The 72089-nt window shown below is 41.8% G+C and overlaps 2 protein-coding genes across 3 annotated transcripts; both read left to right on the top strand.

The window, feature by feature from the left end:
• Positions 1-21429: 21429 nt before the first annotated feature.
• On the top strand, positions 21430-22975 carry LOC147892195 (NAC transcription factor 29-like). 2 transcript variants are annotated; one of them, XM_087388949.1, is made up of 3 exons: positions 21430-21645; positions 21771-22078; positions 22393-22975. In XM_087388949.1, exons 1-3 carry the CDS (start codon positions 21471-21473, stop codon positions 22924-22926), a joined length of 1017 nt encoding a protein of 338 aa, XP_087245075.1. In that variant the 5' UTR covers positions 21430-21470; the 3' UTR covers positions 22927-22975. The 2 variants fall into 2 exon arrangements, with proteins under 2 accessions (XP_087245075.1, XP_087245074.1); XM_087388948.1 differs by having other exon boundaries at positions 22390-22975.
• Positions 22976-53994: 31019 nt separating this feature from the next.
• Positions 53995-54447, top strand: LOC147892194 (uncharacterized). The gene has a single exon (XM_087388588.1). It carries the CDS (start codon positions 53995-53997, stop codon positions 54445-54447), a length of 453 nt encoding a protein of 150 aa, XP_087244714.1.
• Positions 54448-72089: the final 17642 nt, after the last annotated feature.

Raw genomic sequence — 72089 nt, 5'->3', positions numbered from 1 at the left:
TCAAGTTTCGACAGAGACAATCATAGTGTCTTGGCATTCAAGGGCAAAGAAATCAAAGAAGCACATGGGATATGAGGTAGAAGGAAAAATAAAAATACCACAACAAACTATTTTGCATATACACGAATTTTTAAGGATGCTCGCCATGGAGGAAGTAGAAGGAGATAGCGCAAATGAAGAATGTCCATGATTAAAGCTTTGTATTGAAGTCCATTGATTCAGAAGGATTTTATTTGGGTACTAGGCAAGGAGCCAATCCAAGACAATTATAATCAGAGTCATCACCTCGTATGTCAAATAAGAGTCAAAATATGCACTGGATGTCACCCAAGGGTCAAGGCTTGCCAAGACACAATAGGGAGTTAATGCAGATGGCACCTGGCAAGGGACTATCACATTGAGCAATAAGACAATGGGGAGTCAATGCACCCAAGGGGCAAGGGTAGGCAAGATAACTTGTGGGAGTTAATGCAGATGGCACCTGTATTTTGCACTGGATGTCACCCAAGGGTCATACACGAATTTTTAAGGATACTCGCCATGGAGGAAGTAGAAGGAGATAGCGCAAATGAAGAATGTCCATGATTAAAGCTTTGTATTGAAGTCCATTGATTCAGAAGGATTTTATTTGGGTACTAGGCAAGGAGCCAATCCAAGACAATTATAATTAGAGTCATCACCTCGTATGTCAAATAAGAGTCAAAATATGCACTGGATGTCACCCAAGGGTCAAGGCTTGCCAAGACAATAGGGAGTTAATGCAGATGGCACCTGGCAAGGGACTATCACATTGAGCAATAAGACAATGGGGAGTCAATGCACCCAAGGGGCAAGGCTTGGCAAGATAACTTGTGGGAGTTAATGCAGATGGCACCTGTATTTTGCACTGGATGTCACCCAAGGGTCAAGGCTTGGCAAGACAACAGGGAGTTAATGCAGATGGCACCTGGCAAGGGACTATCGCATTGAGCAATAAGACAATGGGGAGTCAATGCACCCAAGGGGCAAGGCTTGGCAAGACAAGCCTAGGTCAAATTATGCAGATGGCAACTGGCAAGGGACTGTCGTGACATTGAGCAATAAGACAATGGGGTGTCAAATTATGCAGATGGCACGAATTGAGGCTCTTTAAGAGCAACAATTTAAATTGTAAACATATGTTCAATCTATATCATTTTGGATATAAAGACTGTAGCTAAGAGCAACGTCTCTCAATGTAATCATATACATAATTTAGCTACAATTGCTATTATCCCTCTTTGGTCTTATGGCATCATGTCTTCTTTCTATTTATTAAAAGTTTTGTTAAATTTTGTGCATATTGCCGAGTGACAATGTTATTTTCATGAAATATTTAAGTCTCCTTTCATGGATTTATAAATTTATCATGTCAATGAAAAACGTCAAGGAAAAATATTTAAAATAATTAAATTAACAAATAACTTAGATATAGCTAGAATTTCTAATATAGGATTATTTCAAATTCTTGCATGTTGGTGTAAAAGTATAGATTGAAAAAACAATATTTGTATGTGAATATGATAGAGCCACAAAGTGAACTTTTGATTTGGGAAGGAAAAACGTCAAGGAAAAATATTAAAAATAATTAAATTAACAAATAACTTAGATATAGCTAGAATTTCTAATATAGGATTATTTCAAATTCTTGCATGTTGGTGCAAAAGTATAGATTGAAAAAACAATATTTTTATGTGAATATGACAGTGCCACAAAGTGAACTTTTGATTTGGGAAGAAACTTTTTAGAAAGTAAAATTTTGATTTGGAAAGGATATTTTCATAAAGTAAAGTTTTCATTTGGGAAGGATTTTTGGGCTTCGTCCAAAAACAACACAAAAAGTCCAAAATTAATGAAATAGGTGTTCATGACGAACGTATTTAGAAGACACACTACCTAGACCACGATTTGGTACGTCACTGACACAGACATCTAGATTCGGACCTGACATACGCAAGTAAAGATAGGAAAACATGAATGAAGCAAGAACATCAGGCCCAAAATATGATCGCCTCCTCTCTCTGTTTTCCCTCTATTTATCATTCTTGATCCCTATTTACAACAGCCACTAATCGGGCAAGATTACCACCCTAAAGAGTGGTTACAATCTTCCAAGAAGATCTCTAAAACTTTCGTGCGTCTGCTTGGTCGGGATGAGGTGGTGTTGGAAACTGATGTGGACTGAGGGTCGCCATGACCTTCCCCCCTTGAAAAATGAGCAAACCTTGCATGGAAAGGTTTTATCTTGATGACATGTGTTGTTGTTTTTGAACTTGGTCGTCCGATTATGCATCTTTGGAGCTCATAGGTCGTTCTACCTACTGGACGAAGTATCTTGTATGGGCCAATCCATTTCTCCATAAATTTTTCAGCAAGGCCTTTTTTTTCGACACGGGTAGTGGATAATCACTAGATCACCTAGAACATACTGTGTTTTTCTATGTCTTTTGTTATACAGAAAACGTTGTTTGCTTCGAGCCTTTTGTAGATGTGCAGCAGCATTCTGTCGAATGAAAGAGAGTGTTTTGTTGAGGAAATCTACCCATTGTTGTGCATCCTTATGTTTGATATGAGTTGTTGCTATCGTGCCAATTTCTGCCAGAAAATTAAGACGGCCAAAGAGTGTTCCAAAAGGACTTATATGAGTAGATTCTTGAAGGGTTGTATTGTATGCTGCGACCACGTATGGTAATGAAGTGTCCCAATTGGAATGGAGCGGATCAATGTACATTGCCAGCATTAGTTTGAACGTGCAGTTCAACCTTTCCGTCAACGCATTTTCGTCAGGATGATATGGACTCGAAAACTATTGCTTGACGTTGAGTCTATCCGCTACAATCTTCATGACTTCAGATTTAAAATTGCTTCCTTGATCTGATAATAATTTTTTGAGGACAACCATGTGTAAGTATCAAATTCTGTAGGAGAAAATCTGCGACTTCTCATGCACTTGTTGCTTTGAGAGGTTGAGCGATTGCCCAATGGGTGAGGTAGTCTGTGAGTACAATAATGCACTTGTATCCATTGGCTGAGATCGGAAATGGGCTCATGATGTCGTATGCTACAGGCTCGAAAGGTCATGTCACTGAGATGGAATGCATGTCTCCTGTTGGTTTCATTGTAGGGCTTTTGAAGGATTGGCAAGATGGGCAAGACTTGAGATACGAATGTATTAATTTTTGCATGTTTGGCCAGTAGAATTTAGCTCTCAATTTCGCTCTCAACTTCATAAGTACCTTTAGAAACCCGAGATGACCTCCAAATATACCATCATGGAAAGCATATAAGTAATTTTTTATGTACCTTGCAGGAATGAAGATCCGGGGTTGAAAGGGCGTTCTATGGAAGTGAATTAGACCATCTAATATCCTCAAATTTTGCAGAGGATTTGGAGAATTGATTCTCACGAACAATTGTGCCATTTTCGGATCTTCCATTTGAGCAATCTTTATTTCATCTATAGATGGTAGTGCATTGTATGCAGATTCGGTGAGTGAAGCGGCGTCCGAAAAGCTACCGGAAGAGAGACATTTTGCTGTGCTGCTTGTGATAAAGCATCTGCTACTTGATTTCGCTTACCTGGCTGATAAGTTATTTTGAAATTGTAGTCTCGAAGGAGGAGCACCCATCTTGCCAGGCGGCGGCCTTGCACTTGTTTTTTTTTCAGCAATCCCATCAATGCTGCATGGTCCATTTTGACCTCAAATGTATTACCATGTGTATATGAATGTACTTTGCCAATTTCCCAAACCACTGCCAGACATTCTAAGTCTGTTGCCGTGTATCTTTTTTGTGTATCTGACAATGAGCGACTTAAATAGACAATGGGCCTTAGATTACCATTATCATCTTCTTGAAGAAGCATAGCTCCAAGTCCATCCATCGATGCATCAGTTCAAATGACGAATGGACGTTGAAGGTCTGGATGACGGAGTAATGCATCTTCTTTGAGAAGATTGCAAATCAAATGAAAAGCGGTCTGACATTCTTTGGACCAAATGAATTTGACATCTCTTCATAATAGTTGACGTAGAGGAGCGGAGTAAACTACTAGTTCTGGGAGAAAATGTGAACTGAATTCTGCCATCCCCAGAAACCGTTGAAGCTGTTTGACGGTGCGTGGAATAGGAAAGTTGTGTAGGGCCTTTACTTTAGAGGGATCTGGTCGTAAGCCATCACTGGATATAAGAAACCCGAGGTACTGAAGTTGATGTTGAGCCCATTTGCACTTGGTTTTTGAGCCGTAGATTAGAGTCATGCAAACGATGGAGAACTTTTTGGAGTACGTCTTTGTGTTCTTCCCATGTGCATGCATGGATCAACATGTTGTCAAGATAGATAAGAACTGAGCCTTGAATGATCAAATCTTGAAGCAGAGAGTTCATTAGACGTTGAAAGGTACTTGGAGCATTATTTAGCTCGAATGGCATCACATTGAACTGATAAAGGCCAAATGGGGTACGAAATGCCATTTTTGGATGATCTTCTGGTTTGACAGGTATTTGCCAGTATCCTGACTTGAGGTCCAGATTTGTGAAGTACTTGGAATGAGCCAAAGAGTCAAGAATATCATCCAAGCGGGAAAGGGGATATTGATCTCAAACTGTAACATTGTTGAGGGGCCTAAAATCAACACAGAAACGGTATGAATCATCAGCTTTTTTGACTAGATGCGGCTCGCATGTCCAGGGACTCTTAGAATGGTTGATTATTTTATCTCGCAGCATCATGTTGACATGTTCTCAGAGAACTTGGACTTTTGGACTTGATCTGTGTCTCTGAGTTGTGGAAACTTGGCGTGAATTTCTAGTAGGAATTTCATGTGAGATTTCAGTTGATATAGTAGTAGGAGTTGCATCAGCAAATGCCAAAGGAAATTTGGCCAGGAGTTGCTTGATTTTTTCTTGTCTGAAAATATATTCTTGAACTACTGTCGTAGCAACATTTCTTGGCACAGTTTTAGAGTAAAACCACGAAACAGTAGTGTTGTCGTTAATTTTCAAACATTTGTTTTTAAAATCAATGGATGCTTTATGTTGTAACAACCAATCACAACCCAAAGTGATTGGAAATATTTGATTCGGAAGCACTGTAGTATGGACAAGACATTTAGAGTTTGCTAGAGATAATTCGAAAGAAGCACCTAAATGAGACATAACTTGGGACAAATTATCACCGAAGGTGACTTTACTGGGAGGAAGGGAGTAAATTGGAATTTCGTTCTCTTCTATGAAGGGTGAATGGAAAGATGTTAAAGAACTACCAGAGTCGACTAAAACTGGGAGAGGATTGTGTCGAAAAAGTGCTTCACAACAACACAAAGCAACTATAGACGCGCTTGGTAGATGCGTAAAATAGCGAGCGCGTTTATAGGTGTTGCTTTAATAGAGGAATTATGGGCATGTCTAAAAGCATGTCTAACAACTCGTCTATTTGCACGTGTATTAACACGTCTATTTGCATGTCTAAACTGAGAAAATACGGGCCCGTCTAACATCACGTTTATCAGCGCGTCTATTAGCGCATATATTAGCGCGTTTATTTACGCGTTTACACTGAGAATTAGACGCGCATTTAGATGCGTAGATAGACGCAAACCAGAGAATACAGAAAATGAGATTTTGGTGTACATCATTGCCTTCCAAACATTGCCCATGATTACCAAAGCACATAATTTTAACAAAAACATCAATGCTTTTTTGCAAGCCCACATATACAAGAATTAAGTGAGGTGAGGAGAATGAGACAATATGTAAAATAGTTTTACCAATATCAATGATGGGGCTACGGTTCAATCTCATCCTCAATGAGATCAACCCTTGCCAAACTATCTACTTTAAAATCCAAACAAGTGTTTAGATTTACAAATACATTCAACCCACTACTACTTGTGCTACTCATGTGCTCATCGAAATCAGCATCACCAATGGTCGGCTCGTCCTCACGGGTAATGGCCTCAATATCTGTATCTCCTATCTCATGATCATCCTCCTCTCTCGTATCACGGTCATCATCACGTCCATGGCCATGATCATCCTCCATATGCTCCATATTAGTAAATGTACTATACATCACTTTGGAACGTGGCATAATAGGTATTGTGAAGATTGTGGGAGAGAGGGAAGGAGTCTCACTTGCGGCTTTCTCACAATCACAAATGGGGGAATACACACAAAGGTGGAGGCTGAAAACAGTTTTCCTCTTCTTAGTTGTGAAAGCCAAAAGAACTCTAGTACAAAGAAAATAGAAGAACCCTATATGTGGGTCTCAAACCAAACTCAACTAACTAAGGTGGCATACTAATTGAGCCACAAACTAGAGTAGATAAGGATAGCTGTCATCCAGCTATTATTCGTGGGCGGTGTACCAACCGCATCTCCAGCTAACAGGTCGGTGACATAAATGCACAACAGTCACCCTAGCATATCGCGAGTAGAGCTTGATATCTCAACACTCCCCCTCGAGCTCAATCCCAATTCCTGCACACCAAGCAGGTCTCTGAACTTGCGCAGCTTCTCTGCGCCCAATGCTTTCGTGAAGATGTCAGCTACCTGATCCTCTGTGCTGACATAAACTAGATCAATGAGACCTAGTAAAACCTTCTCCCGCACATAGTGATAATGCACCTCAATGTGCTTTGTTCTGGCATGAAAGACTGGGTTCTTTGCCAAATGTATACTACTCATGATGTCACAATAAATGACAACTGACCCATCTGTAGACTGATGCATATCATAGAGTAGCTTATGCAACCAAGCTACCTCACATGCAGCCATTGCTGCACCCCTGTACTCAGCCTCTATGCTCGACAAGGCAACTGTAGGCTGTTTCTTGCTGCTCCAAGTGACTGCAGCACTCCCAAAAGAGAACACATATCCACTGGTAGATCGTCTATCATAAATGCTACCAGCCCAATCAGCATCAGTGTATCCATGCAACTGTATCTGAACCCCAGCCTCATAAAATAGTCCATACTGCAATGTGGACTTCACATACCTGAGTATGCGTCTAGCCGCATCCAAATGCGGTTTCCTTGGAGCCTGCATAAACTGACTTACCAACCCAACAGCATAGCTCAAATCTGGCCTGGTAATAGTCATGTAAATCAAACTTCCTACTATGCGTCTGTACATAGTAGGGTCTTCCAGAAGCTCACCTGCATCTGTGCTCAGCTTCACATTCTGCTCCAAAGGAACTGAAATAGGCTTATAGCCTGTCATCCCATATTTGGACAGCATGTCCAATCCATACTGCCTCTGCAAGAGCTGTATCCCACTTGGTGATCTAATCACCTCAATGCCCAAGAAAAAACGCAGCTCTCCCAAATCCTTCATCTCAAACTTCTGCCTCAATAGCATTTTCACATGAAGGATATCTTCATCACTATCACCTGTGATGATCAAATCATCAACATAAATGACCAGCAGCATAATCCCTTTCTCTGTTTTTCTCACATAGAGTGAGAAATCTGCCTTGGAAATCTGAAAGCCAATAGTGACAAGATACTGTCCTATCTTGTCAGACCATGCTCTAGGTGCTTGCTTCAAGCCATACAAGGCTTTCTTCAACCTGCAAACAAACTCAAGATGAGTAGCATGAACATAACCTGCTGGCTGCTCCATAAAGACCTCTTCTTGCAAATCACCATGCAAGAAGGCATTCTTTACATCCATCTGATGTAAAGACCATCCCTTTGATGTAGCCATAGCAATGGCTGCTCTTACGGTTGCCATCCTTGCAACCGGGCTGAAAGTTTCTTCATAATCAATGCCATATGTCTGTGCATACCCCTTGACAACTAATCTTGCCTTGTATCTATTCACAGAACCATCTGCATTGTGCTTGATCTTATAAACCCACTTACAGCCAATTGCATTCTTGCCTTTAGGCAAAGGCACCAATTCCCATGTAGCATTAGCATCCAAGGCATCCATTTCTTCATCCATGGCTTTCTCCCATTTTTCATTTCCCATGGCTTGCTCAAAAGAAGTGGGTTCTGGTTCCTGTATCACTTTGACCATATAGGCATAGTGAATGGCTGTAAATCCATCATATTTCAGCCTATCCACAGGATACCTAACCCTGGTAGACCTGCGCAAAATAGGCTCACTTCCAGGTGCTCTCAAAACATCCCTGGTCTTCCTTACTCCAGGTGTAACAACAGAAGGAATACCCAACTCATCATCAATAGTCTGTTCTGAGCCACTGGATTCACCATCCACATAAGAGTGACCTGCATTCACATCAAACATGGGCTGATCTACCTTCTCTTTTCCTTTTCGTGATACCTGCGTACCACTATCTGCATTGCTTTGAGGGCATTCTTCTGATCTCAATCTGCCTGTCCATGGCGAAGTATGTGAACCACTGGTAGAGGACACTCCAGGTCCACTGATATTTTGTGATTGTTGCTGTGCATTCTGTGCAGCATTACCATTTTGTGCATCTACATCAATCATCACATTTACTGGTTTATACCAGCTGCTCATCTCATAAAAAACAACATCTCTGCTCACTGTGAACTTACGTGTAGAAGGGTTATAGCATCTATACCCTTTCTGCTGACCCTTTCTGCTGCAGAGAATAACCAAAAAAGACGCACTTCTCAGCTTTTGGATCCAACTTGGACCTCAACTCATCTGGCACATGGACATAAGCAATGCAACCAAAAATCTTCAAATGAGAAATATCTGGTTTCCTACCAGTATACATCTCCTCTGGCGTCATGCCATGTATTGCTGCAGTGGGAGTCCTGTTCATTATATAGACTGCTGTAGCAACTGCTTCAGCCCAATAATAATCTGGTAGATCTTTTTCATTTAGCATAGCCCGAGACACCTCTCCAATATGCCTGTTTTTTCTTTCTCCAATTCCATTTTGCTGTGGGGTATGACTGCATGAATATTGCTGCTTTATACCATGCTCCTGCAAGAACCTTGCAAACTCATTTGAGAGGTACTCTCCCCCTCCATCTGACCTTAGGCATTTTATTTGTAGGCCTGTTTCTATTTCAACCATAGCTTTGAAAGCTTTGAAGTGCCCAAACACTTCACTTTTCTTTTTCATAAAATACACCCACAGTTTTCTGCTGAAGTCATCAATAAATGTGACAAAATAGTGACAGCCTCCAATAGATGCAGCTTTTGTAGTCCACACATCAGAGTGGATTAATTCCAATGGCTTTTTACTCTCTTGAACATGCCTAGGAAAAGGTTTCCTTGCCTGTTTCCCAAATTGACAGGCTTCACAAATCTTGTGCATTTCTGCAACCTTGAATTTTGGCAATCCTGCAACAATATTTTGGGCTTGCATTGATTTGAGTCACTGTATATTAACATGACCAATGCGTTTGTGCCAGATATCAATATCTGCAACTACACCGGTCCCATGTGCAAACATTGCTGCACTCAATTCAGGCATGTCTGCATCCAACGTAAACATCCTGCCCTTCTTCTTTCCTTTTGCTATCAAGCGACCATTAGTTTTCATATCCTCAACAAAGCATCCATGAGGATTAAATCTGACCTGCAAGCCCTACTCAACCATCTGACCAACAGAAACCAGGTTCTTGGTGATGTTTGGGACATGAAATACATCAGACAAGTATTTCTTTTTCCCATCCTGCATAGACAAAGGAATTTTGCCAATCTGCACAATAGGATGTGCAGTATCATCACCAGTCTCCACAAATCCTGGTTTTTCCATTTTTCTTGCATCCTGCATCCATTCAACGTGACCTGTCATGTGGTTTGACGCACCCGAGTCAACATACCACACATCATTGCTTTCTTCTGCACTTGTTACAGAATTTGTCATATGCTGCACCATAAACAAATGCTCATTTCTGTCATCGCCCTGTCTACTAGAGGATGCATAATTGCCTTGCTGCAATTTTCCACTCATAATGTCATTCTGCTTTTTGTAGCAGTCTTTAGCCATATGACCCATTTTGCCACAATAGTAGCATTCAACATTGCTGTTTGCATTTTGGCTTCTCTGCCATCCACCACGGCCTCTTTGGCTCCCCCTGCCTCTAGAGTTACCACGTCCTCCTGCATAGGACTGGTTTTCTTGCGTTTGCTGCATATTCTGATTTCTACCATGGCCTGCAGATCGGCCTCCTCTACCTCTGCCTCTACCTCTGCCAGCATTTGAGTAGAAGACAGTTTCTTTTGAAGTTCCTGCTGAAGAAGATGCACCCCCATTTCTCTGCTCTTCAGAAATTAGAAGAGCAATCAACTCCTCAAAATCAGGAAAGTTTTCACGGACGGCAATGGACGTCCGGAACTGTGCATAATCCTTTCCTAGACCATTCAAGGTCACAGAAACCAAATTGTCATCATCCACTGGCGCCCTCTCCCCCGCAGCATATACTGCGCTCTCGCCACACTGCGAAGGGCGTCTCAATCTGAAACAGTGCACTCCTGCACTTCTGGCTGTGCTACCTGCAGAGATTTGCTCCCAAACTCGAAATAGGAAAGCAACACTGGTCCTCTTACCAGGACACCACGAACTTGGCTTGCTTTCTTGAGCTCCTTACCACGAACAAGGCTCTGATACCATGTGAAGATTGTGGGAGAGAGGGAAGGAGTCTCACTTGCGGCTTTCTCACAATGACAAATGGGGGAATACACACAAAGGTGGAGGCTGAAAACAGTTTTCCTCTTCTTAGTTGTGAAAGCCAAAAGAACTCTAGTACAAAGAAAATAGAAGAACCCTATATGTGGGTCTCAAACCAAACTCAACTAACTAAGGTGGCATACTAACTGAGCCACAAACTAGAGTAGATAAGGATAGCTGTCATCTAGCTATTATTCGTGGGCGGTGTACCAACCGCATCTCCAGCTAACAGGTCGGTGACATAAATGCACAACAGTCACCCTGGCATATCGCGAGTGGAGCTCGATATCTCAGCAGGTATGACATGCGACCATCTATTATTATCCACCATTGGTTGATAGACAACCTAATTCAAACACAAATACAATCATGTTATTTTTCTTGCATCAAATATTTAAAAGCGAGTATTTTTATATGTGTGCACAGTACGTGTTCACATTGTTGCGGTAGTACTAGTGTGTCCTTCCTACTTTGCCAAAACTTTGTGGAGTCAATAGTTACAAAGCCACTTGCATGGCATTTGATTATTGCATTAGGGCCTCTTTCCACCACATCCTTAAACCACTTTACATCCAAAACATACACAAAGAAGCGTCGAAAGTCAAGCATAATAATATCTTGGATTATGCCACAATAATCATCCATGGCTCCATTGGCTCCCTCAAAGCTAGCAATGACGCCGCAATCTTATGTGTTTCTCTTATCATCGATCCGTTGTGTTCGAAAATGCTTGCCCTCACACCATATAGCATTGAACATAGTGCACTACACCAAGAAAAAATCAATTAAATAAGCAATCTAAATTATTGAAAGCTCCTAACTTATGCATAAGATTCTATATATAGACCTTGCTCATGCATCCCCTAGCATACTCCCATTCTTCCATTGTGATATGCATCCCCTCGTCTTTCTCTGCTTTCTCCATTTCATCAAGTAGCTAATCCACATGAATATCCTTTGGAAGTGCTCTTAGATACTGAGGGTATGGCACACGAGATCCGTGGTGTGTATGAAAGAGGGCCCTTTCTTCTTGTCTTCTTGCCTTTGCATCCTCGTATCTTGTCACCCATCTTTTCATCACATCACTATTAAGCACGCAAAAGAGGTTGATACTATTATGCAACTCCGTGTCTATTACTTTGTTGCGTCCTTTCCCTTGAGGCACAACAGAGGTCATCCTTAGGTCTTCATCATCTCTCCATAGTCATGGGAGAGAGCTATCCACATCAACAAGAAACTCAGAAATATATACAAGTGACTCTTGTACCAACCGACCCTCGGCCATGCTACCTTCGGGTCTTGCATTTTGTCTCACGAAGCCCTTCAAGGTCTTCATGAAGCGCTCGAGGAAGAACAACCATCGTGCATGTATAGTACCGTATATAGCAATCTCATCCACCAAATGCACTATAAGATGTAGTTGGCTTGTGAGAATAGAATGTGGAAATGTCTCCTCCACTAAATAAACCACCTCCACTGACATAACTCGAGCATTCTCAAGCGTAGTGGGATCTATTTCCTTTGAGCTCACATACCTAGAAATGAAAAAGTACAGCATATTAGCAATATGCATTCAAACTTGCATGGAGCATTGATACGCATCATATTTTGTATCATGTAAAGTACCTCACAAGCTCGCCCATCTTGTAAAGATAATCTTTCACGTCCTTCGATGCACTACGTGAAATGCTAGTAGGTAGTATGAACTGAACCCACGGGGAGGCGGTTGATTAGTTGCTTATAATTATTCACTCACAAATTTGAAAGGAAAAAGATATTATGCACATAAAATACTTACTTGGAGCATCTTATGCCAATCATGAGATTTCAAGCCATATAATTGCTCTACACCTCTTTTCTTACTCTTTGTAAAGGCTCCCTTCAAACACCTCATGCATCCAGTGGGAGTACGAATTGTAGTAATAGCGCGCTTCACGGTCGCCATCTCTAGCTTTGATAACATCCATGGTGCACGAGGTAAAAAAACATGCCCATTTGGTCTCTCTTGTGGCCAAGCTTCACACATCCTCCCTGTGGTACGTAGATCCTCCCTTATGCCTGCAGAATCTCGTGTCCCATTCAAATGCTCCCAAATGGTAGATGCCACATTCTTGAAGATATGCATGGGATCAAGCAGGTGATTGATCTTGAGGTGGGACCAATATGGTAAACGATAAAAGATGGAGTATCTAAACAAAATAAAGTGTTAGCGGGTAATCTTTATTTCCAGCCAATATAGCACACAATAGTTACAAACCCTTACCGGCTTATGCCAAGTGGTGGAGGAGTCGTGGAACCGTCCCAAATTCTCATCCAATCTCCCGCGGTGAGTGATTGTGGGAGGACTTCATTCCAAGGGGCAACATATCTAGGATGATCAAGTGGGAGAAATCGATGGTGATTCTCATAGATGACCTTATTCAATGCGGTTGCCCGTGAGGCAACTAGTGAAGGACCACAAACAGGACGTGCATGGTAACCTGATGTAGTGAGACCTGAACAATAGACGCAATTAAGAGCTGAAGGTGGGTTTAGGGTGCCACATCCTTTGCCTATTCATAATTAGAAATGCAATGTTTACCTGAGCACTCACCATAGCCTGGGAAGTCATGCATCGTCCACATCAAGACTGCTTTGCAGTTGAAATCTCGTGACGAGGGAGGCCTGCTCACATCATGCACCTTGATACCTCTCCAAAGTATCTCTAGCTCGTCAATCAAAGGCTCCAAATAAACATCAGGGTTTTTGACTTTATGTTTCCCTGGAATTAGAAGGGATAGCATAACATGTCCTTTCTTAATAGCCATAGAGGGTGGAAGATTATAATTCACCAATATCACTGGCCATACACTGTAAGACGTGCTTTTGAGACCAAATGGGTTCACACCGTCCATACCCAATCCAAGTCTCAAGCTCCTAGGTTCTTCCTTGAAGCTTGGCCATGTGTCTTCAATATGCTTCCACGCAGGAGAGTCCGCGGGAGTTCTCTACTTGCCATCGGTTGATCGATGGGAGGAATGCCATGACATGAGCTCTGCAATAGATTTGCACTTGAACATATGTTGGATGCGAGGGATTATGGGAAAATGTCGCAAAACCTTACGAGGCACGTCCAAAGTTTTGAGATCTGCTCTATATCTTGCCTCTCCACAAGTAGGACACTCTCTTGCATCCTTATGTAGTCCATGAAACAAAACGCAATCGTTGACACATGCATGGATGCGCTTGTAATCTAATCCTCTAAGAGAGGTCACATGTTGCCTTGCCATATCTCTTGAGGTCGGTAATTTATTCTCCCTTGGAAGCATTTTACACAATAGCCTGCACGTGAAGACCATAAATGAGGAAAAGCATTCGAGTAATTGACCCACTAGCATAATTCACCATGTTTGCAAAATAGACTTTAAAGCTTACTTGAGTAATGCATTCAAACTTGCATTGCTCCATCCATAGATGGTTTGCAAGTTTAGTAACTCAAGGGAGGCATGTAGAACAGAGAATGTGCACCCCTCAAACAGTGGAGTCGATGCTGCAATAAAAAGATCATCCTGCTCCATGCTATCATCCTTTCCTCACCATATCATCAAACACCTCCTCCTCCACGGCTTCATGAGGTAATGGCGGAGGGCTACTATCACCATCACTCCATGCATCCGTAACGGTCCCTTCTGAAGATCCCACCTCATATCGCCGACGCTTCGCCTTCTCACGGCGAGCATAGGGCAACATATGCGGGTGTGGCACTGCATCCTGTATCAAATTAAAATGGGATCATAACTTAAACATATGAACACCCAGAGGTATCTCAATCAACCTTAACTTACAAACCCTTACCCTGTTTACAGTCACATCCCATTCTCCATACTTTGAGATGTGATTGAGTGTAATCCTGCGTGCATGATACATGTTTCCTCGACATCGATCACACATACATTTGATTTTTTGCTCCAACCACATTTTGTGATGGTGGATACGGAGGGATTCATCCTCACTGGAGCTACTTATTGAAGATGAAGACATCCTACAAACAAACAACCCACCAAATTTGCTCTTCTTCAAATGTTTAATTTTAAACTCTGTGGCGCGTCTAAAGGCACGTCTAAAAGTACGTCTGTTTGTTCTGTGGTGCGCCTCTAAAACTGCATCTACTATGTGTATTTAGATGCGCCTATAGACGTGCTTTTAGACGCGCCTATAGACGTGGCTTTTAAACCTGCTTTTAGCGTGCTCGCTTCGCTTTTCTTCACATTACTTATACTTTGCGCAACTTGCTTGCTTCCTTATTAGCAGATCTACAGTTTCGATGCTTAAGAGGAAGGCTCCCACACTTACTTCCAAGCTTACACTTAAGAGGAAGGCACCCACACTTACTTCCAAGCTTAAAGGAGAGGAGGATGAACAAGGAGGAGAAGCAACTTTGGAAAAGACGAAGAACCTTCCATACCTCTATCCAAGGTAAGTCTTTTTGCAGTTGATCTTTTTTGGAAGTTTGCTCTCTTTGGATTTGTACTTTCTCGTATCCAAAAAACGCATGATCTGGATATCAGTGTCACGTTTGTGTGTCGGGCGCAATGTCCTTTTCTACTTTTTAGAAAAGTCTGTCTGTCGGAGCGCATCTATAGGCGCACCTCAGAGCGTGTCTAAAACTACATCTACAGGTGCGTCTAAACGCGCGTCTAGCCTGTTTGCAGACACAGACAGCCGCATCTATAGACGCGCTATTATATGCAAAAATAGACATGCTAATCAGACGCGTCTATAGACGCGCTCCGACAGTAATCCTCTCTTCCCTTCCCCTTTCTTCTCAGCTCATCAGTAATAGATTTTTTTTCTTTTTTCCAGTTCAACATGTGGCCAGGAAGCGCTTCCAGCTCACTTGATCCCCGGGATTCTAATTGGAGGGACTTATATAACCTTTTAGGACACCCTCCTAGTCCTGCAGAGTTATACGGGTATATGACGGGTACTCTAAACACCCCCCCAGGAGTCGGCACTACAGACTCCAAACCACGCCACACCAGCTGAGATCACCCCAGTTGAGTCAGCACAGCCCAGCCAGCTACACATCACAGGCCCATCTCCCATCTCGTCTTATGCCCCTTCCCCCATGCCGTCTTATGCCCCTTTCCCCATGCCATCTTATGCCCCTTCCCCTATGCCGTCAGGAGGTCCTTCTGTCTCGCAGAGCCGTCGACGTACTCTTGTGCAGTTGAGACTCGGTTCTCCAACTACGAGTGGTCAGCGTAGTCTTGTGCAGTCTCCAGCTACGAGTGGCCAGCGTATGAGCTCGACACGACACGATAGCAGGCGTAGTAGCAGGGAGAGCAGTGGGGGATGCATGGCACAGTGCTTTGGGAGGGGTGGCGGTGGGGACGATGATGATTCAGATGATTTAGACGTGCCTTTGGGTGATGGTACGATATTCTATGACATCACTCAGACAGGAGGCATCTTGATGGATGCGCGGGGGAAGGACATCATGGCCTTCATGCGCTCTGTAATTGCTAACAATTATAGAGATTGCTTTATCCACTTCAAAGACCAGCCAAAGTGGTTGGCTGATGAGACCCTCGCTGCTATTCGCTCTAGGTATCCTAACCCCCCCAATCGCCAGTTCACAAATAAATGGGCCAAGTCAAAGATTGTTATGATACTTGGCAATAAAAGATCTTTGCTTAAGAGGCAGGCACTAGCGGAGCTTGCCAGGCTCGAGGGAGGTCAACCACCAAGGGGCCCGCCCCACACCGCTCACAACCGTGAGTGGAAGAAAGCAATGAAGTCAGCAAGGGAGGACCCCAGTCTGCAGCACGTGGAGGCACGAAGGATCCAGATGGAGGAATATGGAAGCGCGCATTTTGGAGCAAGGGGTGTTGAATCATGGGAGGCCCAATTTGTAAGTATCGATCTCAAGTTATATTGCTTATGTAGTTTATTAGGAGGTTGTTTCTTTGTACTAATCCCTCCGCAAATTGTGTCGTCTTGCAGCTTGAGATCGTGGGCAGATACCCTACTCCTGTGGAGACAGCCTACCACTGCCACCATCGCAGAGGAGATACATGGAGGCACTTCTGTGATGATGGGTTAATTACTGAGGAGCAGTATACCCGGGCTACTGGAGTGGCCCCCGAGGTATTTGAAAGTAATTAAATAATGCCAAAATTATAAGTAAAGATTTGATTTTTCATACATTGATATATGTTGTCCCTTGTTTACAGGCCCGTGCACAAGACGACGAGGAAGACGAGGAAGGAGGCACAGAAGGGAGCACAGAGCGGAGCATGGAAGGCAGCGAGGATTAGTTGTAGAAGTAGTGCTAGCTACTCTTTTTTGTACTTAAAGCCACAGGCTTGGCTTCGTGCCTCTTGTATATACACTCCTCTTATTTTTTGTACTTGAAGCCACATGACGTGGCTTAGCTTCCTTATTTTTTGTACTTGAAGCCACATGACGTGGCTTAGCTTCGTGCTATATGTACATACAAGCACTTTTTGAGCTTTTAATTTTATTGCGTTTTGGAGTTGTAATGTTTTATTTGGAATTGTAATTAAAATGCGGTTGGCTGTAAGAATTGAATTACACAATGTGGAAATGGGATTCTTGTAACTATATAGCATACACAACATACACAGCATTCTGTAAATTAAAAAAAAAATATTATAAAGCGCGTCTATAAACGCGTCTATATACGTGTTTGTCTGTTCGACAAGCATCTATTTTTGTATCTATAAATGCGTTTATAAGAGCATCTATTTAAGCATCTAAATGCGCGTCTATACGTGCGTGTGTCTGCTATATAGACGCCCTGGTAGACGCGGGTCTCCAGATGCGAAAATAGACGCGCCCGTAAGTTTTTTATTTAGTTCAGTAAACGCGTCTGTGCGCGCGTCTATGGGTGCTTTGTCTTGTTGTGCTTGTACAACAAATGCTATTGGAGAAAGGGATTGGCCCATACAAGGTACTTTGTCCAGGAGGCAGAACGACCTATGAGCTCCAAAGATGCACAATCGGACGACCAAGTTAAAAAACAATAGCACATGTCGTCAAGATAAAACCTTTCCATGCAAGGTTTGCTCATTTTTCAGGGGGGGAAAGTCATGATGACCCTCAGTCCACCCCTGAGTCCATGTTAGTTTCCAACGCCACCTCATCCGAACCAAGCAGACGCACGAAAGTTTCAGAGATCTTCTTGGAAGATTGAAACCACTCTTCTTGCCCGATTAGTGGCCGTTGTAAACAGGGATTAGGAATGATAAATAGAGGGAAAACAGAGAGAGCGCGCGATCGTATTTTGAGCCTGACGTTCTTGCTTCATTCGCATTTTCCTCTCTTTACTTGTGTCTGTCAGGTCCGAGTCTAGATGTCTGTGTCGCTGACGTACCAAATCGTGGCCTAGGTAGTGTCTTCTAAATATGTTCGTCACAAAAGGTGACAATATTTTTTAACATGCCCATAGCGGTTACAGTAGAAACAACGAGGCTTACCATTGGCATCCCTATCGAGGAGTTTTTTGTCAGAAGGATTTCCTGGACGTGGATGGAAAGGTGGTCTCTAAAAGTTTTGAACATTTTGTGTGTGATATATGTCCATAGGAGTGGGTGCTGCACTATAGGAAGGAACAGGAAGTAAAGGAGGAAGAGTTCGAGTTTTCACACCCAATTTGCCGAAAGTGAACTCAATTTGTTGTGCTATCAAAAGTGCTTCGTTGAGCGATTTGGGGCCTTGATCTTGAGTGCGTATGGAGATTTCTGGTCGCAATCGGGGCCTAAGAAAAAACAGCTTCAAATCTTCAATCATATTAGGATCAATATGGAGCAAGAGATGTGTCAATTTGACTCCAAATTGTGACATCGTGTCCGTCTTTTGCTGAAGATCTTGAAGTTGAGTTAATGTGTCTTTTACTGTATCTGTGCTTCCAAATGCTGTCATGAGAGAGTGCTGTAAATGAGGCCAAGATTGCTTGATACTTTCATCTAACTGATGATACCAAGCAGCAGCAAGCCCTTGAAAGGATGGCTTTATTTCTTCGACTTTCTGCGCGTTAGTCCAGTGGTGGTATTCAGCCAAATTGAAGAAATGGTCTAACCAAAGGTAAATGTCGTAGTCTGTCACCCCAGTATATGGTTTAGGACGAACCTTAGCGTCATGGCCTGAATTGTAAATCTGGCGAGAAGAAAGATGAGCTGCCAAATTAGCCACATGAACATTGCACTGGACTAATTCAGACAACAGGGTGGTGATCATGTCATTGGAGCTAAGGCGAGAGGGTGACTGCAGAGTTCCTTGAGGTTCATACTCCATCCCGGCATCTCCACCAAAAATACGTGACGAACGTATTTAATAGACACACTACCTAGACCATGATTTGGTACGTCAACGACACAGACGTCTAGACTTGGACCTGACAGACGCAAGTAAAGAGAGGAAAACGCGAATGAAGCAAGAACATCAGGCCCAAAATACGATCGCCTGCTCTCTCTATTTTCCCTCTATTTATCATTCCTTATCCTTGTTTACAACGGCCACTAATCGGGCAAGATTACCACCCTAAAGAGTGGTTACAATCTTCCAAGAAGATCTTTGAAACTTCCGTGCGTCTGCTTGGTCGGGATGAGGTGGCATTGGAGACTAAAGTGGACTGTGGGGTGGTGGACTAAGGGTCGTCATGATACTTACGATGCATGTACTAGAGCAAGTAAATATTTATTATAATACCAAGTAGATATGATTGTAGAAGAGTATGTGAGAGATCAAAATTTTTTTCTTTATTCGCTGTGATCGTGATCATGGAAACATAGAAAGCAGACAACGTTACTGGCTGCATTTGCTGGAACCCATGGAGCCTAAATCATGAAGCTACTCTTCCATGAAAAGAAATACCCAACAATTGCGATTCACATTGCAGGAGACAAACTACGACTGGCTGTTTTTAAAATTGGCCGTTGACACTGAATCTCCGTGAAGTAGGTGGCCTTAGATAAATTCTTCATATACTAATTGATGCTCGAGACTCCGTGAAAGTTTTGTTAACGGACATGGGATACTTGACGTGTTGTATTTAAACAATTATTAGTGATAGTTTGATCGAGGTTTGATTCTTGAAATTCTTAGGAAAGACTTCGGGAGGACTCGTCGCTTGACCTGAGGCTGACGCCTTGTTTGAAGTTGTTTCGCATCTAGAGATCTTTCCCCCCCTTGTTTCGCATGTACAGATGTTTTTTCAACGCGTCCCTATCATGCAAGCAACAACATTTTCTGCAGGTCTGGTCGGAGTTTTCCGCACCACATGAATGGAGTTTTCCGCAGCAGATGAATCAAGTCTCAAGTGCCAGAAGCTGCGTTGCTACTGCGCTCCTGTACTATGGTAGGAGCGTTTTCGCAATTCCGAATTTCCGAGCCAATTTCAGTGCCTCGATTTTTTTTCCAAAGTAGGTGTTGCAAAATCAGATTCAGGGCGTTCAATTCGAGGAGAGCATCCTTGACTGGACTTCGACTTGAGCCCGATATCCTTTCGGCATTTTTAGCAGCTGACGTTTTGAAACCTGCGTCGGCATGAGGCTGTCAAGACGCTCACCACCGCTTCAATTTCCATGCGTCTGCCATGCTTGCGCTTGAAAATTGAAATCCGTCCGACTTTTGGTTCGTCGTGTCTTCAATTTTCAGCTTCCATAACATCTTCAACTCCATAGGTGCAGTGCTGAAATTTGAAGGCTTCATCAGGCATCAAAGCTCTCCAAGCCTTCATACGAAGTAGAGGAAAAATTTTGGCTTGCAAAAGAAACTCACTCTAAATTTTTAGCCTTCAGGTATAGAATGCCAATTGCAGGGAGCAAATTGCAAAAGAAGGCCTTCTATGGAGACCAACCTTCAAAATTTTTTAATATGTATTATATATATTGTGTGTGTGATTTCGGGGGGGGGGCGGGAAGACTATAGGCACCAAGCTGGCAAATTTCACCACAGTTCATGAATGCTCAGTCCTGTTTCGGATGTTATAGGCTCACCCGAGCCGTTCCAGTTTCTGTGTCATTCGGAACAACTCAAGTGGATCGCCAATGGTCACAACACATGTAAAACGCCAAAGTTCTGATGTACTAGTCCTTTCCTTGAGCCTGACCAACCTGCTTAATATATTCAGCGTTTCTTCTTTTTTTTTTAATGAATCATTCTTTTCTAGTTGCCTAGAGTGAATTGCATGCCTTAAGCGCCATGAAAACTTCAAAACAAAATCATGAAGTCTAATTTTATTTTAGGGCTACATTTGAAGGCCAATTTTTGATTTGGGTTTCTCCATGGAAGGCCATTCATTGTATGAGGCCTTCAAATGAATGCTTACCCAGTGCTAGGCTATTTAGTCATGTTCCCAAGTCATATCATCCAGCTCTCAAGAACTTCTAGGAGTGAATTCAGCATCAGTCGATTCCCGAGGCCCCATTCGTTCAACATGTCTAGGAACCATGCACACTTGAACATCTGCACATCTTCAATTCAGCATCACAGATCCCCCCATTCATTCATTGTGAATCTGGCTCATCTTTTTGACTCACGAGTCACGGATAAGGAAGGAAAGGAACGGGCCACGACGTTCTTAGTCTCCTTGGTCGGTGTCGTGAGTCGTGACAAACATTTCTATCGAGGCTGCGACGTAAGGACTAGGGTGCCCGGTGCTTGGACTATCTTTGGAAATTCCCCTAATTTGACGACGCCTCGGAGTCTCTTTTCGACGCGCATCTGGCGACCCAAGCTTATTTTAAAATACCAATTTGGCAATCCGTATAGCATCCTCCCTGAAAGCTAGCGGCGAGGAGATAATCTTACATACAGGCTTAGAGAAGATGGACGCTGCAGCCAAGCTTACCGATATCGACGAGCTGCCTGGCTTCCGTTTCTCTCCCACAGATCAGGAGCTCGTCGACTTCTACTTGCGCAGGAGGGCTGAGGGACAGCCGTTCTCGCATGCTATCATTCCTACCGTGGATCTTTACAGCTATGATCCTTGGGATCTTCCAGGTGATCCCCTCTGTACAAAATTGACGAGCGTAATAATCTCCTAGAAGAATCTGTTTCATGGCCGAAACTAGCGATGCCCAACTCTCCGGCTTCATGCTGACGGATGCTAGTTTCTCTGTTTGCAGCTTTAGCGCCATCGACCTTGACAGATCAATGGTTCTTCTTTGTCCCTCCCGATAGCAAGTATCGAAATGGTAGACCGAATCGAATCACTAGGTCTGGATACTGGAAAGCAACCGGCACAGAGAAGCCCGTGTACGATCTAACTCATCAGCCGGGCTATGTTCTGGGGTATAAGAAGATCCTCGTATTCTATAAGGGCCGCGCTCCCAGAGGAACAAAAACTGAATGGGTAATGAACGAATACAGGTTACCTCAACCACATGATTCCAGCTTGAACTCTGATTCAGCGAGACAACACGCAAAAGCCCTGGTGAGCTGATCTTTGCTTATTAAGTGTACGTTTCTTAGGACATAGAGATAGTTTTCATCTCCGGCCAATTCACAGAATCCTTGTTTATGCGGTTAGTCTTACTCGTTAAACCTAATAGAATTTGGAACAACTTAGTGCTGCCTTCGATAGGATTAATGGATCTAGCCTACGTGTAAGCCAAATAGGATAAATGACGTTCGTACGCATAGCATGATAATGCTTGTGACCAGAGACTTTAATTTCTCCTAACAAAACCAATAAAATTAGAACTTCCAGACACTCACTTGTCAAAATTGTTGTCATGTGGGCAGAAGGAGTTTTACCTTTGTCAGATTCATAAGAAGGCTGTCTCTATGAGCTTGCTGGAGAGATATACTAAAGATATCCTCGGCGATGATGATCCAATGAAATCATCTGTAGCTGAAGGAACATCTTGTTACAACTTTGCAGGACCAGAGATGCACCTATTAGCATCAGGAAATTCACCAGCTCTTCATGACCTCGGCGCTCGAAAAGCTGCAAGCAACAAAAACGCGTCTTTTGAATGTATTTCAATGAAGCCCAGCCCTTCGTATTTGGATGGCATTGAACCTATGGAGCTGGTCGAGTCGATACAAGAAACTACCCCAAACACCCTTTGTGTCGTCCGTCCATCTATGATTCATGTGGAAAGGAATGCTACAAGCTTGAGCGAAGATTTGGGGTTTTGGGGACCACTTTCTTCCACTGCGGCAGCCAGTCCTCTTGAAAGGTTTCAGGCAGAGATCGACGGCTGGTTTCCGGGCAATCCAATTAGCCTATGGTCTCCCAATCGATTCAGCTTCTGCAACAAGGACAGCGTTGGGTAGATGGATGACTGGAAAATAATTTATTTAACTCGATCTCGACAGCGAGTATATTCTAGACTTGTAGTCTAGCTGATGCATACTGATTATCGTAGTTGTGACGCCTATATATACAACCTGTGGAGCCAAACTTTTGAGTCAAAATAGGCTGGATCAGTTACTGCAACAACGACGAGCTTGCTTATGATTTTCGTTCTGGAACTTTGCGCTAACTACTCATGAGTGCCCAAACGCCTCCCAGTTACTAAATGCCAAGGAAAGGAAGAAACTCTATGCAGACGTTTTTAGTCAGAGAAAGCTAGAACTTTCCAACTTACAGGCTTCCTAAAAGTTTACTTGTTTTAAGTCCAAAATCTAACTAAAACATGGATTTTCTCCTAGGTAAGTTTAAACATTGCAGTTTCATTCTACATAGTTTTCGAGTTTTATATGAATGCTGAGCATATGGTCCCCTACACTCTACTTATAACATAGAATATCCCTGATGATATTAAAATGCAATATCCCTTATGATATTAAAATGCACAAAAAGATGTGCTGAATGCCATGATAATGAATCAAGTTCACATTAGGCCACATTAGAATCAGCTAGCCGATTATTGATCTATGGTTTGTTGACTTGAAAGATAAACATGTTGTAACTAGCTTAGTGGCCCTCCAAGGGTCCTACGGGGTGGTGTGGTTAGTTTGAGTTAATCAGGTCCATAGTTTGTGAAGTAGTTGTTTTGGTCAATTCGACTCTATCTAATTGTGGTTCAAGTGTAAGCTAGTGAGAAGTGTGTTAATACATGGGTTAGGGTTTTCTAGGTAAATTAGGTGTTTTGTTGGTTTGTGAGGGTCTTAAATTGTGTTGTCTTCCTTCAAGTTCATGGCGGCTCCTCTCCTTTGCTTCTCCTCTCCTCGACGGTCGTCTCCTGCTGTCCTTTCATCTCTCGATGGTTCGCTTCTCCTTATGCAGAATCGCTTCTCTTCGTGTGGTTCATCTTCTACTATCCTTTCCTTATGTGGAATCGCGGCCTCTTCTCTCCGATGGCATGTAGCCAGTTTCTCTGTGAGGATGATGAACAGTGAGTGTGGAACGATTATTTGAAGAGGGATCTGTCCTTTTTGGCCGAATCGTGAAGCAGATCTACAGAAGGAGGAGCTCTCTTGAATAGGCAGAATTTGCTCCAACCGAAGCAATGTTCTCATATATTCATCCTTGGTACAATAGAAAAGGACACTTGAATATTTGATGTGTTCATTTACACTGCATGAAATCGGTCATTTTAGGTGGATGAATTGTGCAAAGCATGAAGGCATGATTATGAAGGTTTGAGGAGGTTTGACCAGATTGAACTTGGAGACAACAAGCTCTACTATTCAGATGAAGAGCTCAAACATCAAACTTGAATATCTCAAGCCTTGATTATGCATCCTCACTATGTCAAATAAGTTGAGATTTCCAGGCAGTTTTCTCTATTTTTCACACACTTTGCACTTTATCATGCACCAAACATAGCACCTATACTTTGCATTGTACTATGGACAAGTGCTTGTCTTATGCCTTTGTACTATCCACATGCAATTTGCACTGTATCATCCAACATTACACTATATCATTCAAACTGGCATATGGCCATACTTTGTATATATATTTTCACATAGATATATATAGTGGCTCGGGTTTTTCCCTCGTACTCCCCAAGGGTTTTTTCATCCGTAGCTAGAGGGCCTAGTTTGAGTGGGGGTGTTAGAGCTATATATAGCTTGCCCTAACTCAAGCTAGTCCTCAACTATATCTATGCCTATGATCTATGAATAGAATCACTTCCTTGGGAGCAACTCTTGTGTCCATCTCTCTCCTCTCTCTTCTCTCAACACGTTTGTATGCTTTGCCAGATGTTTAAGGGGATTCTTTATAAATAATTGGGGGTTTGTCATTTTGGCCACAGCTCATAGCTATGCTGATTTGTTGTAGGTAGTGCATGGTTCTTGCTCTCTGCATGCATTCCTCGTTTCAATAATTTTTGAGTGTTTGTATTAGCATGCGTTCTTTTGAAATGTTCACGAGTTTTGCTTCCTCGCTTATGAGTTGTATCGCTTTGATTTCCTTTGATTCAGACATGGAAATGGCTAATTGTGAAGCTATGCTCTTGTGCTAGCTATTGCATGAGAGAGGTGTAGTTGTTTTGGTCTTGAATCGTGATTGTACATAGAGCTGTGTTATGTAGTTTTTTTTTTGACACTTCTCTCTCTGGTTGTCTATTTAGGACCTCTTTCTATACTTGAGAAATGTGTGTTAAACGACGTGTCTTTATGTTTGTGCGTGTCGAGAGAGTTGTGCGGTACTCGACCTCTACTCGGCTCTCTGTATGTTGTCTCTGAGAGTGTAGAGTTGTGTTATGCTATTGTGTTTGCTGACACTTCTCTCTATGTTTGTCTATTTTGGCCCTCTTTTTATAGCTGAGATATGTGTTTCTGCTGTATTTAAAAAACATTTGACAAAATATGAAGAGGGGAGAGGAGAAGAGTGGAGATGAGGAGAGAGGGCACAGCTAGAGAGCACACCACAAATGACTAACTGTACACTAGAATTAGTTGAAAAAATAGAATATATACAAACCGTTTTAGGGTTAGGGTTAGGGGATCTAACCCTTTCCTTTATAGCACTCTATAAGGTTAGTGCTATGCACATATGATCACGTGATGGTGCTATGCACACATGATCACATGATGTTGAGCGTGAACTCTCAACACCTTCCCTCAAGATCAACATCATGAAGTAGGCCTTCGCTCAAGATGATGATTCTGGGGAATCGAAGAAGGACTGAGCATTACATTCCATCACACCCCTTTAATGGGAATGTCCTTCCTCTGCATCAAACCAAGAGCTAGTCGGTGTTTCTCGAATAGCTCTTTACCGAGTGGCTTGGTAAAGATGTCTGCAACATTTTCTTTGCTATCACAATGCTGCAGTGTGACGTCACCAAGTAACACTCTTTCTCTGATGAAGTGCTCTCTGACATCAATGTGCTTTGTCCTGGAGTGATATACTGGATTTTCGGCCAATGCTTGAGCCGATTGATTATCACAGTATATTGTTGTTGGCTTTGACTCATCAAAGTAATCTGTTTCTGACAATAGTCTTCTGAGCCATATAGCTTCACATGCACCTGTAGTGAGTGCCCTATATTCTGCTTCAGTCGAAGACAAAGAAACAGTTGGCTGTTTGTTTGACAACCATGATATAGCACCTTGACCAAGGAAAAATGCATATCCCTGTGTCGATCTCCTGGTCTCATGATCTCTAGCATAGTCACTGTTACAGTATCCATGCAACCGTGGATGACTTCCTCTGTATTCTATCCCAAATTGTCTTGTACCTCTGATGTATCTCAAGACTCTTTTGGCTGCATTCCAGTGAGACTGTTTTGGATTTGCCATAAACTGTGCTAGTGAGCTTACTGCATAACAAATATCTGATGACGGAAATGAGAGAGAGAGAGAGAGAGGAGTGCACACGATATAGCTACCTGTACACTAAGTGTATTGACAATGAACATGAAGATATACATGTGAACCCCTTAGGGTTAGGGTTAGGGTTTGCCCCTATGCCCTATGTGGATAGTGCAATTTACACTATCTTTAACACCCCCTCTTAAATTGCACTGGGTAAGTAGAGGGTGCATGTACAAGACCTTTTTGTGAATTTTGTTTGGTGCGTATGCTAGCATCCAAAACTGAAAAGAAAACTGAAAAGAAATCAGAGTAGTATGTGCGTATGTGAGCACAGTGACTATGAAGCGGAAGCATGTACAATGAGTACAACTTACGATCCTGTACATATCGTGGATTTCCCCCTCTTAAGTTGTGGGTCATCCTTCGCCTTTGGGAATAAAACCCAGAAGATAGGCCGAAAGGAAGAGGAAGGAAATATGGAGAAAGTCAAGTCCACCTGGATCAAAGACTGGTCGATCAAAAGATGACTGCGTGAATGTCTGCATGTATGGCTGCGTACTGAACATGTCAAAGCTGAACATGTCATGAGTCATCGTGGACTGTGCAGCTGCTCTGAAGAAGAGGCATCCGGATGTGAGGCTAGTCGATGTAGCTATGGAGATGTGATCCGGTAGGTTGTGACATATGAGAGTGTCACCAACCCAAAAGAACTGACAGCAATGTGCAAGGTATGCTGCAGTAGAAGTATAATCTCTGTCAAATGATGCGGGGTCGAAGAAGACTGCATAGTCGATGTGGACAGAGTGATCCAAGGGCTGAAAATCTAGGGCCGAAGGTGCAGGTGTGATACACTGCTCTGCTGAAGAAGAGGCCTGTAAAACTGACAAGGTATGGCAACCTGTCAAACCTGTATGCTCAACTGTCATGAGCTGAAGGTCGTCTGCTGTGTGCATGGCTAAACATCCATCGGCATGGGATGTAGCATCTGTCATAGGCTCGTCGAGAAGGAGCTGACAGTATAAAGGCCTAGAAGCCTGAAATGCAACTGAAAGTGCATAAGATGTCCCTGAGGCGAATGAGGTGCCGAATGCTGATGTAGGGACTGATCTATAATCTTGGATCCAACTCGGATCCAACCACTGATCTGCATCAAGTATGGACTGTATATGACAGCCATAAGTGCATGATGAAACACTGAGTCTCCCCAGGTTGCACTATGGCTGAACCTGATGATGTCTACTGCATTGGAGCAAGACCGTCCATAAGTATCCTCATACTGAGGAATGATCTGCTGATCGAAAGTGGTGGTCATAACTAGATCCAAGGATGCAATGCGGCATGAGTGAGCCGATGCTGAAATGTCTCGAAGACTGATCTGCTGATCTGAACTGCTGAAGGGAACTGAGCCCAAGGTATGCTCTATGTCAGAGGTGAAAGCATCAGTGATGGATGCTAGAATGGAATCACTTGAAGAGCTGAATGCGCTGGGGCATATATCTCTGCATGCGGCAGAAGATGTGAGTGCCTCGTGCTGAGGACTTACCTGCTGAATAACTGCATGATCATAGGTGAACTCCTGCTGAGTATCTGTATCTGTGGCAAGAGATGGAGTCGGATCCATGCATAAGGGTGATGGCTGTACATCACTGAAATCAGACAGAGCTGATGTAGATGGGACTGCCTCGTACTGAGGACTTACCGTCAAATATGCCTCGTGCTGAGGGCTTACTGCGGAATGTGCCTCATGCTGAGGGCTTACCAAGAAGTGTGCCTCATGCTGAGGGCTTACCGAGGAATGTGCATGATCAGAAACGATCAGAAACTGCGGGCTGATCCATGCTAACATCTGAGGCATCTGCAACTACATCTGATCTGTCAAGGCCAATGAGGCTCGAGTCTGCATCATAGACTGGTACATACCCTGTGGCAATGAATGGTCGAAGAAGGTTCTCTTTCCACTCACGGATCTCATCCGGAGTCATGACTGGTATATCATCAACGAAGTGATGTGGATAACTCCATGCTGGAGGCGGTCTGGTGCTCTGTGCAAGAGGCTTACCCGTGTACCGGCGAGAGTGTCTACCCATGAGAACACTGTAAAGGAGCTGCCACTGGGGGGCTTACGCTAAACTGTCAGAACCAAGTCATGTGAGAACTGATGTGTGTGCCAAGGATCAAGCCTGTAGGAAAGTGATGACAACTATGTGTCGGGAGTAGCCAAGAGGCTATACAAGGCTGATGTATGTGTGTGGAAACCAATGCCAAAAATAGTCAACAAATGTGACTGTACATGGGTGGCATGTGTGCGTGCAAAGGTGCAACAATCCTGAATCCGAGGAGAAAGATCATTCTGCCAAGTGTCACACTGAGTGATGAAGTGCCAAATGCCAAGAGAACTGAACTGGTGTCAGATGTGTGAAAGTGAATACCGATGATAGATCCGATGGGACTGACGCCGGTGGGAACTAATCGGGTAATGTGGCAATGGTTAACTTGGCTTGGTGGAGTTGAATCTCCTCTATGGCAGTGCTAGTCTATAGCTAGACTACACGTCGATGCGATAAATGCAGCAAATGAATTTTATCTTAATTCATTTTAAGTGCTGGGTATGCTGCAAAGGATCAGGAGGTGGTTCCGATGAAGAGGAATCAATGATGCTAGCATGTGGAAATCTCGGATGGCAGATCTGAGGTGCTCAGCGCGTAGAGCATGATCTGGCGAGCATTTTTGCCTTTTACAGCTCTGCGAAATTCCCTCTGGATCAAAAGATACAGCCCTCAGAAGGATAGGCCTAACTTTGATCCCAAGAAGGCAAAAAATGATGATGTGGCCTAGAGGGTGATGTGGCAGACTGGTGATCACATGCAGAATACAACTGTGCCTATGAAGAGGCAACTGTGCCTGGCTGGCACTCTGTGTGCTGAGGTGGCACATGGGTGACTGTGCTGCTGAGGTGTCCCATGCTGATGTGGCAGGCTGACATGTCACTGCTGATTGGGCAGCTGAGGACTGTGCATGATGACATGGCACCTGTGGATAAGACTGCCATGTGGCCTAAAAGTAACTGTCCCTCCTCACTCATGGTTAATTGAACCAAACCATGGTTAACTCTGACCACTGTTCAAACCCAGGGTCACAAGGACCTAACCCAGGTTGAACCTTACATGCCACGTGGCAATTTTGCCAAACCTTAGGTCTAAGGTTTGTGGCGATTTTTGACGCGGCAACGATGGCGACGGGATGCGGTGAGCGGAGGAGGCGGCTGTGTGGAGAACTGTGTGAAGCGTAGGGCTATTGGTCGGTGAAGCTGAGGCTGGTCGAGATCGTTGGCGTAGTGTAGAGCAGCTTTGCCCGAATGGTCGAAGGAGTCGTGGCGATGGTGCTGGAGTTGAGCTTGTCAGTTGTTGGAGCCGGTGCTATGGGTAGTCGCCTCTGCAGTCCAGGCTATGATGGAGCAGCCTGTCGTCGAGAAGTTGGCTGAGGCTTGTTGAAGGCACTCACCAGTTTGAGGAGGAGGCTCATAGACTTAGTGAGCGGTGGAGGAGACTGTCGTTGTTGGAGTGGCCTGTAGGTGGAGCCTGCTGTGAGTTGCTCGCTATCGCCTGTTGAAGCTAGGGGCCTTGCTATAGATCTACTTCTCTGTAGATTCAGGTCGCTGAGAAGCCCGTCAGCTGGCTATGTAATGTGCTGCCTATGGAGGCCTCGCAATCTGGTCGTCAGTGCTACAGAAAGGCGCTTGAGCCTAAGAACTGCTAGCTGGTTGTCACGGTAGACAGGCGGATTGTTGAAGACGGGAGCTGCTACTAGCCGTCGAACCTTGGGAGCCCGCTGTGGGTCGTTGGGGCGTGTTGGTGATGGGCGTGGCATTGCTTGCTAAGGCTGGCCACCTTCTGCAGGAATACTGCTATCATGGAGGTTGTCCATCTGTTACTTGAAGGCGGTGGAAGAGAAGCTGTCCGCAGGTTCGTGTAGAGCTCGTCTGGGCTGGTGAAGGCATCGTTGTTGTCTTAGAGGCTGCGGCTGTTGGAGAAGCGTTGAAATGCTGAGGCTTTCGAGTTGGAGGACGACTGTGTAGAGCTTGAAGCTCTAGAAATGGAAAACGTGGCCTCAGTAGCTGCTGCTAGCATTGTTGTTGGAGTCTCCAGAGGATCAACCATAGTGGTTGAAGGAAGAGCACCTCGCAAGCCTCTCAAAGCTCATCTCTCTCAAGAAATGAAAGCTTACAGAACCTTAGAGGCTCAGAAATGAACCTTTCTCTCTCACAAAACCTTACAAGATCTCTCAAAGAAATCTACATCATAACTTGACCTCCATGAAGCGGAATGGAGAGATTTTAGATCCGAAACGGAGAGGAGAAGGGGCTCTATGATGAGAGCTAGCTGAGAGATGAAGATGCCTCATGAAAGAGGGCTTGTTGCCTTGACGGAACAAGGGCTTGTGCCTTCATGGAGCAAGGGCTTGACTCTCTCTCGACGGAAATCTCTCTCAATGGAAGATGCCTCACGCAAGGAGGGCTTGACACTCATGAAGGGAGTGGAGCACCATTGGCTCTGATACCATGATGACGGAAATGAGAGAGAGAGAGAGAGAGGAGTGCACACGATATAGCTACCTGTACACTAAGTGTATTGACAATGAACATGAAGATATACATGTGAACCCCTTAGGGTTAGGGTTAGGGTTTGCCCCTATGCCCTATGTGGATAGTGCAATTTACACTATCTTTAACAATATCTGGCCGTGTGATTGTCAGATATATAAGAGATCCAATGAGTTGCCTGTAGTATCTGTCATTGACTGTAGGCTTTTCTGAATCTTTAGTAAGTTTCAAACTCTGTTCCATGGGAGTGGCTGCAATCTTGCAATCTGCCATATGAAACTTCTTCAGGAGACTGTCAACATATTTGAGCTGACTCATGAATGTGCTATCTGAATCTCTCCAGAACTCAATTCCAAGACAATAGTGCATAAGTCCAAGATCTTTCATGTCGAACTCTGCAGATAAGTCTTGTTTTGATTTTCTGATGAAGCTATCCTTGCTTCCTGTCACAATCAGATCATCTACGTACAAAAGTGCAATAGTAATATCTTCCCCTTGAACTTTGTAGTAGAGAGTATGATCTGCATTGGACTTCATGTATCCCAGATCAGCAAAATACTTGTCAATTCGGCTGTACCAACTTCTGGGGGCTTGCTTTAAGTCGTAGAGACTTTTCTTGAGATGGCAAACCTTGTTCTCTTTTCCTGGTTCAACATAACTGGCTGGTTGTTGCATGTAGACTTCCTCGTCTAGATAACCATTGAGAAATGCATTCTTGACATCGAGCTAATACACATTCCATTTACTGAGTGTCGCTAGTGATATCAAGAACCGTATGGAATCCATCTTTGCTACTGGAGCATAAGTCTCATCATAATCTTGGCCATATTGTTGTGCAAATCCTTTTGCAACTAATCTAGCTTTGTATCTCTGAATACTGCCATTTGGATTGTACTTCACTTTGTATACCCATTTGTTGGCTATGGCCTTCTTTCCTGGTGGAAGGTCGCACAATTCCCAAGTGTTATTTTTATATAAAGCGTACATTTCTTCATTCATAGTAGTTTGCCATTCTGGCTTATCTACTGCGTCTTCGAAGTACACAGGCTCTTCTGTAGCCATGATGGTAGTCATAAGAGCATAGTTGGTGGTTTTTACCTGAATTGCTTTGCCTTTCTGAGCATATGTCAATCTGGCTGGTGGTCTGCTTTCCCTAGTAGACCGTCTGAGCTGCTGTGGCGCTGATTGGGGTGTTGCTGGCAATTCTTGCTCTTCTTCATCAACCTGTTCTGTAGGTGACTGTGAAGTTGATGCTTCTATCTCCGGTGTAGGTGAGGTTTTCCATTCTGAATCCTCATCGAAGATTACATTCGGGAGATAATGAATTTGCGGTTGATGGGATCATACAATTTGTATGCTTTGCTTTCTTCACTGTAGCCAACCATGATGCATTTGCGTGACTTCGCATCCAATTTTCTGCGATGATCATCATGTATGTGGGCATATGCTATGCAACCAAATATGCGGAGATGCCCAATGCGTGGCTTGTGTCCAGTGAATGCTTCATAAGGAGTCATACCTTGTATCGGTTCGGTAGGAAGCCGATTAAGCAAGTAGTTAGCTGTAGCTATTGCTTCTGCCCAATACTGATTCGGAAGATGCTTTTCACTAAGCATTGCTCTAGCACTGTCTGCTAAAGTCCCATTCTTCCTTTCAGCTCTTGCATTTTGCTGAGGAGTATCTGCACATGTGAATTGTCTTCGAATACCGTGAGTTTTGCAAAAATTCATGAATGTTGAAGACATGTATTCACCTCCTCTGTCTGATCTCATGACCTTGATCTTTCTGCCTGTCTGGTTTTCTACCATGGCTTTGAATTCTTGAAATCTGGCAAACACTTCAGATTTCTCTTTCAGAAAGTAGACCCAACAATATCTGCTGTAGTCGTCGATGAAGGTCAAGTAATAAAGTGAACCATTGATGCTGCGGGTCTGGGCATAACCCCATACATCTGTATGAATCAAATCAAGAATACCTCGTGCATGAGAGGTACTTCTGACAAAGTTGGTTCGCTTTTGTTTGCCGAAGCATGCTTCACAAACTTTTCCAAGAAACTGTAGCTTCGGAATCCCAATTGCCATATTCTGATTCCTTAGATCTAACAAGTACTTGAAGTTGACATGACCATATCTCTTGTGCCATTTTGCAGATAGTGGCATCTGTTGCATTTGAGCTGACATAGCATGCTTATCTGGTACTGTAGCTAGCATCCTGTATAAGCGTCCTTCCTTGACACCTTTTGCTACTAGCTGACCTCTTTTGGATTTGTCTCTGATAGTGCATTCATCACCGTCGAAGATGACTTTGTAGTTGTGTTCCGTCATTTGACCTACTGACAAAAGGTTCTTGCTGAGCTTCGGAACATAGAGCACATCTTTGACTAATCCTTTTGTACCAGTGAAATTGTTCATAGGGATAACACCTGTCCCTTGAACCAGATTCGGTGTATTGTCTGCTGTGTAGATGACATTCTTTTGACCTTCTAATGGCTTCATTTCTGTGAACCATTCCTGATGATTTGTCATATGAGATGATGCACCGCTGTCGATGTACCAAGGATCCTGTTCCACTTGGTCGACTTGATAACTGAAATCCTCTTTGGGATTGAAATCAGTGTATGGGTGCATTGTATCAGTCTGATGCAATTCCTCACTTGCAAGAAACATATTGCCATGTTCATTTGCAAATGTGCGTGAAGGAAGTGGTTTTGTCGGCGAGGCTTAAATGTGAGTGTAACTTGTGCCGAAATGTGGGCATGATGTAACGAGCGCGTAGAGCACGAAAAATCGAGCGATTTTCCTTTTTAGAGCACCCTCAAATTCTTCCTGGATCAAGAGATATGACTTGATCTAGGTGGAGGGGCAAAAGGAGTGCAAATGGTGCTCAATGATGATGTGTCACTGTGAGTCACATGCAGTGATGATGTGGCACTATGCTTAGCAAGAGGTGTGCCAGTGAAGCTCTGTGCTGAGTTGGCATGCTGAGTTGGCAGGAGTGTGCACATGCAGTGTGTGCACAGTGTGCCTGGCAAGGGACTGTGCTTGCAGGGGTCAGTGCTGACTGGACTGCTGAGGTGGCAGTGCTGAGGTGGCACAGATGATGTCAGCAGGGTGACGTGGCACTGATGACGTGGCAGTGCTGATGTGGCAGTGCTGACGTGGCAGTGCTGACGTGGAAGATGTGGATAAGGGTGCCATGTGGCTGATCCTTGACCACACCTGTGTGTGTGGTGACCCTGGGTGGATAAGGTCTATGCCAGGTGTCAATTTTGTGGCCAGCCCCTAGGTGCTTCCTATCTGCCACGTGTAGGAAGATTGGAGGTCGGAATCTTCGAGGTTCTGTTGGAATCTATGAAGATTCTGTCGAGGCCGCGGATTTCTGTCGATGGAGTCGTTGGTGATGCTAGGAGCCTACTTGGAGGAGCTTGCTGTGCCGGGCGTTGTGAGCAGGGAGTTGTTTCTCTGCTGTTCTGGGAGATGCTGCTGACGGAGCCGTTTGGACCTTCGTTGGAACTACTGGTGCAACGAGAGCCGCTGTTGTAGAGGTCGTCTTATACACCCTCACATCGCTTACGACCACAAGGAAGCAAGCGAGGATACCATCACCATGCCTATCCAAAATATTGCTGTCGGAGACGTCAAAGAAGCCTACCACCCCGATACTCTCAAATGCGCCCTCGCTGAATGCATCTCCACCCTCATCTTCGTCTTCGCTGGCGAAGGCTCCGTCGTTGCTTACGCAAGCCTTACAAATGGCGCAGATCTCACCCCCTCCGAACTTGTGGGCGTCGCTATTTGCCACGGCTTGGCACTCTTCGTCGTCGTCATGGAGCTGCGTGCAGCCAGAGAGCTTAGGCTCTTGTTCGTCGCAGCAGCGGCCATCGCCATAGCTTCCAAGCTCCGTAGCTCGGCTTCATCCTCCACACGCCAGCCATGAGTAAGCTTCAGAGCGATGTGCTGAGGGAGGCCATTTCTTAGATTGCGACGGAAGTGCGACGGAAGGCAAGGAGAAAAAGCAGAAGTTTACTGAAACTGTGGAACTTCAAATCGGCCTCAAGAATTATGATCCTCAAAAGGATAAGCGTTTTAGTGGGTCTGTCAAGCTTGCGCACATCCCTCGTCCCAAGATGAAGGTGTGCATGCTTGGCGATGCCCAGCACATCGAGGAGGCTGAAAAAATTGGACTCGACTGCATGGATGTCGATGGAGAAGATGCATCGCCTCACGCTTGGAAGGCTTGAAGGCACGTTGGTTGTTGCGAGCAAGAGGCAGCCGTCTGCTGCTTGCTAGACTGAGGTCGCGGGGCTGTTGTAAATAGGAGAGCTTTGAGCCTTATAGTCGGTGGAGAGGCTTTGGAGTCTCAACGCACTGTTGCAGCTCTGCTTTGCTTTGCATGAGAGCTCTCTCTTCCCAGTTCTCGAGGAACAGAAGTGTCTCTCAAAAAGAAAACAAATCTCTCCCTATATCTTAGAAATTTCTCCTTGTATGCTGTCACAAATCTCTCAAGACAAATACCTATCTTTCTCTCTCTCTCTCGGAGAATGAATGGGCAGAAATCTCTCTCACATGCACAGAAATTCTATCACTCAACGGAAGTGAAAGAATGAACACAAACTCTCAATCTCTCAATCTCTCTCACACTCTCAAGAAACTCAATGTCTCAGCGGAAGACAAGGGAGCTCTGATACCATGACAAAATATGAAGAGGGGAGAGGAGAAGAGTGGAGATGAGGAGAGAGGGCACAGCTAGAGAGCACACCACAAATGACTAACTGTACACTAGAATTAGTTGAAAAAATAGAATATATACAAACCCTTTTGGGGTTAGGGTTAGGGGATCTAACCCTTTCCTTTATAGCACTCTATAAGGTTAGTGCTATGCACATATGATCACGTGATGGTGCTATGCACACATGATCACATGATGTTGAGCGTGAACTCTCAACAACATTCATGTTGGGTTGTTTGATAGCTGGTCATATTCATTGTGTTGTGGTCATGCTACGAGTTTTACACAAAGATACTTGAGAGTGGGTGTGTGCAAGAAGTCTTCTGCAATCATATGTTTTATGTTGGTCCTTTGCATAATAGTTGGGCAGATACCTTTTAGTTGCTTTCTTTTGTATGTTCTTGGTTCAATACATGTTCCTTTTTTATAGTCTTCTCTTTTTATACAGCTATCTTCCTCTCAAGTTTGCATTTTGAAACTTAGTGATCTTCTCATGATTTTGGTGTTTGTATAACTCTATTCCTCTTAAATTAGCACTTTGAAACATAGTTTGGGGATTTTGTTTGGATAGGTAGATGTGGTAACCCCCCACATTTCCACAATCAACAAAAATTAGATTGTCTAGGTTTCTATATATAAAAGCATTGTATTTGAAGTCAATAGAGTGAAGGGTTGGATACCCTTATATTTGGACATCAATCTTTGTATTTGGAGAATGGAACTCTTTATTTTTGTATATTGAATTGAAAGTCCACCAATTTTGGTCTCCACATTTCTGTGGAGTTCAACTTGTAAAAATGGTGAATGCATTTATGTGGTTGTATTACAAAGAATATACTGAAAAATGATTAACTCTATGTCTGTCATTTTTTTAAAATTTGAAACTTCTTAGATTTATATGAAATTACAAATCAGTGATGGTAAATATTTTGAATTGCACAATGTTGTGAATTAGATAGAGTACAATATAGATTATTAGTTCAGTAGTTTGGTAGTACAATCTTTTTAGCTCTTTCACACTTTTGTTGATAATCTACTATGTTCTGAGATTGAAAATATGACGTAAACAGTATGATTGTTTGTAGTTTTTAGATTGAAACTTCTATATTGCAGAAATCTATTCAGCTCTTTGCCACTTTAGCTATTAATTTGCTGTGTTTTTAGATTGATAATATGATCTAAATAGTAAGAATGTTTGTGGTTTTTAGGTTAAAAAAGAAATGGAGTACTGCTTCACTAATCATGCATCATGGACAACAATAACACAATCAGAAACAAGGACACTAACATAATACTCATTCAATCCCTAAACACAAGATCCCTAACAAAATATGAACAAGATATTAAATCAACAAATCATATAATGACTTTAGATGTAAATTTTTAACAAGAGACAAGAACCAAGCATCCTAGTGCATTCATCACTTCCAACTTCAAAATAATCACAAATAACTCACACACAGGATCTTGCATACTCATTAGGAAAGACATATCAATTACTCATGTCCAAACTTTCAATGACATTGGTATAGAGATTACAAGCATCGACATAGAAACAAGAAACAATGCATACAACATATTGAACATGTACAAACCGCGATCTACCAAACACAACTTCTTCACAAGCTACCTTCACAACATTCTAGCAAAAATTAAAAACAAAAAAATTATATAAACTTGAGAGGTGATTTCAACATTGACATGCTACAACAAACACTGCAAGCAACAAACCTTCAAAATATGATACATTACTTCAAATTCAAATTAGAATTCAATGAACCCACAACTACTTATGGATATCAATTAGATCACATATGGACAAACATTAACAAACCTCACAAAAAATAAGGGACATCTTTTGCATATTGGACTAACCACTCCATCTCATACATATACACATAATTACAAATAATTAAAAAAACACACACATTTAAAGAAGAAAACTAACAATATCATAAATTCCACATTAGCAGCACCTTAGTGGCTTGCCACCTTGGTTTTAGTATACGTTTTCTCATGTAGAAAATGAAAAGGTTTGATAGGGACGAGAAATTTGACGCATGCCATGGAGGCAACTTTAGGCTATGTCATTTAACACTACAAGACAAGGGCCACTTTTCAACACTGATCTCGACGCTAAATACGAAGATTTTAAAAAAAAAAACAAGGGGAAAGTGTCGGAATGTCCGTCGGTGTGGACATCACAAAGAAACATCAGTGCAGGAGTCGGTGTCACCTCTGGTAAAATATACCTGATAGTGTTGGTACGGGTGTCGATGTAGGCATTGATATATACTGACACTGTAGTGTCAGTATAGGCGTCAGTATATACCGACATTTTTACAGAAAATAATTATGTGGGGCAAGATGGGGCTTGTTTCACTCCCATCCTGCCCCATGTAATTTCCCCGCCCCATTAAATCACCATTAAATGTTACAAGTGTGGAGGTGTACATTACAATTTTGCAAAGAAAGTCTACAAAGTAATGGCAATATGCTACAAAATGGCAAATCCACCGAAGTAATGCTCTAATGCGCTACAAAATGGCAAAAGTGTCGAACTCCAAAATGGCAAATCCGTCGAGGCAATCTACTACAAAAGGTCAGAAGTGCCAAAATAAATGTCCTATCCGACAATTGCTCTTCCCCGTCCTCCTCGCCATCGGTCTCTCTACGTGTGCCCGATCCCTCGCCCTCCTCTTTTGCTGCGTACCTAGCCGATTCTTTCTCAGATCCCTTCTCTTCGTCTGGATCTCTGGATTGGTCGAATGCACCTCCCTAAGAATGAAACAAGTTAGAAAAACTAAGAGCCTTGATTGTAAGACAATGGTGATAGTCAAATGATAATGAAGAGGAATAGGGTATACTCACATGTGATGCGCCGCAACCCTTTCTCAATCGATGTGGACTCCATCTCTCTCCTTCTCCTTAAACGATGCCCTAGCTCCAATCCTAAAGGCCCTTTTGGTGATAGTCTGGAGGCCTTCTAATCACAGATTCCTATGGATCCAAATTCAATTAGCTAGCTATGAATGACAAGACATTTGAACGATAGAACATATAATAAATTTAGTAGAATATAAATATATACTTACCACCCATGCCTTGGTGCCGAGTTTGCCACCGACGAGGTGTGAAGGAACTAAGGTCTCTAGGCACATCCTCACTGCACTCCACTGAGGTTCAAACACATCTGGATTCTCCCTGTAAACCTTCTTCGCTCTCTTCCTATCCTTCGGGACTGCCCATCTTGGCTTGTGCTTAGCCCCCTTAACAACGTCCCTTAGTTTGTATCTACAAGACCTAAGGAGCTACCCCACGCGAGTAAGCATGGCATTTGTTTCAAACTCAAACCATTTAGGATTTGGAAATTGTCTCTTGAGGGCTTCTATGCAGTCCACCAAGTTGGCTTTTTTGTTCTATTGGTTCCAAGGTCTGAATATATCATATATCATTGGGGAAGTGGGTGCACCAACCTCCTCATGTATCTTGTGACCTTCCCATCCTCGTCTTGTATAACCTCCCCAACGCTGTTCACTCTGTAGGAAAGGCACTCATGCAAAATGAAGTTCGAAGGATTCCTGGTGGTGGATGGAGTAGCAGAGCTAGAGTGAGGGGTGGAGCGAGCGCCTAAGGAGCAAGGAGTAAGGGAGCGAGTGGTCGCTGGGGTGCTATGGCCTGTGATTGGAGAGGGCAAGGGACCTGACTAGTACTACGTCTCATGAGGAAGGGGAGACCTGTAGGGATGTGCCTCATGCCACCACAACAACCTCGACCCTTACTACTCTTTTTGGACCTACGATGGGTACACCTAGGCGATGACCCCTCGGAAGAGGCTACAGGGGATGGCTGTCGAGTAGGTAAAGCCATTGATGTCCCTGATCTACCCGCGAGGGGTGTAGGAGAGAGAATAGCTGAGGTCCTTTGGGATAGGAGAGAGAAGAATCTCTCTGCCTCTGCATCGTTCATGGATGCGACAAACTCGTCGGGACTCTCGACGAAGCCATGGGCTGCTAGCAAAGGAGTGTTGGGATAAATGTGATCAAGGGCTTGCTCTAAGGTGCATGTGTGCATCTAGAGGAGTCACATGTTTGTGTGTGTTGTGTGTAGTAGAAGCACACCTAGTGCTATGAGGTGTCAGACCATGACATAGGTGATGATGTAAGTACAAGGCCCCCCCCACATGGGAGGTTCCTTTGATTTAGGGAGTTCCTATGATGTAGGGGTTGATTGCCACTGATGTACAGGAGGTGCCTATGATCTAGGCAACCCTCTCCCCATTTCTATAAGAGAGAGTCACCTCTCTCACAATCAATAGAACACACTTCTGGTTTGCATCTTGTGTTCTCACTTCTCTTCCAAGATGCATCTCTTCTATCCCACGTTTTTCAACATTTGGTATCAGAGCTTTAGGTTCTAGATCTTGCCTAGCCTAGCATTAGATGCTCTCTAAATTCCTAGTTTTTCCAAAGATTCCTCATCATCTCCATTTTCCCCTTTCCTTCCAAAATTATGTGCGAGCTTGTTCTCTACTTATAAGCAGCCATTCCTAGAGCCCTTTCAAACCAAGCATCCTTGAATATGGGCGACCTCCTGGTTGCAAGCAATTAGAAATATATTCCCGCATACGCCCGTGCCGATAGCTTCTTTGCTCAGCGAACTTTCACACAATTCTACCCAATGCCTTGACTATTTGATAATTCCTTCTAGCCATGGGTGGGTGACACCACAAGCTCCCTTGTATCCAAATCTGAGGCCCAATGGTTGTTCTAAAGAGGAGTAATCACCAAAACTACAGTTCAAGAAGGCACACTTCTCCTGGGTGACATAGCGCACTATTCCGCCTATCATTGTTGGTGCTTGTTCTTTGGTAATCAAGCTTTCATTTTGCTACAAATGCCCCTTGAATGCACTCTTAAATCGTTTGAAAATTTCCCTCCACTCCTTGCCTAGTGCTGGATTTGATTTTTTGACAGTTTTATGGTCAAAATGTTGAATGGTCAAACTTATTTTTTGGGGCTTTTGTGAAAATTAGAAAGTTCAATATTTGTTTGCTTTAGTTGACCATTGATATGGTCTTTGACTGATTACTTTGACCACATTTGTAACTGATTCAAAACTTCTATGTGAATGGTCAAATAGTCTTTAATCAATAAATCTTCATATTATGGACTTGACTTTTGAGCATATGATGGTGTTTGGACAATTCTCATTGAGGGGAGGTAGAAATCATGATTTTTTTGAGGCAAGGGTCAAGAAAAATCTCATGAAGTCCTTCATCAACAACAAGCACAAATTGAAGTGCTTAGGACAAGGTGTGAGCATAACATGGGGGAGACATGCCAACATATATGGAGATGAGCAAGTATGGTATGCATATGGTGAGACAAACTTTATGGAATCGTTCTCAATCATGAAGTTTATGATCACTCATAGTGGTGAACAAATGGATGCAAATGTTGATGACTATGTTGCCTTTTGGAAATGTTTTGTACTTCTCAAGTACAACATTCTTGTTGATGAGATATTCCTAGTGTAACCATTGAAAAAGGGAGATCTACTCTCTTCACATTTTTATTTCATGCCAACTTCATTGGCAAATGACAAGATGTATATGGATGTCAAGATCAACATTGGAGGCTTCCTCAAAGTTTTCACTTGGCCCTCGTGACCTCCGATTGATCCCTGACCCTCGTCGAAGCCATCTAAACCAAATCCCTCGAGACCTGCCTCCTCGTCATCACCGCTTGCCTCCGTTGATGGGATGTTTGGGCTTGGACCCTAAAAGTAAAACCATATTAATTTGAAATTAGATTGGAGCTTAAATAATAAAATAATTTAAAAAGTGATATTACAAGTTGGAGTAGACTTATACCTAGTGAGTGCCCAATCGCCACTCCTTGTGCCTCCATCTTCCTTTCTCTCTCTCTCTCTCTGTCTCTCTCTCTCTCTCGATCTCTTTCCCTCCCTTTGTGTCCCTATTTGCTCTGTGTGTGTGTGTGTGTGTGTGTGTCTCTCTCTCTCTCTCTCTCTCTCTGACACCCGATGATCATCTTGTTGCCATGTTGCCCTTAGCTATCTATGTCATGGACATTGATTTTACATATACACATTTTGTATATTGTTAGCGGCTCTAGTTGTATCTGGGTTTTTTTTCAATCTCATCGTCTCTCAAAGACCTTAATTAACTTTCTTATTTTTCTCTTTCTCAACTTAGAGGTGCAAATGAATAAATGCAATCTTACTTCTCTCTCTCTTCCCATTCTCTACCTCTCTCTCTCTCTCTATCCCACTCTCCATCTCCCTCTTTCTGTTCCCGTCTCCATTGTCATGGACATTGATTTTACATATACACTTTTTGTATTTTGTTAGTGGATCCACCCTTTGGATCAGCTATATCTGGGTTTTTTTTCAATCTCATAGTCTCTCAAAGACCTTAATTAACTTTCGTATTTTTCTCTTTCTCAACTTAGAGGTGCAAATGAATAAATGCAATCTTAACTCTCTCTGTCTCCCTTTGTGTCCCTCCCCCTCCCTCTGTCCTTTCTACTGACAAAGACCCTCCAAATTTATGTCTTCTATTCTCTCTTTCTCTATCCCTCTCTTTCTCTTTCTTTGCAAGTCTCTCTCTCTCTCTCTCTCTCTGTCTCTCTCTCTCTCTCTCTCTCTCTCTCTCTCTCTCTCTCTCTCTTTCTCTCTCTCTCTCTCTCTCTCTCTCTCTCTCTCTCTCTCTCCTTCCCTCTCTCCTTTAACTAAACCTCTCACAAAAACAAACAAAATATTATTACAAAAAAAAAAGAAAAAGAATACTTCTCTCTCTCTCAGTCAGTCTTCCAAGGTACCCCTCACACAAACAAACATTATTGTTTTTTGAAATACTTAGTTTACGATGTGATCTCTGCCTGCTCTGTTTCTCCACAAATAAAGAAAACATTATCAATATCATATCACTCTCTCTCTCCCTCCCAAAACTCTTTGATTAGGATCTCTTTTTCTTCCTTCTTTCTCAAATACTTCTAAAACCTAGCAATTTGAAATACAATCTCTGTCTCTCTCCCTCAATCATCCCCTCAATAGAAGAAAACATAGGAGTTCGAAATATAATCTCTCTCTCTTTTCCCTTCCTCTATCTACCCCTCCTATACTAGCAAAGAAAAAAATGACTATTTTCTATCTCTCTCCCTCATCCCCTCAAACAGATAAAAAAACATAGTAGTTTCAAATATAATCTCTCTCTCTCTCTCTCTCTCTCTGTGTCTCTCTCTTTCTCTGTCTCTTTCTCTCTCTCTCTATCTTTCCCTTCCTATATCTATCCCTCCTATACTAATGAAGAAAAAAATGACTATTTTATGTCTCTCTCTCCCTCACTCATCCCCTCAAATAGAAAACAACATAGTAGTTCGAAATAATCTCTCTCTCTCTCTCTCTCTCTCTCTCTCTCTCTGTCCTTTCCTCTATCTATCCCTCCTATAACAGTGAAGAAAAAACTGTCAAAAATAGTCTTCTAGTTTTACAAATCATCTACCTCAATCTCTCCCTCTTCCCTTTTTCTTGTAACAAACATATAGACAAAGTGTGATACAAAAATGTATATACTTAATACAAACAAAATTTTCAAGGTGAAATCACTTCATTACCTGGAAAGTATGTGTTCCCTCTTTTGGAGTTGACTCTATATACTCCAAAAAGGTAGAGAAAGAGCCGAAAATGATAGAACGCCCGCTTTTCTCACTCCTTCCAAGCAGATCTAGGTCGCAACTTCAGGAGGTGACTCTCTATACTCCAAAAAGCTGAGGAAACAACCGAAAATGAGAGAACACCCATTTTTCTCACTCCTTCCAAGCAGATTTAGGTCGCAACTTTGGTTTCTAAGAGAGAGTGAAATAAGTAGAGAATGAATGGAAGAGAAGAGGGATGAACAGAGCTTGGATAGAAGTTTCTCTAAGAGATTTTCGAATGTGGAAGAAAAAAGTGAGCAAAGAGGAGAGAGAATGACTAAGCAAGAGTGGAAAGAAGATATTTTGAAACTAGATGCTAGAAAGTGGTGGGAATGAATGTTCGAAACGTTTTGGAAGAGAGAATAGGGGGGGAGCTGGTTAGGAAATCAAAGTTTGGGCCAAATGGTTGAACCAAATGGAAAACGTGAGCATAGTTCTAGCTAGGGGATAGCTTGCCCTAGGAGGGAAACAAGGAGGCTTGACATGGTCAGGGCAGGCTTGCCAAAACTAATTTTTTATTGTGAACCACCAATGACGTTTTTTGGGATATTTTGAAAAAAACTGAAATTTCCCCTAGATTTAGGGAGCCTCTATTATAGAGAAGTCCACATGGCAGAATCTCCTTCATGGATACCACATCCCTTATCCAAGCCTCTAATATTTTAGTAATTCTCTAAAGGGCCCCTTTTTGAGTCCCAAATTTTTGTAATGTGCCATAGGTTGCTCCAGAAGATGTTGCCTACACCAAATACCATGCTCGCATCAAGAGATGAAGCGAAGAAGATGCTGACAACGATGGGTATGGATTATGATACCATCCATGCTTGTCATAATGACTGTATTCTCTTTTTTTGAATGAGCATGGAGATTTGGCTAGTTGTCCAGAGTGTGGCGAACAATGATATAGAGATGACTTGCACGGTGAGCAGATCCTAGTAAAGGTCTTGAGACACTTTCCCATCATTGCTAGAATACAATACATGTCTTGATGCAAATCCATAGCGGAGTTGATGACTTGGCATGCTACACATCAGTCCACTGATGACACATTGATTATGCCTACAGATTGTGCTACTTGGAAGCACATAGATAATCAGTGGTGGCTAGGCTTTGTGAGGGAGCCATACAACTTACATCTTGGGATCACCATGGATGGCATGAACCCTTTCGAGTTATGCTCGACATGGGTCGACATGGCCTATAGTCTTGGTGAATTACAATATCCCACCATGGATAACAATAAAGAAGGGACACCTCATGCTTGCACTACTTGTGCGAGGAACATGGGACCTTTGATAGAAGAGTTACAGATCTTATGGAGAGGAGTGTGGGTCTTTGATATTTCCAGAGCTCCTAGACATACCAATGACATTTTGGTCACGGGAATCTTGATGTGGACCATGCATGACTACCCACGATATGGAGAGTGTGCAGGTACATGGTTGTGTCTTTACATGTATTATGATACTTTTATGACTCTCTTTCTAGCGCATGTCTTATACTAACACATTCATGCACGCATACAAGACTTGCAATAAGTGCGTACCATGCTTGTTCTATTTGTGGGAAGGGTTTGAGTGCACTTACACGACACTCCAAACATGAGGAAAATGGTTTATGAAGGTCATGCTCGATACCTTCCGCTGGACCATCTCGCACATGGAGGCTAGATTGATCCACCACCACCATATTTGAAGGCAAGTGACTAGATTCAGGCTTGGAGGATGAATGGAGAGGAGCCTCCTCCTGGAGCATGTGCGTAGAGCTCAAGAGCATGGTTCTACAACTCAGGAGGATGGTTCAAAGACTCAAGAGCATCCTCCTAGAATTCTTCTCCCAAAGGCACCTTGGATCCTTTCCAAGGTAGAGGAGGCAAGGGTCAAGGAGGATATTGCTTCTTTTTGGACACCCATGGGACACATGCATTCCTTGAGGGGAGAATTTAGAAAGGACAATAAGCTTAGTGGCCTCAAGTCCCATGTTTGGCACAAGATCTTACATATATTCTACATGTTATCTTGAATCTTGAAGAGTAGAACTACTATTGTGATGCTTTTGTGTAATTAACTTATATGATTGTGACACATTGTTATAACTCCTTTATTGCTTGGGTAGTTTATCCTTTGAATTACAGTGAGAGGATGCTTATCAAAAGATGTTAGAACCGTTATCTACAAGATCAGTGGCATTGTCAAGTATGCTTACTATCATATCACCTTCATTATATTTCATACAATTTTAAATGATGGGTACAAAATATTGAATCTTACAAGTGCATGTGGAATAGGGCCATAGATCAAGGCTAGATCCAAGGGAGGAGGTGAGAGCAAATGTGGCACTTCAATCCAGGCCCTTCATCTTGGATCTACATCTCTACTATCCAAAATGAACCTTCATCCTAGCCCTCCAAACATGCTATCCATCTTGGCCATTGATCTTGGATCTAGATCAAGGGTGCACATTAAAAGGCACCTTTTCCCTCTTAATGAGGCCTCCAAAAAGTCAAAACTTGACCTCACCTTGTCATATCTTGCCAATTGGATCCCACCAAATCCATTCCAAGGCATCCTAGGCCTTTGATCCATCCACCATCCATCTCCACTCAAAGGCCAAGGTTGATCAATTTCAAACCATGTCAATTGAGTAAATGCTAAGGGGCCCTTAGCCGATGGGCTACCATAGTGGCTCACTTGTAATTAACTTAATCCATTACTTATGAGGCCTTTTTGAGACCCCAATTCTCCCCTAATATTGTAATGTACCCCTCCATATGTGAAAAATGCGTAAAAAAGGGGATTCCAAAAACTCCTTCTGTTGAACCCATGTGCTACACTTACATATTTATGACTGACCCCCTTGAGGGAAAGGGCCATATCGACATGCCACTTGACATATAGGATATGTCAATATGGACCTTGCCCCTAGATGGGACCCCCTCAAGGGCCATATTGACAATTGCATTTATACAAGCTACTTAAGGATCACAACCAACATGGTGATTGGTTGCACACGATACATTGTCTAAGGTTAACGGCCAGTACTGTGGTGGCTTCATTAAATTATTACAATTCACTCATTTAGGATTTGTGGTCACCATCTTGGTGGTTTTACAAGGTAGGTGGCATACATTTTTCCCTGTTTGGGATTACTAAAACAAGTGCAATGGGTTTGGGATTTATTGTAAAAACTAAGAGGTGTGGTTGTAAAACGAGTGCATTGGGGATTTACTCTTTGGGATTTACATAAAACAATTGTAGTGGTTGTAAAACAACATGATGTGTTTGGGAGATGTGTTTGGGATTTAGTAAATACAAGCCAATTGTAAATATATTTTTCAATTTTCCAAGATAAGTGGAACACATTTTTCTTAGAATGCATTTTCTTATACTTCCTTAGCCGTCCACTACTCCAAGACACCTCATGATGTGCTCATGCATGTCTAAATCCATTTTGGATACATTCTTGCCCTTCTTTTGTCTAAGCACATGTTGAAACTAGAACTTAATACCTCTTACTCGATGAGATTACACATATATTTGTGGACTCTTATATAACATTTTGTAATCACGGCCTGTCTTGGATGTTTTCTGGTATTCGATATTTCCCATTACATTCCAATTCTCATAGCTCGTTCCCCAATTATCTATTGGATGGACAAAAATGATAGAGCCTACCCTAACTTTATAGCCATTCTCATCCACTATGAATGCTAGTGAAAAACACAACACATAGAAAAATGACATTCATTCCAAATCTTCATCTCGACACACATATATGCTCAATACATCCTCTGGCTACATATCATCAGGAAGCCATACTACCGCTACCCACTCCTCATCACTCACATGCACTACTAGAGTCCAATGATTTTCATGAACCACAGAAATAAAAAACTCAAAAGAGAATCCTTCCAATAAAGGGCCACGTATCCCTCACCCACGCTCAAGTGATATTTTCACTTTGACTACAATAGTAGAAACATCTAAGGCCTAGGAATCTAGTGGGATCAGTATAGTGTGGGTAGCTTGTATAGATTGAGAAAAATATCCAGCATCCAGAGCATGTATCTACAACACAAGATCTCCAAACTGACTCTTACATACTGAGAAAAAACATTGATATACCATGCTCATATATCCCATGAAAAAAAAGACAAAAATAGCCTCGATTCCTTTGACTTCAAGTAGCCAACTGCTTTGTATGCTTAAAATTTCCACCCTGCAAGTGAACCCACATCAATAGCACTAGAAATGATGCAGCCTGTCATCTTCAAGCTCTTTACAACCAAGTTTTCTACAAGACTCCAGCAAGAGCAACAGCCTGGCTAAAGGTCCCTCTCCTCGTCATAGAGCTTATGCCTCTGTCATCCAAGATCCTCTAGCCTTCATGTAATAATCCTAGGTACCATGGCCTATCTCTTGCACATAGATTTCATGGAGTCTCTATCACTGAAGATACTCCTCACTGCACAATAGTGTCACCACCCTCAATCAAGAGACTCTCTTCACAGACCACAGCTTCATGTCCATATGGCGGAATACGACCTGCTAGCAGGTCACAACCATCTATCTCTTCCTTCGCGCAAGAGCTCCCAGCACTATGGCTATCTAGCTCATGGAGCTCCCATAGCCTATCTATTCCAAGCCCACATAGTCGGGATCTTCAAGAAGCTCCTTGCCCACATAGTAGCGATGCCACTTTTCCATATGATCATAGCCAGCCAATGCTCATTCTTTTGCACCACTCCCGTTATCACCCACCTTTCTTAACGTGATGACATCATGGCATCCAATTAAGAAACTTGAACATCACGGCTTCTCTCTTGGACTTGGTGCACAAGCTATCCTTCATTCAAGGTACCCCAACCCCCACAAGAGCAACAGTTGAAACTTTTAGTAGAGCTCATGGACTCCTGTTGTCTCTCCTCCTCTCAGAGAACTCAACTCATATAGAAGCAACGCCACACCCTCCCATTGCTCTTGCCTGCACGGAAGAGAAGCTCATCCAAATCCAACTACACTGAGCCTAAGCAAAATCCTGTCTGCTCCCACGTATCATGGCGCTAGCAGCTTCTTCCTCCCTCCTAGGGCACACCTCCCATTGGCCAAAGTCCTTCCAACCCCCCCTCCCCCCCCTAAGAGATGCTTCCATGGTCGATTACTTGGACTCCTTCTTCTGGCCTCTGAGCTTACATGTCCATTCTCTGTGTGCCCACAAAACCTTTTGGAATCCTCCTGCAAGCCCAAGCTCCACGTACGTGCCAACTCTCCCAATCGAGAAGCTTACCCTTCCTCCTTACATAGCAAACTTGCATGCATGGTTTGCTCGATATGAGCCATGTCGTCACAGTATTTTTACCACTCTTCCACCCTTCCTTCAAACTATACCAAGGCCATTAAATACCCAAGTCATAGACTTTGCGCACAAAAATGCATTCCACCAACACTTAGTTCACCAACTATTCACATATGATGAATACAATCCCAATACATAGTGGATTTATAAGACACCAACGATAAAAAATTCTCATGCTCTCATACACATATAACTAGAGACAACCATGAAAGACGTATGTCATCCCATACAAACACACCGTCACACCGGATACCATGCTTTGGAGTGTCTAGTGCACCCACACTGCACATCATCATTTCCCATTGAGACCCTGCAAAAAAAACATTCAGAAACTCAAGGCATTTTACATCACAGGAGATCCTTCTTTGATAGAATGTTGCTCACAGAGCCCAAAATCAAACAACTTGACTGTGTGCAAGAATATGTGCCTACTCGCCAGCATGCAACAAGTGAAAAACATATTTACAATTTCATCGACACATCTCTAACAACCCCTTTTCTTCTGTTGTGACATTCATATCTAGCAGTGGGTCGAAAAGAGATGATATTTCCATATTCTCTTCTTCTTCACTTTTCATGGTCTTCTGTCACCTCTTCCATGACTATCATCTTCACGATCTTCCTCTTTGAGTGCTATCATCAACCATGCAAAATACTTCTTCAAACGGATACCATTGACTCTCTTCTTATGTTTTTTTCCATCTAAATCAATCAACTGATAAGTGCCATTCTCAAATTTCTTCTCCACTCTGTATGGACCTTCCCATTTAGTCTGGAAAGTAGTATGAAATCTACTATCCAATTTCCTATTGTATCTGAGGACCAAGTCTCCATATTCAATTCCCTTTTCCTTAATTTTTGCATTCTCTAGTTCTTGCCTTTGCATTTGCACTCAGGCATAATTCTCAAAAGCCAAATCCCTGTCTAACTGCATCACCTTTAGTGCCAATAATCTTTCCTTGTAACTGTCTATAGGCTCATATCCTTCCTTAACCAAAAATTTCAAGGCTAGTTTTTCCACATCCACTGGAAGTATTGCTTCTTTTCCATACACCAAATGAAATGGAGAAAATTTAGTATTGTGCTTCATTGCTACCCTGTATGCCCACAAAACTCGATTCTAAATCCCAGTTTTTTGTGTGACTTCCTACGAGGTTCCCATCATCTTAGTCATCATCAATTTGAAATCTCCATTGAAATTCTCATTCAAGCCATTACATTGAGGGTAATATGGAGTGATATACTTATGATTAATATTCTGCTTACTGTACAAATGATCTGTCACCTCTCCTTTGAATCCAAGACCATTATCTGACAGCAACTTGAGGGAAATACCAGGTCTGCAGCATATGTGCTCATATACAAAATCAGCAACCCCTTTGTTGTCCACTCTTTTTATTGCCTTCAACTCTGCCCATTTTGAGAAATACTCCACTAAAGTAAGCATGTAACACTTCCCTCTGGCAATTCTAGGTAGAGGACCGCCGACTGCATCTATACCCCATCTCTCAAAAATATGATAAACCAACATTATATTTATTGGTTCCTTCTTAAGAATTCTTATTCCCATCCTTTGGCATTCATGGCATGATCTACACTAGTGTTGCACATCTTCTTGTATTGAAGGCCACACATAACCCGCCAAAAATATCTTCTGCAATGTAATCTTAAAAGCATAGTGTCCTCCTTAAGCTCCTTCATGACTGGATGACAGTATGTTATATATCTCTTCCCTCCAAGGAACTCTTCTCAGAACCTGATTAGCCCCTCTCATGTAGAGATCATCATCAATCATGATATACTATTTGCATCTTCATATGAATTGATAGTTTTGACTCTTCTTAAACTCTTGAGGTAAATGACCAGTGAGTAAGAAATCCACTGCCTTGGCCAGGTATTCTCTCCGTCTGTATAGTGGATCTTCAAGCTTTGCTATAATTGGGTCTTGATCACTCACTTCTTGAGCCAATTCATGTGCCTCCTGATTATCTTCCCTTCGCACATGCTGAATATTCCATGCTGTAAACTGATGAAATAGCCTTCTAACTTTGGCCAGATACCCTCTTAACTTTGGGTTTCTTGCTTGCCAACTTTCCAAGACCTGCTTCACCACGAATAGAGAATCTCCCTTAATCATTAACTTGTGAATTCTCAGTTAAAGAGTAACCTGCAGCCCCATAATGCTGCGTACTCCACCTTATTATTACTTTTGACTTCTAAATTTACTCCCTCCTTATGAATCAGCTTGTCCTCTGAATCACGGATCACATAACCTCCTTTAGTCTGATGTAAACTCTTCTTGTATGAGCCATCAAAATACAAGACAGATGCTCATGGATCCACTTTATCTATTCTCTTGTCCATTTCTTTTACCAAAATTGGACCTTCTTTGTATGTCAATAGATCTGCCAGTGTGGTTCTGGAATTAATCTCCACAAAAAATGAGAAATAATACTCTTTTGTAGCTCAACCAACCACTTCATCATACTCTGAGAGAGTGTTGAATTATTGACCAGATGAGGCAATAAAGTGTAACAAGTCATGACAACAAAAGGCTTTGAAATAAGATATGCTTTGAACTTTCTGCAAGCATACACTAAACTTGACAGAATCAGGTTTAACTCTGTATATCTCCTCTCCGCTTCTGTCTTAACTTTGCTAGCATAATACATTGGTCTCATATATTGGGACTCCTCTCCTTTCTATAATAAGATTGCTCCTACAACATCTGGTCCAAAAGGAGGGTTTACATAAAAGGCCTGAGAGAAATCTGGAGCCTTCACACATGCAGCCTTTCTCGGCACTTCCTTCACTCTATTAAACACTACTTTACAATCCACATTCCATTGCAGAGTCTCTTCCTTCATAGATTGTTGGAAAGGGTACAAAAATTGAGAGACCAAATGTATAAACCTTGTGATATACTTGACTTTTTGCACAAAAGTCTGTAACAACTGCTTAGATGTAGAGGGAGTTGGTAGTAGGACAAGTGCTTTAACCTTCTCTAGATTAGATTCAATGTCATTTTGAGACACTATATGTCCCAATAACTTCACTTTGGAGCATCCCAAATGACACTTCCATGGATTGAATTGTCTTCCTGCATCATCCATTCTGTGGAACACTTGATCCAGCCTTAGTGCATGCTCTCTCTTGGAGCTATATACACATATATAATCCAGAAATGCTCTCACAAACTTATCAATGAAAGGGGACAACACTTAATCACTGTTTTCTTGATACCATGCCAGTGCATTCTTCAATCCAAATGGTACAACTCTGTAACAAAAGCAACCCGAAGGTGTGATAAATGTAATTTTGATTTGATCTTCCTCTGCAATTGAGATATGAAAGTACCTAGAATATCCATCACACACACCATATTTTTCATATATTGCCACTCTGTCTAATATATCATCTATAAAAGACAGAGTATAATGATTGCTTTTTGTTAGTGCATTAAGAGGCTTGTAATCAATGCATACTCTCCATCCTCTTGTGTGCTTGGGAATAACTACCACTAGACTACCCCAATCTGAGTGTCCCACCAAGTAGATCAGCGCTGCTTTGAGAAAATTATTTAACTAATACTTATTTCATCAATTTTGGACTCATATGTTTACTCTTAGACTAATCCCAAAAATCCTTCTCAAATGAAAAGTTTACTTTATGAAAATCTCATTCGAGAATTAAAAGTTCACTAATTGGCACTGTCATTTCCACATAATAAATTTCACAATCTATCTCTATAATGGTGCACTACTAATGCAAAAACTTTGATTAAATCCTACTTTTGTTGAACCATGAATAAAATGGCACAAACTTATAAGAAAATGGCCCAAACTTTAACCTTATGTTGATCTAATGGGAGTTTTAATATTAAATATGATGCATGTAGTAGCATTATGTTGATTTAGTGTAAGTGTTTATATTCAATATGATGCATGCACTAGCATCATGTTGCCTATATGCCACTTTCTATCTTAGGAAAAGATAGTGTTTATCATATCATCATAAAGGCATCCAACTTAATCATGTTAAATGCACAAAGTTATTAAGCTTACTATCACTCAATCCATATCTTTTTTCTCAATTTATGTCGCTTTACTTTTCTTTAAGTTAAATGCTTTCATATTTATGTATTTGCATCACTTTTTTCTAAATTTTTGAATATCATAACTTTCAAACCATATGCTAGATGCATAATTTGTAGAACAATGAAATATTATTGCTTCTTTATTGAATTCAGATCTTAATCATTAATGCATCTGACAATTTTTCAGTTTGGAAAGCACCCTTTATTTCATTTCTACTATATTTCAATTCAAACTTTTGAAGGACCCATGCTTCCCCTCATAATTTTGAGACCATATATAAATAAAATAATGAGCTATTTTGACAGACAGAATTGGAATGCGTGGATCTTTAAGGAAAGCCACACACTACGTGTACATTGGATGCATAGTTTCTTGGATATAGTCTATTCTTCCTTTATTAGTCCTTTAGAGTTTTACAATCCATCTTTTGCTGCACAAAATGGAATTTCACACGACGGTTTAGTTAGACGTTTGGGATGTTTCAAGCTTTGATGAGATCCATATCACACTTGAATTGATTGCACAATTTAGTAGATAAACTCTATTTTGTAGATGCTCAATTTGATATTCATACTCTAGCACACAACTTGATTGTTTAAGCATTTTGCCAAAATTGCAGACCCAGTCAAGAGACCAGAGTGCTCCCGAGGCTAGATTGCTTACATTCTATACATTGCACGACTTGATTTTTGTGAGCATTCTACCAGGGGAATTGCTAACCATGTTAAGAGATCGGAGTGCTCCCGAGGCTAGATTACTTACATACTATACATTGCATGACTTGATCCTCTAAGCATTCTGCCAGGGGAATTATAGACTGTGTCTAAGAGATCGGAGTGCTCCTGAGGCTAGATTGCTTACATAATATACATTGCACGACTTGATTCAGTAAGCATTATGCCAAGGGAATTGCAAACCATGTCAAGAGACTGCTCCCCAGACTAGATTGCACATAAGTTCAAGAAGTTTGTGATTCTACTCCCACACACACTGTGTGAGCTCTTGGGCTATTCTATCAATCTTCCGTATGCATACCCTCTTTCGGTCCATTTCTAACAATAACTTGGTCCTTTGCCCATCATCCTCTCCATTTGGGTTTCCTTCCCTTACTTCAATTCCCTCCCCTGTGGCTATGGCCGATGCTCTCCCCTTCCCCTCCGACCTCTCTTCCACCCCTGATCTTTCCCTCCCCCCCTCCGCCTCCCCCTCCTCCCCTGCCGACCCTGGTAGCTTTGACTGTAACATCTGCCTTGAACTCGCCCATGACCCCGTCATCAGCCTCTGTGGCCACCTCTTCTGCTGGCCTTGCCTCTTCCGTTGGCTCCGTGGGCACGCCACCTGCCAAGAATGCCCCGTCTGCAAGGCCGTCGTCGAGGAAGACAAAGACGTGCCGCTCTACGGTCGTAGGAACATTGGATCCTGTGATCCCCAAAAGAAATCGGTGCCTGGGGATAGCATTCCTCACAGACCGACCGGCCAAAGGCCTGAGATGGCGCGTCCTCCCGAGAATCTCTTCCTGCAGCCTGGGTTCAATGTTCAATTTTATGGCTGGGCATGGTGGTCCTATGGCTACCGCCCGTTTTGAATGAGCTTGGATGAACAAGCTTGTCATACCTCCATCTCACTCTGGACAAAGTGTTGAAGTCTTTGGCCATCAAAGTCACCCTTTGAGCATGGGCTGCTACCAGCATTGCATCTTCAGAATATTTTTCCAAGTAATCCTCTGCCATTTCCTGTAAGGAAAGAATGGCAGTTCTATTCCACCTGAACCCAAGGTGCCAACTATCACATATTTCTCTCAGCAGTCTTTGAAAAGGTGCCTTGGGTGTTGCAAAGCCTATAGCTTTCTGTTGCTTCCTGATCTCCCTAAGCACACCTGCACCATGATTCAATCTCTTGGCCTTTTGCTTGAGCAGGCTCATTGGATTACCCTTCCTGCCATGTGAAGCTCTTCCCTTTGGAGGCACACTAAATTTCTTGGTACCTGCCCCAGCTGCTGTTGCTGCAAGCCCTGGCCCTTTGCCAACTTTCCTTGCAGTTGACTTGGTTCTTGCCATCACACTGAAAAACTACATACAAAGGATTGGAAAGAGATTACAGACATGGGGAACATGTTTTGACAAAAAAAAGGCAATCACAGGGGTGGATGAAGCAACATAGAGAAATTTGCAATAAAACGCGATACGAGGAGTTTGAAATTCCTAACAGGTCCAAATCACGTTTTCTTGCAAATTCCTGAAATGACATGCTGGTGCATTCCTACAGTGATTTCTCTATCTCTACAACTAATTACAGTATGAATGGAGTTTATGCAAGAAGAGTACAGCCATGGATAGCTATGGAAGTCACAAAACCAGAATGACAGGGGTGGATGAAGCAATATTTCAATATTTGCAACAAAATGCGATTTCAGCTGTTTGAAATTCCTAAGGCCTTCTCCTCACGTTTTCCTGCAAATTCATGAGGCAGCATGCTGGGATATGCCTTCAATCGTTTGAAGGTGTTTGCATAACCATGCAGGATGAATTGAGTCTATGGAAGGCAAGAAGTGTGCACAGACTGAAGGAAGAACCCATAAGTATAGTTTTACCCTCACATGCAAATATCACACTTGAAGATCTGCATTCCTACAGTGATTTCTTTGTCTTGACAACTAAATAAAATATGGACTGAGTCTATGCATTTCCATGCAGGATGGATTGTTTCTATTGTAGGCAAGAAGATTGCAGAGTCTAAGGGGAGAACCCATTGTTACTGACTTGAAATCTATCTGTGGATGTGCTGTGCTGCTGATGAGTAACCTGTGCTGAGGATGAACCTGTGCTGCTAGACAGGATGCTGATGTTGCAAAGTATGGAGGTAGGGAGGCAAGAGAGCAAAGACTGGAGGGCAAGAGGTCTGAAACAGGATACCACAAATAAGTGCAAATACAAATAAGGCATCTTCTAAATCCCACACGTGTGGAATGTAGTCGTTTTTCACACGTGTGGATGGGACCAAGATCTCTTGGAGTTTGAAATTTGGCACGTGTGAAAGGTACACTTTATGCCTTGGAACTTATGCCATTCATGATTTCATAATCAATTCCACAAGCACTCTTCCCTCCCCTGCCTCCCAATCTTTCATCCCTGCCACGACCCTCGCATCTTCCATTTCCTTCTCTCTGATCCTTTCCTACCCAACACACTCCATCCAGACTGCAACCTGCCTGAAGACTACTACCACTGCCAGATCTCCAGGTTACTTAGAGTGCAAAGTTCAAGCTAGTGAAAGAGCAGGAGATTTACCAGTGCAACTCCAACAGCATGGAAAAGGAAAAAAAGGTCAGAATTCTAGATTGGTTTCAATGTTTTTTTACATATATTTCTTCCATCCATTGGATTTTTGATGTCCAAATGTCTTCACTCAGCTCCACCCTTCTTGTTACATTTTCAATTTATACTGTCCAAGAATGTGGTAAATCACCCAGGAATTTGATTGGAGATGGATATGAATAGAAACTAGAAATTTGCAACAAAATGCGAGGAGAGTGGTTTATAAATCTCTAAATAGCCCATATCGCATTTTGCTACAAATTCCTGTTGTTGACACTTTCCTCATGAAAAGTTTCACTCAGCTCCAGCATTTCTCTTGCATATGAGATCATACTGTCCAGGAATCACTGAGATGAACCTAGTGTTTGATTTGACATGCATATGAACAGAACTGGAGAATTTGCAACAAAATGCGAGGAGAGTGCTTTATATTTTCCAAATGGTCTCCCATCGCGTTTTGCTGCAAATTCCTGTGTCTGATTCGGTTCTCACTTCTACCTCATTGTTTTGCTATCTTTAGCCTTGTGGAATTCTTCCTTGATGATGAGAAATGTTTTTGCTTTGGAACAGCTGGCTCCCATGCCCCACCTTTCAAGAGGAAGCTGGACTTTTCTACTGCTATTATTAGACCACAGCAATCACCAGGTGAGTCATGAGATGTAATGAAGGAATTATTTGGTGATATCCAGTGCATTCACTGATTGCATATGTCACCATATAGAATTCATAGTATATAAGTTTTTGAACAGGCAAAAAGAAGAGACTGGAGAAGAGTGCTGATTCTTCCATCACAAAAAAAATGGAACCAAAAGAGGACAAGTCTCCAGATTTGCTCCTATTTGAGTTTCTTCACAAATGCAAGGCTCAGAGTAACTTCCATATATACCATAGTATTTTCAACATGGAGTTCACAATGAGCTCTGTACTGGAGCATCACAAAGATTTTCTTTTAGACTATTGGGATACCTTCAAAGAACTGACAGAGGCAGGAAGAATTGTGGAATGAGAAAAGGTTTTTGTGCATATAAATCATATTGTCTCCATTGACAGGCTAAGGTACCATGTGAACAGAAGATTTGACAGCCTGCCTGATCAATATAAATTCAACTGTAACTTGCACACCAGAAAGTGCAGCGTGCTTGAGGAAACCATGGCATTCCTTATGTACATTGTCTTCAGTCAGGAGTCTTTGGATGAACAAGGGCAGGAGATTGAAGAAGAAGACACATCTGAAGCAGAGGAAAAGGAGGATGCTTCTTTGGTCACAGAAATGGCAGAGCAAGAAGAAGATATCAACCTTCAGGATGAGGGGCTGCAAGTGGCTGCTCTTGACCTTGTTCAACTGAGGACAAAAACTCTGAGGGGAGCAGAGCCAGTTGAAGATTTTGATGTTCAGAGCAGCAACTATGGAGTGCCCATGCTTCCAGGTGTCTTGATTGGTGGAAAAGATTATCTTTTCCTCCATGATATAGAGTGTATGTTCAATTTGAGGGAGGACTATGCCATTTCCCTTATTGCCCAGGCTTCAAGGCTTGACAAGGAGGTTGGCATAGAGGATGACCATTCACTACTGGCTTTGGAAACAATTTTTGATCCTGTAGAGGCCCTTAAATTTTGTTTCAAAGAGGCTGAAAAGTTCCAAGACCCAAATGAAGCTGCCTCCCAGCTCACACAGGAAGCTATGAATCTCTCAGCACTATACACAGAAAAGCCTAAAGAAGAGGCTGGACAAGAGGGGAGAGGGATAAATCTTTGGAAAGATGAACTGCTTGTTGCTGATGAAAATGAGAAGGTACTTCAAATCAAATACTTTGACTTCTGCTTAACTTTGTTTTTGTAGGTTGTGTATTGTCTCACTCCAATCTTTTGATATGTGGCAGCTACAAATTGAGGATGACACATTCCTCTTGAGATCAAGTGGAAGTAGGCCGGTTGGGTTTCGCAAAATGTCAGGCCTAGCTCATTATATTCATGATCTAGGTAGTGCCAAGATCTTGATTTACCATAGGCAGTTGAGCAACAATGGAGAAGCCATTGTTTACTTCTTAAAATGTTTGTCCAGGGCTTTAAGTGGACATGTTCTTTCATGGCAAAAGGAAAAGATCATTTTGATAGAGAGGTTGTCTGCCATAGATATATTTGGAGATTATGTGAATAAGCAGGCCTCTAGGGCCGCTTACTTTTTGTCTTACACTTCTTATGCATTAGCATGTGGTGTTAAGGAGCCCAAATGTCTGGAGGGCTATGGAAAACACCAGCTCATAAGGTTTCGAGAGCCACCCATGATTGCATCAGGCCACACAGTCCAAGAAGAGGAATAGGCGGAGACAGCTGAAGAAAAGGATACCCCTCCCAGACAAGCAACAGAGGCAAGCATTGATAAACAGACAGTCGACATCAAGCCAATAAAGAAGAAAAAGACTCCAATCAAGATCAAAAAGAGAGTTCCGATCGGCAGGCCCTGGGAGAAATAGGATTTAGTCATCAAATATAGCACAAACATTATATTAAAGTTGAATTGATTTGTACAAAGTCTTTGATATATGGTATGATCTTGTATAAATGAACAATAAGTTGAAGATGAAATGATTTGTACATTTAGATAGAGTGGTGTCGTTAAATATTAAACAAACAATATATTGAAATTGTGAACAAATTGTATTAAGTTTAGATCATATGTTTCACAAAAGAAATACTTTTGATGCATAACACCAAGAGTCACTTGTTCCACAAAAAAAAAATCTATTGAATGAGTTTGAAAACATGTGGACATAACACCAATAAGTTACAAATGAGTCCTATTCATGTTTACTTGTCCATTTATGGTTTCTAAATATCTTCAATTCCCTCCATTGTCTATGTCTCTCTGCTTGTCTTCATCTTTGCTTTTGGGCTAGAAGAAAAGCAAGCTTGATTTTGGAGCTAGCAACTTTTCTTTTAGCATGCAGCCTCTATAGTATGCCTCGATAAAACCATTGGAAGACTTCCTTCAGACTATTTGCCTTCTGACTCCCTCCATAGTGTTGTGTGTGTCTGAAAAATGCATTACGTGCCATGTAGTGAGACTTCTCCATGCCTTGGGTAGACCAAATTGCTGGGCATCCATACTTTTTGACAAAATAGGGAAGGTGGTTGTATATGATATGCTGTAAGACATAAGAATGCATAGTAAGTAATAAAAAAAAGAGGATCACACTTAAGTAAAAGAAAAAGACAGAACCTTACCATGTAGTGAGTTATATTGCAGGCTGTCCACGCGTCTTTCATTGACTTCCCAAAATGTTTAATTGCCTGCTCAAAGTTCTTGTAATCACTCTTTGTCCATGTTACTTTGTCACAGAACATGAAGAGTTGATCAAGAGACATCCACACCTCTGCCTTCCTATTTCGTGCTTCCCCATCTGCCTCATGATCTTTCACAGCATTATGGACTCGCTTCCACAATCCATAATTAATCTTTGAAACTGTTCTACCTTGCCTTACTTGCTTACTGTGTTTGGGTCGAGACAAGAATCTTCTTGCCTTAACACCACCAATAGAGGGCTTGATTGGTACCTCCTTGCCATTGGTAGACTTTTTAAAATCCTTTGTGATTTGAACATCTCCTCCATGCAGACCTATATCGGATAACACTTTTTCCAATGCTTGAAGAGCATCCTTTCTATTTTTTTCGGGACGGAGTTTCCAAGCAAATCCAATATATAAAAATACCAATTTCTCAATAATTCAACATAGACCATGCAATATGCAGATGTGAACACTACATAATGGAATGTCCAGAATGGCCTTGAAGTCAGGGTCAACTTTATCTCTATTAGGTGCTCTCTTCCACCATTTTGAATCCATTACTTGAGCTGATTCTTTGCAGTAAAGACAAGGAGACTTTGAGTTGCCTCCTTTACTAATGTTATACATGCACTTAAGTGTTTTAAGATCCCCGGCCATGTGCCACTCTACTTGAAAATCACCTTTTCCTGCAACATGGAGATTCTCGCCTTGCACTTGTCTTTTGATTATTCTTGGTATTTCTGTGTGGTGAAACACCCAATCTAGTGTTTCATGGTCTTCGGTCTTCACCTGCCAGATTATAGAAAACAAAAGTCTTACTATAACAGATTTGAAAACAATGACCAAAATCAAGTATAAAACAAAAAATGATCATACCTGGAATGAGCCTAACCACCATATGTGTTTCTCTGACTGCACACTAAAATACTTCGAACTCGCTTCAGTCAATGATGTATCAATTGCTCCATTCATCAATGTAATAGTAACTCTTTCCATTTTCTTTTCCTTTACAACCTCACACTCATCCAGTTTGATAACAAATTTCAAAATGCCTTTGCACTCCTCAAATGTTATTCCATAAAGCTCGACCATTCTTCTTTGAAGTTGTTGTAGATCTACAAATATAGTGTTCCAAGGATCATACACAGTGGTTCCCTTCAATATGGATATATTGCCCAATAAATTCATCTATACTTTCATTCAAATGACCTCTTATCCTCCACACGATTGCTGGATTTGGCAGTAAAACTCGTTTAGTCCTTTGATCTTTCAGAGTTGAGGATATCGCATGGAAAATCGAACTATATCCCTTCCTACGAACTCCACTAACATCAAGAGCCTCTTGGATTATAGTGCCATCAACTTGATTATTGGATACAAAGTCCTCTACAACATTGCGTTTGACTGTTTTGTATTTTTTTACCTCAATCAAACCTTTTGCTACACCGCAAGAAAGCAATCCTTTCATTTGTTTAACAGGAAGAAGGTTCGGGTCCATATTTTCTTTTGCAGGCTCCAATAATTTCCTGTAGTAACAACACAATATGCCTATATCATTCAGCACCTCCATTCTTGTTTTGCGATAATCGACGAAATAGATATAGTCATTTGAGAGCCTTTTTGAGTATACAAAATGATAAATTTCAATCTAACCTTGCTTCCTGAATTCGTCGCTTGCATCCACCAGTCCCAGCCTTCAAATTTGCAATGTTTTTAATCTTCCTGCTACGTAGTCTATCTCCAAGCATGGTTCTCTTCTTTCTTGCTCTTGTCAACTCTTTTTTACTCTTTGAATGCTCCTCAATTTCATTCTGCAACTGCTGCTCCAATTTTGCGCGAATGGCTATCTCCTGCATCTTGGCCCCCTTTTCTTATAGGTACATCATTTTATACGTTTCTGCAAATGCAGACTGCGCTGAAATATAACCAAGAAGTCCATTTTGTCCATCGCCGGCAAACCTTAGTAATGTGGTGGGATTGACAAATGGAGGTCTAGAGTTTTTTACTAGACATTTTGGATATATGCTTCCATCGCACCATAAGTCAATATGTTGAAGCCCTTCTCTTCTCATATTTTCCCACTGTTGAGCATTCAGCACCGTATCCTTTCGTCTTTTTTGTGCTGGAGCATATTGTCCTTCTAAGTCGATGTGAAGATGGTGTAATCGCTTCTTCTGAGATAGTGACTCACTAGTATCGGCCATTTTTTGTGCTTTTGAGGTTGCGAAGTTTGTTTTTCAATCTCATAGTCGTTTTGTAACATGAATCGTGGAAGTGTGGCGGTATCCATGTGAATATTTTGAAAACTTGCAATCACCAAGTTCAGTGATGGATTCTTTATGAAAGGCCTGCACACGTCGGCAAAAGAGATGCGGAATCTTTGGTAAACAAAAAAAAATCTAAGGAGATATTTAATGCAAAATCGTATTAGTTAGACAAAAGATTATCTTATTCCTTTTTTAATTGACAGTTCTGTAGTCCTTACTGATAGTTCTGAGCCACGTTTCCGTATTTTACTATTTTTGAGGTCTTTTAGAAGAGAAATAAATCAAAAAATAGTTAATTTCTTACAGGGCCCCAAAATGAGTTCCCTTTTTCCCTAATGACATGTGCATTATTGTAGATGGTATGGATCAAAACACAAAATTACCTCGATTCATTAATACTCCACCTAAGCTACAAGGAAAATAGTTTTTAAAGACACGTCTATGTGGAGTGTTAGTGAATGGATTTACGTTTGTTGTAGACATATGGATTGATTACTTGCATCTACATCATAGCAATCAAGTTGTAACATCAGTTATGAAGGCAATTCACAATGCACATGTAGAAAAAGGTCACCTATGAGCAAATTTGAGAATACAAGCAGACAATTGCAGACAAGAGAATAAGAATGTACTCTTTTTTTTATTTTTCTCAATTCTAATCGCTCATCCAATATCGAAGTTTGATTTTTGTTGGTTGGACACACACATGAGGATCTCGATCAGGTTTTTAGCATAGTTTCAAGAGAGCTAAAGCACAAGGACATGGAGACGATGGATGACTTGATAAGAAAATGTGGGAGGCAAGCTGGTGGTGGCAACAAGGAGGGTATAGTATGCTCCATGGTTGAAAGTATGTATGATTGGAAGAGATTTATTGTACCTTTCATACGAAAAGGTGGTGATGCCCTGATTAGTCATTGCACTCCACACTGCTTTCGCTTTTTCTTAAAGGATGAAAAACCAGTGATGCAGTGACCACACTATTCTCATGATACAACATGGGAGCCCGAAGAACCTTACTGTCTCTTAACTTCAATTTCAAGCAAAGAAATGCATCCAATGTGGGCACCTATAAAATAATTTAGCAAGAAATATAAAGGTAAAATAGAAGGCTTAAAATATTTTATTACATACAAAGAGGAAATGCTTCCTAGATTTCTTGATTGGAAGCCCACTTGAAAGGAACACATTGTTGTTTTAATTTAGAAGACCTATCAATTGATAAAGGACCTTGAGAAAATGCGAGGAGATAATACTAAGGCAAAACAACCTTTATTTTGGCCAAATGTTGGTAACGACTTGCACCCCCGTCATTTGATGTCTTTGAAAATGATTTTGATTCGTTGTCCCACGTCCATATTATGGATCGAGGAAGAGAGAGTTTATGCCAGAAGTGACATAGACATCCATTGCTTTGTTGCAGTTCGATCAGCAGACGATGAGCATGATAAGGTTAAGTTTTGGGTTGCAAACGTGGTGGACGTGAGCATGGATGACCAGGGAAATTTTGCAACATCTATAGTACTATGGTATGATCCGAGGGGTAGGAAGGAGAACCAAGACAACAATACATTGTATATTGGTTGTTTGAAAAAGGAATGGGTCCCAAACCATGAAGTAGTTTCAGAGCTTTCCAAGAGACAATCATAGTATCCTAGAAATCAAGGACAAAGAAAACAAGAAAGCACATGGGATATGATGTAGAAGAAAAAATAAGAATACCGCTACCAATTATTTTGCACATTATAGAGTTTTTGAAGATGCTCACTAAGGAGTAAGTAGAAGGAGATAGCGCAAATGAAGAATGCCCATGACAATACCATTCAAGCATCAATAAAAACTCTAGATGACAGTGTTCTGACGAGATTGAATGATGATGGCATCCAAGCAACAAGTGACGATGAATCGAACATTCAAACAAACAAGTGCCAGGATTGCCCATTTGTACTCTCGGGGGGTCCATTTGGGAAATGTAAGTATATTATGAGAGTTCAAAATGAGGGGTATTTTAATTCTCAAGAATTACAGAAATATACTTATAGCAGGGGTAATTTTATATACCATTTTTAAATTAACAGGTAGGGTGTGTTTATTCTCAGATCCAAATTAAAAGTTATTTTTTAAATAGTGTCTCATCTAGGATGATGTGTAAGAGCATTCACAATTTGTTGATGGGTAGCTCAAAGTTTTAATGTGTTGACTAGCCCTCGCAGTCATGATAAGTAGATATTGGTGTTGGATTCAGCCAAGTGTGGTCTCTCAAGTTCTCGTCAAGTTCCAGACACTCCACAAATCATCTTGCATGGTGATCAAGATCTTACTGATGCCAACCATAAGAAATTCCTCCTCGACCAAAAATATCAACTAGACCCATAGGAAGATCATCATTCCTCTGCATATGTATGCCTATGTCTATGCTTCTACGTTTCTATATGCATTATGATGTATGTTTATGCTATATGTGAGTGCTAGCATATGCTTTATGCCTATTTAATGAATGCCTATCCTTCTATGTGCCTATGTGAATGCATATCCTTCACATCTACGACCTATAGAGTTTAGATAAACAATTATTATTCTGTAATATGGTTGTCTTGCAACAATCCATCATCCTTCTATGGACCATATCATACGACTTCACACAAATGCAACTATATCTTCTCATCCATGGCTTGATCATGTAGACATTGTGCAAAGGTCTCATTAAAATATACCCCATCATGGATTATTTCTTTTGGAGAAGAGAAAAAAATTTGTTAAAAGAAAATATTTACATTGCAAAAGTTTTGATCATGTAGGCAAATTGGAGAGGCATTGCAACTCATGCAAAGGTCTCAATAATTGCTCAATAATTGTAAATAAAATTGAATAATTTGACAATAAAACATCTTATCTTCCTTATTTTAAGGATTGAGTTGTCAATCGAGGGGCTAGCCATGTGTCATCCATTAGATCAATGTGTGTGGGATATGGGGAAAATGGGGAAATGAAACGGTCATCATAACCATCATCGCGGCTCCATCTCCTGTTACATAGCCTCCGTGCTTTCCATTGTGCTTTCCCTGCCTATGTGCCAAGCTCCTAAGCAAACAATTTGCACAGCGACTCACGATAATTACCATAAAAGTAGCTGAAGCCAAAAATGAAGGAGCCTGTGAAACCATCTCGCAAGTACTCGAGAGCAGCGTATAGATTGCTTAAAGATTGGAGTGTTTGTTCAATTGGAGCGGGAATTGCATGCAGGCAAGAGACATCGAGGAAGCTAAGTGGGCAAGGGTAAGATGTAGAAAGCATTGGCTATAGGTGGGGCACTGCTCCTCTAAATGTTTCTTGAACTTTCTTCCAATCTATTAGAAGGAAGCAGGAGATCTATCAGATTGATCGAGTGATGGACTGTGATGGCAACTTAGTCACTGACTTTTGGCATATCCTCGACGTGTTTCAGAATGAGCTCAGCACAACGGTTAGTGAAGAAACTGTTCATGATGCACAGTGAGTGACCTGAATAGAGGAGATGTTCAAAGGGTTGGTTAGATACTGTGTACGGTTGTCGACTACCTAGTACCAATGCAATATATTGGTCTGTCCCTTTTCTAAGGAGTTTCAACCACCTATGGGATAAGATTCCAGAGGCGGGGAGGAGGGCATTCGTTTGTCTAAGGTGTATTAAATGATTTGATTATTTTTAGAGGTATGGGTTAAAGTCGACAGTACTACCAGCTAGGTGGTCATAATGTAGGTAGTTTTGAGATATTAGGTTGTGGCTGGTCTTTAAGTGAGTATGCCTTGCCTTTGCTCTCGTAGCTAAGAGAAGTGTGTGCCTTTAATGTAGGCGGTTTTGAGATATTAGGTTGTGGCTGGTCTTTACGTGAGTATGCCTAGCCTTTGCTCTCGTAGCTAAGAGAAGTGTGTGCCTTCCTCTCGTCTCCCGTGCTCTTTTCATTCTAGTGGTAATTGAAGCTTCAATTTAATCCATAAAATCAAGCACTGAAGACATGTTTAGAATGTCACGGCCCTTAATGAAGCCGTTTTGCTTTCCATCCTCTAATTGCATGCATGCAATTTGCATCCTGATAGCCAACACTGTAGCAATTAATTTATAGGAGACATTAAGCATAGTGATAGGCCTCCAACCACCAACTCTCAGCAACAACCTGCTAGAATCCAGTAACCAGATTTCCATTCCCATCTTGAACTCTATCAATCGATTCCTCTCGGATATGCTTTCTTTTGGTTGCCTAAAAAAACATTTTTGAGGGACAGTCTACCACATTTAGCCATAGCTATCTACTTACAATTCTAGACCTTTCAACCTTAGCCAACTCCAAATCCTTAATGGACAACTCACACTCCACCAACAGGGTAGAAAAATATGCATCCTTGGGATCAGCCACCATTACATCCATATTTAGACTTTCTTGAATTACAGACAATAAATAATTATCCTTGCCAAATCTGTCTTTTTCCTCCTTGGCCCATCATTTAGCAAAACCATGGATACCTTGTATCCCAACATCACACCTAGTGCATGGGTCCACCACATTTTGTGTGCTTTCCTTCGACATAACTCTAATTTGCCGGCAAAATTCCTTATTCTATAGCCAACTACTAACAAATTTAAATGGCAAATTAAGAGGGGCATGATCTGAAACCCAGGAGCTGGCAAACAACTTCCCCCACCTAGCCTTCACTTGAGTTATCAAGAGAGACCCGCCCTAAAGTGGCCCCCCTTTTTGTGCCTAAGCGTGGAGGTTTATAGATGTTTTGTAAGGGGGAGGCAGGAAAATACAATTTAGGGAAAAGACCCAAATTTTGTTGAAACGGCCCCCATTTCCACCAAAGCTCAGCATTTTCTTCGTCTGCGGACGACTGCAACGACTTTCAAGCTCAAAGTGGCTCCTACCTCATCCTCACCAGCTTGCTTTTGGCCTTCTTTGGATCACTTCTAGCTTCGTCATCATCCTCCGCTCGGAATCGTATGTGGAAAGATGAAAGATAGATCAGCTTTCAGATGTCCCAGAAGTTCTGTGGCGTAGAGGAGGCCATTGCTTGTCACTGTTGGCGGGCACAAAGTTGAGTTTGGGAGGCGAAAGCCCCCCTTCTCAGTGCACAGTTCATTAGGAATCTGATTAGAAGGAGTGTCACGGTCTTTCGACTGTACGCTTGTACGCTCCTCACGTTCACAACGCTCCGTTGGGGCACAGGGAGGCAGCAGTGAGTCCGTTAGCACCACCTGCGAGAAGAAAACTCCAAAATATGGGATCGGAGGCTGCGCGGGTGATGGGTGAAGCGCGAGAGAGAATCTACATTTGCTGCGAAGGCGATGGTTGCGACAGGCTTATGCACACGTACCTGTTACGGGAGGAGGAAGAAGAGGGGCAGGCATGGTTGATGATGAGAGCGGGCGGGGGAAGGGAAGGATGATGGGTTGAGGGGAGGATGGAAGCACAGCGAGAGCAGGAGGTGGAGAGAGTGAAGGCGACGAGCTGCAGATACATAGAAGGTTGCAGGAGCTCGGCCCTAATGTAGTTGTCCATATTGAGGATGAAGTTTCAGTGAATGATTTTGACTTGACAAAACCATGCTTAGCAGCATTGGCTCATAAGAATGAGTATTGCTCAGATACTATCATTCTTGCAATGCTCTAGTAAGTGTCTATTATTTTACATTTTTTGCAAAACAATCCTCCTTGTACCTCCTTTATAACCTACCCTAATTATTTTTTGGTCCTATGCAGCATGATGAGAAGCTGGCTTCACCCCTCTGTATAGCATACAGTCCATATTATTGATCCTACCATTTCTTCCAAATTAAGAGATGCAAAGGAGACTCCCATTAGTATTTCCAGCTGGTTCAAACATTGCAATTTTGAAGTAATTGATGTTTTGCTACTTCCATACCATAACAGGTATGTGGGTGACTACTTCTTTTAAGATTCTTCTTTAAGATTGGGAACTCTTGTAGCCTTTGATTTCCTTATGCTTTTTTCCTTATGCAGTGACCTCTGGAGTTTTGTTTCTATTGACATCCAGTAGAAGCAATGCTTTCTATTCAACTCTCTTAAAAACACACACAGAGAGCTGAAATTGTAAGTGCTGTGTGTGCTTTTTGAACTTAAAACTTCATTATTTTGATATCATACTACCTAAATTATACATATTGCAGTTGTATTAGAAGGCTTTTAGATGCATTGGATCACTGTCCTCTCAATGCCTCTCTTTTGGATTCAATAGAGCCAATAAGTCTAGAGGTAAAAAGTCATTCCCTCTACTGATGTCTATTTCATGCTATGTCTTTGAACTTATTGAATATTTTTGTTTTGTGCAGATGCTAATAGTTTCTAACATATCTTTCCAACTGTACAGACACCACAACAAGATGATTCAAGTAGTTGCGGATGGAGAGTGCTGATCAGTGCAAAATATCTACTTTCAAGCTATTTTGAGAAAGAACAGCCAGACCTTGTAAGAAAAAATAATTTTCATTTAGCTTGAAGATAATTCATAATGATACAAAGTGTTCTAAATTATCATCTGCCATTGTAGATGAAAGAGGATTGATTCAGCTCAAACTATGTACATAATTTTAGAGCTCATACAATTTGGAGGTTTTTGAGCTATGCCTCCCCCAAACTTATTGTACCAGCTACTGTGGAGTTGGGTGAGAGCTCTAAAGTACAAGAAGGTGTCATACACCTTGATGCCACAGATGAAGCACCTAATGCTGAGGACGAGAAGCCACAAGAGCAATCACCTAGTGCTGAGGAGGAGAAGCCATAGGAGCAAAGACCTGCTACTGATGTTGTTGAGGAGAAGATGGAGCAGCAGCAAAGAGATGCTCCTGGGGCAGTGGAGGAGACAATGGAGCAACACCAACATATTGCACAAGACAGGATGGAGCAGCAGAAAAAAGATCCTCCAAAAAATGTAGAGCAGCCTTTGGATCAAGCCGTACATAAATAGAGAATGGATGTTAGAAATATGTTCTACATATTTAACTAAACAATTCTGTACAAAATCTTACTTGATTGAATACAAAACCTTTGTTTATGGAGTCTGTGTTATCTCAATTTTTAAATTTTCAATGTCTTTGCATTTTATTGAGCTCTCTCTACTTTTGAGCAACTGTAAAAAAGTAATATGAATCAGAGCGGTAAATTAAACTCATAGCAATGCTTAATGAGACTAGGATAAATCAGATGGTGTACCTTTTTGTTGTTGTAGATAAATAAAAAGTCATTTGAAATAGAACCTTCTATCTCAAACAGAATGTCACTGCGCTAGGGAGCAACATTCTCTTACTGAGATATTGACTAGCACATCACCATTCTCAACAACATCAATATCAAGAAGTTTATTTTCTGCACCAAAAGAATCTTCATCTTGATCCATTGGGACTAGTTTTGTGCCTAGCATTCGACTGTGCTTGTAATAAAAAGACAAAATAAAATTTTGTGATGCAACCATGTACTTCAGTTGCATAGAAGGTTGGACAACCTCACAAAACACTGAACTACATGTCTTCTTATCCCAACCTTTATCCAAAAATTGTGGCATGCATGCCGAATTTGTTGCTTTAACTGTGAACATTGTTTTTGAAACCTTCACTGGAAAGGTATTAAACAAGTCCACAAAAACTGTGAGAGGCATGCATAAAGAAATTTTTACTATCCTAGTGGCAATATTGGGCCTCAGAGCTTTCTGTACTTCTGCAAAAAGCTTCGCCCTATATGCCTTTGTAACACTAGAATGTGGGTGAGGCCAATCCACTGAATTCCATGCCGGAAGGTCTTGTTTTATTAACACACCATGTGTGTTAGCTTTGTCCAGCGACTGATAAAAATGATCAGTAAAAAATATACCCGATTGAGCTAGCTCTGTTGCACATTGACTTGGTATTGTTGTTCTCCTATCGATCCATGCAGAACATCTATAAATCCCAGAATACAATCGATGTTTTGCCATGTCTCGTACGATGATTGATATAAATATGAAATAAAACAACACAAGAATGTCAATAAGCTAAGAGAGAAAGCTTCATCTTAAAAATCCATACACCTCGTAAAGAAAAAAACCACAATAGAAAAATATACAATTAGGCCTGTGTTGCGGAAGATTTTTTGGATAGTCTCGCAAGACAAGTTCTTTATGCATGTACACGTGCTGAATCAAAACTTATTTCACAGATATCTTCCCTCTGGTGATTTTAAAATCTCGTACTATTCCCTTCCATGACACCAAGAAAATGTTTTTTGTCTGGGGTCTTTTTCTTTTGCTAGGTTGCTTGAGCACCCATGCTCCTTTCGAAACACTAAACCTTTCCCAAGTTCCTTCCGTTTTGACTGTACTTGAATTCTCTACCGACGAAATAGAAGAAGCAGGTCGACAGGGTAAGAATGTTTGGTATAATTCTGCCTTCGTAGCATTATCATCCACAGAGCGTCTTCCACAAGAACGGCCGTGGTTTTGATTCACCATGGAGATTTTCTGAATCTGTAACAATATCAAAGTAATGTAACTAAGATAACAATTTGAAGTTTCAAGAAAGAGAAAGTGGGCAGACAGACAGTTGACGAGAAACATCTTACTCTATGCCAAACAGGATCAAGGGAGTAGTTTTGGAAAAGAAAGGCTGCTGCACAATGAGGCAATGGTGTAGAATGGTAGACCTTTCGAAGGAAAGGTGGCACAATATTTGAAAGTTCAAAGGAAGGTGGAAGCGGGAAGGCCCTTGTCAGATAAAATGTCAGTTTAGATTCTATCTTCTTGTCCAAAGATCTTGTGAGAATAAAAAACCAATCTCCACATTAATGTAGCACACTTGTACCTACATAAAGTATTGTTTCTTTTTTCTATTTTCTCTTATTTTCGTGAACTTTCAACGTTACGTTGGCCCTCTATTGATTGGTTGAGAGCTTATTTTTCCAAACCGTAAAAGGCCCCAAAATGAGCTCCCTTTTTTCCTAATGGCTCATTTGGATGAGAAATAGCTTGCTCCTTCCAAAATGCATATTTTCGTCTAGAATGCCGAACAAGTCCATGATGAAATTCTCTCTTTTTTTTGTATGATTCTCTTTGTCCCGAAGACATTGCAATCTCAAGTGCTCACTTTAGATCATCACAATCACTACACTTTGACATTTTTTTCATTTTCGAGATTTTAACATGTATAAAGCTCTTCTTCCAAAGAGTATACAAGTTATGAAAAGATGTTGGAGCATGCCCTCTTTGTCTTTGTGTTCTCCAATAGGCAACACTTATTTTTTTGTCAAACCTATCGGAAGATGCATTTCAGATAGATGGGGTTGAGGTAAATCATTTTCATGAATGTAGTCTTTTAAAATTTCTTTGCTAAGACCGTTGAGGCTCTTGTTTTGGGCCTTCCTGTGTTTCCATGAATGTTAAACTTTACTCTATACTTTTCTTTGTTAGGCAAATCCTAGCATGTGCCATCTTGTAGTAATGCAATATGCATTATTGTAAATACTTTTTCCATTTAGATGAGGCTTTATCCGTTGTTTGAAATTTTGCTTTTTCATGTCATTTACCAAAAATCAAGAGAGCCTTGTAAGTAGGAATTCATTTCTTTTTCTCCCTCTTCTTTGCCACACCTGTTCTCTACATCCCTTGATGTCAAGTAAGTTAATGGAATGCATATAACTTCGTTTGCAACATGTAGATCGCATTGCTTTTAGCATAACATCTTCATTCATTACTCTTATTCTCTTTGGTTTCTTTTCTACATATGAATGGACTCGCTTTCTTTTCATGCATATGTATGTCCGTTTCTTTTGTACATTTGTACAGTTCTCCCTATCAAATTTATTTGTCACTTTATTTTCATGGGATGTTGCATCCTTCATCTTATTACAATCAAAGTCAAACACCGAATAGTCCTTTGTTGGTTTCTTCTATACATCCTTTTTTGAATTTGTACACTTCTCCCCATCGAATTTATTTGTCACCGATGTTGCATCTTTGATCTTATCACTATCGAAGTCAAATACCAAATAGTCCTTTGTTGATTTCGTTCTTGTCTTTGAAGCAATATTCAGACCGTTTGAGTCAATATCCATGTCGTCCATGTTTGATAAGCTGACACTTTCAAACTCTTTGTGCTCCTTGACAGTGTCTATGAATTCATCCACTCTAGATATGAGACAAGATATTGGTACCAATGAACTCATCCACTCCTAACAAGATATCACTTCTATAGTTAAGTGCATTGAAATCATCCAAGTTTGAGGAGACAACACCGATGGTATCTTTATCTTTCTCGACGTGCATGAATTCATCGACTCCAGATAAGAAATCGCTTCTGAAGTCTTTTCCCTTCACACTTCCCTGAACTCATCCACT

Source organism: Dipteris shenzhenensis, chromosome 17 (genome assembly GCF_047967505.1).
Source record: "Dipteris shenzhenensis isolate YYH24624 ecotype China chromosome 17, Dip_SZ_1.0, whole genome shotgun sequence".
Taxonomy (NCBI): Eukaryota; Viridiplantae; Streptophyta; class Polypodiopsida; order Gleicheniales; family Dipteridaceae; genus Dipteris; species Dipteris shenzhenensis.
Note: the sequence above shows the minus strand (reverse complement) of the source record. Positions and strands in the feature narration are given on the sequence as shown.

What these genes read in the sequence shown, in the direction of transcription:
- LOC147892195 (XM_087388948.1), top strand. Translation starts at nt 21,471, where the DNA reads ATGGACGCTGCAGCCAAGCTTACCGATATCGACGAGCTGCCTGGCTTC. An exon ending in TGATCCTTGGGATCTTCCAG is followed by an intron (nt 21,646 to 21,770) that starts GTGATCCCCTCT and finishes CTCTGTTTGCAG; the next exon opens with CTTTAGCGCCATCGACCTTG. An exon ending in GACAACACGCAAAAGCCCTG is followed by an intron (nt 22,079 to 22,389) that starts GTGAGCTGATCT and finishes TCATGTGGGCAG; the next exon opens with AAGGAGTTTTACCTTTGTCA.
- LOC147892194 (XM_087388588.1), top strand. Translation starts at nt 53,995, where the DNA reads ATGGCCGATGCTCTCCCCTTCCCCTCCGACCTCTCTTCCACCCCTGAT.